The 72,089-nt window shown below is 43.3% G+C and overlaps 1 long non-coding RNA gene and 1 other non-coding gene across 2 annotated transcripts; both read right to left on the bottom strand.

Annotated features, from left to right (window-relative positions):
• Nucleotides 1–21,401: 21,401 nt before the first annotated feature.
• On the bottom strand, nucleotides 21,402–29,796 carry LOC132405324 (uncharacterized). The gene is made up of 6 exons (XR_009515818.1): nucleotides 29,716–29,796; nucleotides 27,968–28,099; nucleotides 27,084–27,136; nucleotides 26,479–26,533; nucleotides 24,458–24,570; nucleotides 21,402–24,325 (listed from the first exon to the last, which is right to left on the bottom strand). It is a non-coding gene; the product is annotated as an uncharacterized LOC132405324 (long non-coding RNA).
• On the bottom strand, nucleotides 28,325–28,530 carry LOC132405748 (small nucleolar RNA SNORA74). Its single transcript, XR_009515953.1, has one exon. It is a non-coding gene; the product is annotated as a small nucleolar RNA SNORA74 (small nucleolar RNA).
• Nucleotides 29,797–72,089: the final 42,293 nt, after the last annotated feature.

The raw sequence follows: 72,089 nt of genomic DNA, 5'->3' as shown, positions 1-72,089 counted from the left end.
ATACTAGCCATTGCTCATCTTTCCCTTTCGGATATTTGCCCAGTCGTCTTCTGAATGCAATGATTGACTCTGCCCCCTATTGCCACTCCCGGCCGTGTACACCAGAGTCAACCAATCATCTTGCTTTTGTTCTCTTTATTGCCAGTCACCTTCATTCATAGTCTTCTTGTGTTTGACCCACTGCGTATCTATTGTTTATACTCTGCAGAGGTTTAAATATTAGCATCAGATCTTGCATCCTCTATGTTGCAAGAAGAATTTTCCGAGGTCGCCCTCTCAACCCACATAACTAAGACTTCTCATCCTTACTGAAATAGTGGTTTATAGAAGTTCATCGCGATCTCCTTGATTTTGTAGTCATTGCCTCAGTATCCCATATACGTTTTAAAGCAGTCAATCTGCATGCTGCTTTTGAAGAAGTGTACATTGTACTCCAATATCTCTGTATTTTCATGCTGTTTAGAATTATGTCCTTTAATATATTTTCTCATTTTTCTACCAGAATATAATATTCTGTACATCTTTGAACGTCATCAGTCCTTCGACTAGCCTGTTCATATTTCCATAAAATGTGTTACTATTATTCTTGCATTCACCATGTTTTGTGTCATCTTCAAATTTGGAATTGGTGTTTACACACAACTGCCCAAAATTTTAACAATTAATATATATATTTTGGGAAAGCAGTTGTCAAGTACCAAACCCCAGGCTATTGTGTTATACAATTCCCTCCAGTCAAAAAATACATTTTTACTATTTCTTCACAAACAAGCGAAAATGTGCAGTTGCTGGAAGTCCGAGCTGCATACACTAAATGCAGGAGGAAGTCAGCAGGCCAGGCAGCAGCTAGGAAAAGAGTACACTCGACGTCTCAGGGTGAAACCCATTTACCATTACTTTTATCTTTTCAGTTACTCAGCCATTTTGTTTTATCCATACACCCACAGATCATTTTATTTCCTGGGCTTCAGGCTTTATTATGTAGCACTTCATCAAATGCCCTTTGGAAAGCCGAATACACCACATCAACTGCAGTTCCCTTTGTCAACCCCTGCTTGTTATTTCATTAAATCAGTTAGCCATGAAAGTGTAGTTGCTAGCTGGGTACTATAGAAAATGAACATGGGCATGGGATATTTTAGGTCTAAAGGAAGGAAACATCGTCTCATCTCAAAGAAAGCAGCTCTGACGGTGTGGTACTTCCTCATATCTGAGTTGTTCATCAATCTAAGTTTTAGTGTTTGGGCTTCTGGAGTGGGGCATGAACCCACAACGTTATGACTTGACTCAAGGGTGCTTGACACAGCTAATAGATCACACAGGTTGTTCCAGCAGAGTGGGAATTGTAGTGTTGACAAAATTTCTCTCAAGTTTAGTACAGAAGTAATTGAGCTTCCCCCAGACCAAACTGCAACTTTAAGTGTGCATTTATGAATAACATACAACCAAATGCACAAGAAAAAAACTGTTTGTTGTAATTACTTTATGGATTGATATAGGTACCCTGGTGTTCTCCTAGTCTTCACATAGTGACAGAATAAACATTTTACCAGACCACCAGACTTATAATACAAACTATGAATCAGATTATTAAAGTAATACTGAAAAGTAGACTCTGTGGATATCTAAAGTACACAGTGAGGTGTTATGTAGCTCTCTTAATGACATGCAAACTGCATCTAGTATTATGAAGTGTGGATTATTCACCATTATCACAACAGCATTGAGAAAAGGAGTTCTCTTTGAAACTAGCATCACAGCAAAGCAAGCTGTCCCCTTGTTAACTCGTCACCAAATCTCTACTGAGCAATGAATGGCACCTTTAACATGCCAAGGTGCTTCAAGCTTCAACAAAGCTTGTCTTTGAGTCACATCAAGGGACGTTACCAAGGGGAAAAGTGCTAAAGAGTAAATCTTGATTTAAGGAGAACAGGTGTTAAGGAAAAGGAAGGAATTTTTGAACTCAGTGGCTGGCTAACTGTAGGCAAATGGTGGGGTGATGAAAATCATCCAATCATAGGTAAAGTATGTGGACTTTTCAACAACCCACAGTCTAGCCACAGTCCTAAACTGATTTAAAAATGTAGGGCTGTAATTACCTATAATGTTCCACAAACTGCTACTGGAGTTTGCCTGAGGTATGTCGGGGCTTACCAGATGTAATTCCTGAAGCTGGTGAGAATGGAGCCAATTCAGATGTCAATACAGAAGTTGTGGCCATTGCCCTTGAGATAAAACCATTTTGATATTTATGATTGCCAATGTACCAGGAGAAAATGAGAGAGGACAAAACAGAATGTAAATATTTCAATGTTTGCCAACAACATTAAACATGGTGGGTTGTGAATTGGGAGTGGCTCTATGTTAGCTTAGACAGATTGAACCAAATGAGCAGAAGTTTGCAAAAGCAGTATTCAACGGATGAATGTGAAGTTATCCAATTCAGCAGGAAAAGCAGAAAGAAGATGTTTTGCTTACATAGTGTAAGGTGGGAAATAGTGATTAACAAAGAGAGATGGGAGTTCTTTTACTCTGTTTTTGAAAGCAAGGGCGCATGTACAGAGAATAATTTAGGAAGCGTTGACCTTCAGAGGAAAAATATTTGAGTTCAGGAGCAAGGATGTCTTGCTACAATTATACAGAACTTTAGTGAAACTACAGTTTGAATATTGTGAGCAACATTAGTCTGCCTACCTAAGGAAGGATATGGTTGCTATACAGGGAATGTAATGGAGGTTTGACTAGACTGCTTCAGGGGTGGTGGAGTTTCTGTATGAGGAGAGATGAGGTTAATCAGATCTGCATTATTAGAGTTTGGAAGAATGAGGGAGAAACTACGAAGGCTTTAAATAGGGATACATGCAAAATGCTGGAGGAAGTCAGAGGCCAGGCAGCATCTGTGGAAAAAAAGGTAGGTTTCTTGAACTAAGAGGAGTCAAAGGAGACAGTGGGAATATAGTGTTGAAGAAGATGATCACCATGGTCATAATGATTGGGAAGAACAGGCTCAAAGGGTGGAAAGCTTGGCTCCTACATCTATTTTCTAGATTCCCGTGCAATGATGGCACCTACCTACAAGGTCATTGTAGCAGACCCGTTTTCCTGAGATACAGCCTAGATTCTATGCTAAGCATCCCCAAGCTTGGCTGCTCCTGTAGTCAATCAGCATCATCACAATGCTAATGCACCCTGGCCTTTCCCACTGCATCTGAACTTGCCCACTCACTCACAGAGAATTCACAAACTTCAGATGACTCAGGGATGGAATCGGCTACAGGTAAGCATGTCATGGGTCTTACACCAGGAAGCGATTTCCTCCAGCTTTCCTATTGATTTGAAATGTGCATGGATACTTGAGAAGAAACGTTGTTCACTTGGTCAGGGAAAGTATTAGAAAGGAATTGGCAAAATCAATAAGTGGAAATCAGGGATTGAAGAGAGGGAAATGGACGTTGATAGGAAGATGATAGCTATCAGAAAAAGCAAAAGAAATATAGAAATATAGAAATATAAGAGAAGAAATATAGTTTCACCCTAATACACTGAGTAATGAATTGATCTGCATGAAGAGTACAGAAAACTTGCTTTTGAAAGTACCTTGGTACATGTGACAATAATAAACCAATTCCAACATTGGGTACATGAAATGTGGTTCTGGGAGAGGGCTGGTGTTATCTGAGAGAGAAAGGGTGACGGTATTAGAGAGTTGCAATTTGTTCTTAGAGAATGAATAATTTTGTTGGAATTATCAGAACTGAAGGTGATTATTGGGATCAGTGAGCCGCCTTGAGAGTTACAGATTCTGGTGTTTATCATGAGTTTGTACTGTATGAATGTAATGAGGTGCATCCTGGTATTCCACTTCAGGACTTTCAGATCTTATGCATGTCTGACCCTGGGCATTGGTGATTCCGTACCAGGACAAGAGGCAAGCAGTTGGAATATTCTCCACTGTCCGTGCTTAGAAGTTTCTCAATGGTTTTGGTGATGGGCCACACTATGCAAGTGTACAGGAAAGTAGAGGTGCTGGTGTGCCGTCTTTGTGACGACAATTATGATGCCAAGGCATTTAAAGCTACCAACTCCCGCCACCTCCATTTCCCTAATGAAAATTGGCTCATGGACCTCAAGCTTCTTCCTCCAGTCCATTCTTGGTCTCGAGGGTTCGCCCAGAAAATATCACATCCTACAGTCCAGGTCTTTCAGGTCTATCGTAATCACAAGACACATGAGTTTCTACCAATGCTAGAAATCTTGAGCAACAGCTACAAAATGCTGGAGGAACTCAGCAGGTCAGGCAGCATTTAAAAGAGCCTTTGGCCCAAAATATTAACCATTTATTCCTCTCCACAGATGCTGGTTGACCTACTGATTTCTTCCATCATTTTGTGTGTGTTGCTCCATCCTTAAGCAGTCACTTATCTTCTGTTCCAGGTAGCTCCACTCCAGGATTCCCAGGAGACCGACCAGACGCAGCCACTTACCTCAGAAACACAGAGCTGCAGGTGAGGCTGAAGCAGCGTGGGTACGTTACCCCCACCCAACCTCTTCCCAGCACTCAGCATACTACAAGCAAATTTCCAGTCATTGAGAACAGACCTGATAAACTAAGAGAGACACTGGCCTTTCAAAGAGAACTGAGGGAACTATGAAACATGGCTTACTACTGACAGAGGGTCTCGGCCCGAGACGTCGACAGCGCTTCTCCCTATAGATGCTGCCTGGCCTGCTGCGTTCCACCAGCATTTTGTGTGTGTTGTTGTTTGAATTTCCAGCATCTGCAGATTTCCTCGTGTTTACTACTGCTTTACCTGCCTGCACCATACAACTTGAGGGCTTCTCAATGCACCCTGAATGGACCGCATGGTGTTCTCAGGCAAGTTAGATGTGGAGAAGTCTGATTCCTAGTGGTGATCGGACATGTACGGTCCTGGTGAGTTCCTGCTCACCCAGCCTGGAATATCTAACAGTGAAATGTTGTCCATACTGTCTGACACAGTAGTTCAGTTTAGTTACTCTAATGGCAGTCTACATCCCAGGTAGCCATGAAGCCTAAACTCAATGAAATGTATACTCTGTGATCAATAGTCTTGAAATCGGATACTCTAGGTCATCACCAGTGACTGTAACAAGGTCAACTCCAGGAGTTTAAAAATACGTAATTCCAGCATGTCTCCTGCCCCACCAGAGGTTCAAACATCCCACAGCCATCAGAGATGCCTACGGAGCTGACCCCCGACCACACCTCGGTGAATCAGACCACTGGGCTGTACTCCTTCTCCCTGCACACAAATAGAAGCAGGAGTGTGTGCAACCAGTTCAGAAAGTCAAGTTCAGGTTTAATTTTAATTCAATCGTACATGATTACCCATGAATAAAGCCAAATGAAACAGCGTTACTCCAGACCCAAGGTGTAAAACTCAGTCCCAACAGACATGCACAGCATGAGGGACATACAGCATATCTAAGGTAGCAAGCACGTATGAGATAGCAGTAAAATACAGTCACACAACCCAAAATAGTCCAAGTCCCCGGGGGGGGGGGGGGGGGGGGCAGCACTGACTCCAGTTTGGATGACACACTACACTGCCTCCAGTACTCTGGTGAGCGCTCGACTCTGATGCTTCCTCCTGGGTGGCTGCAAACTGGCGAGACTCCTAGATCTTGGATGCAGCATCTCCTTTAGTAACTCAACCCTTCACTTCCTCACTAACAGACCAACTTGCCAACACCTCTACCATGACTATTCTCGACAAAGGTGGACCACAAACTGCAACCTCAGCCCCCTACTTACTCCTTATACATTCCCGACTGCAAGTCCAGTTTCTGCTCCAACTCCATCTACAAGACTGCAGGTGATACCACCACAGTGGGCCAAATCTGAAATAGCAATCAGTCAGGGTACAGGAGGGAGATAAAGAGCCTAGTGAGATGGTGCCACAATAACAACTTTATCCTTAATGGCAGCAAAACAAGAGAGCTCGTCATTGACTTCAGGAAGGGGGCAACGACATGTATTCCTGATTACATCAACAGATGCTGAGGCTGAGATCTTCAGGTTCTTGTCACCAGTAGCCTGTCCTGGTCCAACCACATGCCCAAGACAGCCTACCAGCACCTCTGCATCCTCGGGAGGCTAATAAAATTTGGCATGTGCCCTCACCAATTTTATTGATGCATCATAGAAAGCATCCTATCTGTATCAGGGCTTGGTATGGCAATGACTCTGTGTGACCACAAAGAACTGCAGAGAGCTCAGGGCATCATGGAACCCAGCTGCCGCTCCATAGACACTGCACACACTTCTCATTGCCTTGGTAAAGAAACTGTATCATCAACGCTCCCACCCACTGGGACACTCTTACTTCTCATCCCTCCCATGAGGCAATAAGGTGGAAAGCATAAAAGCATTGAAGGCAGCTTTTATCCCACTGGTATAATATACATATTAAAATTATTACGAACTCCATGGAGCATGTGGAGATCTTCCAGCCACCAGGCATTCTTTCTTTCTTTCTTTCTTTCTTTTTTTTTCTATGGGGCAGTTAGGGGGGAGGGGTTAAGGGGAGGGGGTATGGGTTATATACATTGTTTTTTCATACTTTGTAATCATTTAAAAATGCAATAAAAAATTATTAAAAAAAAAGATAATTGAATGATTCCCTAGAAGGATAAGATGGATTCTTGATCTCATGAGCTGCTTTTTTATGATCTTGTTCCTTGTTCACCTATACTGCACATTCTGTGTAACTGTAATAATCTATTCTGCACTTTGTTATTGTTTTACTGCACCTTTCTAATGCCTTGATCTGTATGAACAATACACAAGACCAGTTTTTCACAGTACCACATACAAGTCACAGCAACGATAAATCAATTTGCTCTCATGCAATCTCCTCTGTGAGTAACTCACTGCTTCATGCCCTCTTTTCAAGGTGTTTCATCAAACATCTGAACGATTCCCATAAAATATTTGAATAGGACACAGATAGTGAAACCCTGCCAGCAAAATGCATGGGGATTGCCTCCATGCTAGGCACAGGAGAAGCATCTTCACACCACATCCCTGCCACTCCAAATATGTGTTATTTGTAAATGATCATTTATGGTGGTGAAAAACAGAACTTAAATGATGTAATGGCTGGGCACGTCACTCAAACTATTGATGCAGCCCATAGGATTTCACAACTGCATCTACTTCTTCACCAATGTAAAGTTTGATGGTGGTTGGCAAACCAACATGAGGTACATTACCATCAAGAGAAAATCTGTAGACGCTGGAAATCCAAGCAGCACACACAAAATGCTGGAGAAACTCAGCAGGCCAGGCAGCATCTGTGGAAAAGAGTACAGCTGACATTTCAGGTCAAGGCCCTTCAGCAGGACTGGAGAGAACTGCTACCTACTAAAATGGAATGTGGACCAAAGAGATGGGAAGTATACCCACTAAATTTACCCCCTCCCAAAAAAACCCTCAAATAATACAAAGAAGTCTAATGCTTTTCAGAAAGTAAAATCTGCATTTATATGCATTATGATGGCAGTAATATCATAACAAACTTTCCATGTTAAACTGTGTCTGCACTAAAGATCTCAATGTAGTAATTAGAAGTTTCCTTTGCACCTCATAGGAACTGCTCTCAAACAAAATATGCTGCAGGGTTTCTTGACAAGTGCACTCCCTGAAAATTCCCATATCATGCATATTAAATCTGTACAAGGAGTTATTCAACCTAGTGTGTTCAGTATGTAAATGTGTGAGGATAACTTCTTCTCTCCTTTTATACCTATCTACCAGTTGAGTTCCTACCATTCTCTGAATTTTATAAAAATGTCTATCTTCCTTTTCCTTACCACAACTTTGTTGATGGAGTGATCACATAGACTATTGCTGTCACCTCCCCTTATGCAAAGACACCACTACATTTATATCCTTAATTGTAAGTGATTGCTTGACTAGAATGTCTGCCGCTTCATTTCCTTCAACCCCAACATGTGCAGCCACTACACATGTTGTCCAACCTCAAGAAGAGTGAAAGACTACAATTTGAAATAACTGTCTTAATGACCTGCTTGGGTTCCAAAAGGGGAAATCATGTTTTACTAACATGCTGGAGTTCTATGAAGAGGCAACTAAAACTTATGATATCATTTACTTGGACTTTCAGAAGGCTTTTGACAAGGTACCCCATGAGTGGTTAATAATCAAATTCCAGGAGATGATTCACGGTAAGGTGTGCAAATGGGTGCAGAAAACAGAAAACAATGAGTTATGGTGAGAGGATCATTTTTAAACCTAGAAGATGTTAACAGTGGGGTTCCGCAGAGATCAGTTTTGGGTCTACTTCTGGTTTTAATTTACATTAATGATTTGGAGAAGCACATAATAAATAAACTAGTGAAGTTTGTCGATGACACAAAATTAGGAGGATGGGCTGATAACATTCAGGCAGCAGAATCAATACAGTTAGAGCTAAACAAAATCCAGATGTGGAAATATAAATAGCTGATTAAATTTAATGTAAGTAAATGTAAAATATTACGTAGGAAGTAGAAATATTAGGTCTAAATATACAATGGAGGGTCAATAGACAATAGACAATAGGTGTAGAAGTAAACCATTTGGCCCTTCGAGCCTGCACCGCCATTTTGAGATCATGGCTGATCAACTACAATCAATACCCGGTTTCTGCCTTGTCCCCATATCCCTTGATTCCCCTATCCATAAGATACCTATCTAGCTCCTTCTTGAAAGCATCCAGAGAATTGGCCTCCACTACCTTCTGAGGCAGTGCATTCCAGACCCCCACAACTCTCTGGGAGAAGAAGTTTTTCCTTAACTCTGTCCTAAATGACCTACCCCTTATTCTCAAACCATGCCCTCTGGTACTGGACTCTCCCAGCATCTGGAACATATTTCCTGCCTCTATCTTGTCCAATCCCTTAATAATCTTATATGTTTCAATCAGATCCCCTCTCAATCTCCTTAATTCCAGTGTGTACAAGCCCAGTCTCTCTAACCTCTCTGCGTAAGACAGTCCAAACATCCCAGGAATTAACCTTGTGAATCTACGCTGCACTTCCTCTACAGCCAGGATGTCCTTCCTTAACCCTGGAGACCAAAACTGTACACAATACTCCAGGTGTGGTCTCACCAGGGCTCTGTACAAATGCAAGAGGATTTCCTTGCTGTTGTACTCAACTCCCTTTGTAATAAAGGCCAACATTCCATTAGCCTTCTTCACTGCCTGCTGCACTTGCTCATTCACCTTCAGTGACTGATGAACAAGGACTCCTAGATCTCTTTGTATTTCTCCCTTACCTAACTCTACACCATTCAGATAATAATCTGCCTTCCTGTTCTTACTCCCAAAGTGGATAACCTCACACTTATTCACATTAAACGTCATCTGCCAAGTATCTGCCCACTTACCCAGCCTATCCAAGTCACCCTGAATTCCCCTAACATCCTCATCACATGTCACACTGCCACCCAGCTTAGTATCATCAGCAAATTTGCTGATGTTATTCTCAATGCCTTCATCCAAATTGTTAGAAGTCTTGAGTTAGCAAGTGCACTGTATGAGAAGGATTTGTGTGTTCTGGCAGACTCACCGGTATCAACATCTAGGCAATGCCCAGAAGTAACAGAATGTATAACACGCTCAGAGGAGTTCAAGACCAGAGACACTCTCCTTAAGGTGTATAATGTGCTTGTGAGGCCACACCTTGAATACTGTGAATAATTTTGATCTCCATATTGTGTGAAGGATGTGAAGGCACTGGAGAGAGTTCAGAGAAGGGTGACGAGACTCATGCCAGGTCTGCAGGGTAGGAGCTATGAAGAAAGGTAGAAAGAAAGTAGACATGGAAGGAGAGGAGGCATGGATAGAAGTATTTAAAATCATGAAGAGTATAAGTAAGGTGGATGCCAGCTGCTGCTTCAGAGTTAATCCATCGTCAAGGACACAGGGTCATAGGCAGAGACTGGTTAAGGGGAGATTTCAGGAAGCATTTCTTTACACAGCTAGTTGTGGATACATGGAACAAACCACCCAGTTGTGTAGATGAGAGTAGTATCTTAGAGACTTGCAAGTCCAAACTTGATAATTATTTAAACACACTATACGAAGCAAGCTTGTTGATATTGTCAAGAACTTTCTAACGTTCAAATAGATGTTAAAACTGAGAATGAATCAGAGCACACAAGCATACAATCCGTAAGACCATAAGACATAGGAGCAGAATTAGGCCATTCAGCCCATCAAGTCTGTTCTGCCATTTCATCATGGCTGATCCTGGATCCCACCCAACCCCATACACTTGCCTTCTCGCCATATTCTTTGATGCCTTGACCAATCAGGAAACAATCAACTTTTGCCTTAAATATTATCTGTGTACTTCTTCAAGGGCTGAAGTGATAGCAATCATCAAAAATGAATACTGATACTTTATCTGATATTCTTTTTCTAATAATCACCTGAAACTTAGGAACATAGATAGAAATGTCTGAATGACCTGTCACTGGATCTTTTGAACCATCTGTGTAGATATGTAAGAAGCCATAATAGTCGCCATATATTGCTGAACTAGCTGGGCCACTGATATACAATCATCCATCTTGATCTTTTCTTGAGGCTTAAATCAACCACGGGCAAAGGGAAAAGCCATGGAGGGGTGATAGTAAGGGGTATAGTAGGACCATATTTCAGATTAAACAACCCAAGATTTTGTGCCCATTCATTCCACCATCCACACAAAACTGAAGACCTGAGTGCCGTGTTCCCAACACTACTAATGTTGCCAATATTGGATGGCCAACTCCATGTCCTCTTACATTAACCCAATAAAACATTGCTAACTGTAACCTGTGTAGATGGCAAGGTACCTCACCCATTTCTAGCAGTAATGCCCAAACTGGGATGATACAATAGCATCACCACATAATCTCAGTACTTGAACTTTACCTAGGGGTCCTAAGACCACTGGTGAGACTGACCCATAAGCAACACGTCCATAATCAAAGTCAAATCTGATTAAAGCAACATACGTTTGCTTAAGTGACCTTCCAGTCATACCCCAATCACACCCAACTGAGCACCTCAGCATATCAGGGCTTTTTTATACTTCTCTAGAATTTTATTCACATGCACCTTGTGGCCATCCGCATACCTGGAGACTTTGACTCTTATTTAAGGGTTTACCATATAACCTGAGATCGATTGTGGGCGCGTTGTTCCTTTTAGGAAAGCAAATAACTCAGAATCAGAATCAGAATCAGGTTGAACTTGTTGTTGGGCTTGAGCCTTTGCAAAAGAAAATTTAAACCTCCGCTGTCATTTCCATTCCTCTATTAATAGCTGCCTGCAATTCTTAACAATATATAAAGTTCCTTAAGAAGGTTGTCTTGGTTGGGGGAGGTATTGGGGATAGCTTCCACTACCTATTAAATGCTCCCAGTAGCGAGCATCTCAAATAGCCTCTGACAACCAAGTCCAGTTCCTGGCCTTCATGTGTGGCTTAGCTACTAAACCCGACAGAACGGTTTTTATTAGCAGGAGAATAGGCAAAGGTGGGTTACGGGCGCCTTAAAACTGGTCGCTTTAGGCAGATGGTAATGCATCAAGTTTGCTAACTCCCCCCATTTTCCCTATCATATACCAAGCTTCCCCTACTTGGATCTCTTTCCCAATACTATCACAGGACATTTTTGTGATGGTACAGTAATGTAGTGGTTAGCACAACAAATTATAGTTCAGGCAACCCGTCTTCAATTCCTGCTGCTGCTTGTAAGGAGTTTGTATGTTCTCCCTGTGACCATGAGGCTTTCCTCCCACAGTCCAAAGATGTACTGGTTGGTAGGTTAATTGGTCATTCTAAATTGTCCAGTGATTAGGCTAGGGTTAAATTGGGGTTTGCTGGGTGGCGAGGCTCAATGGGCTGGAATGGCTTATTCCACGTTGAATGTCAATAAATAAATACATTTTCTTTGCCATTCTCACTATGTTTCTATCTATGATTTGAGCTCTTTTATATTGTATGAAAGATGAAGAGTTGGAGTAACACCGCTTAACTTTTCTAAAAGGCTTTACTCCACACCTTCACAACTCTCCTACATTCATCTGTCCACCAGGGAACATACTATCTCCCTACGGTCTGGGAATTGTTTCCTCAGCTATTGAGCTGAGTACAGAGTACAAGGTATTATTTCTCAACTCGAAGTTCTCTGAAACAAAATGATCAGGAAATCTACTTGCACATAAGTCACTCAATACTTCACAAATTGCCTTTTTATAATTCCATTTGGAGATTTGAGAACCTTTCCTCTGATACCCATCTAGTGTCATTGTAACCGTAATGGGAAAATGATCACTCCCCACTGTTGTATCATTACACATTTCCCGGTTACACACACTTGCTATATGCACAGATACCAGCACAAGGTCTTGAGCAGAAACAGTGTTGTTAAATAGATTTATCCTTGTACTCCTACCATCATTCAAGCATACCAAACATTTTTCTTCAAGAAAGCCTTGCACCTGTGGTCTAGGTCCTGATATCTAGGTCCTCTGGTCCTAGACTCCCCCACACTGTTCCGTTCACAGTTGTGTCACCATAACCCCACGTAGTACTATCAGTATTAAAATCCCCACACCATTTAAGCTTTTTGTTCCTAATTCCTCCCATGCTTTCCAATATATCAGATGTTAACCTTTCACAAGGGTTATAAACATATATTATATGTATACAAATACAAATACTTTATTGTCACCAAACAATTGAGACTAGAGCGTACAATCACCACAGTGATATTTATTTCTCTAGTATCAATTGTTTGGTGACAATAAAGTATTTGTATGTATACAATAGTAAATATGTATAAATAGTAAGTATGTAAATAATATGTATTTTACTATTCTTTCCCCAAATCTGACTTGTATTGAACTCCAATTTTCATAACTCTATGTGCTATCCCACTTCCCCATTACTCAGTTTGCAATCATGTCTTATGTCAGCATAATCTTGTATCTTAAAACTTAGACGAGGATTAAACCAGGTTTCCTGTACGTATGCAACATCAGGCTTATTTTGTAAATCTTCAATAAATTTTTTAAACTCTTGACCATTTGCTAACAGGCTTCCAGCATTCCATTGTAAGATTAGAGAAACCATTAACAACCCTCCTTTGAAGTCTGAACATTATTTACTCCTCCTTGTAAGGCATCATTGATAACTTAGTTTAACTCTGGATGTTTTTCTGCAGCTTTAAATAAAATTTTATTTTTTCTATCCTACTTTTAGTCTGTTCTGTACAATTTATCACATCTGCCATGAAAGTGAAAAACTAGTTTATCAACAATCAATGAATTCTTTGTCATACGATCACGCACGTTATACACTGACTTTATTCTGTCTGTATTTTGGGTATTAATGGGTCTCAATGAAACTGTCTTCTGTACGTTCTGCGGAGCCACTGCATATGATGTGGCCATTTTCACCCAAACACGCTGGACTTCTACAGCTTCCTTACATACATGATATCCTGCATAAGCAGAGAGATGTTCCCCTGCACTGTCACTACATTTTAGCCTAACACTTTCTCCACGATTGTCATAATCATGTTTTTCACTATATCTACCACACTTTTTACTCTTACACACAGCTGTTACATGGCTAAACTTCTGGAACTGAAAACATCTCAGAGGAGGTGGCACATAGACCCAAACCATATAACCTAAATTAACCCTATCTGACAACCTTTTTCTATCACATTTAATAAGTGAGAATTAAAAAAAAATTGTCACTGATAAGCTTCCTCCAACATGAAAAGCTTTCAAATGTTTAGCGTCCATAACTTTTCCCCTGACTAAATTACTTTTAATTTGGTCCATGGATACATCTAGAGCCAACAGAGAGATCACTCCTCAAAGCCAATGTTGTCTAATATAGTTCTTTAGTGTTACTTTCCTCCTCCAACAACTTTTAAGCCCAAAACTTTTTCACAATGCTCACTATCTTTTCAAAACACTAAGAGTGCCCCATTTCTGTGGTTTTGCACCCGCACTATCTCCTAATCCTTTTTTCAGATCTATCGATAATCTAATCGGGTTGACATCAGAACCATACTGAAGAAGGAAGGAAGACATAACAGTTTTGTTGTGTTTTGAACATACTCATATGAGGGTGATTGATAAGTTCGTGGCCTAAGGTAGAAGGAGTCAATGTTAGAAAACCTAGCACATTTATTTTTCAAGCGACACACACAAAATGCTGGTGGAACGCAGCAGTCCAGGCTGCATCTATAGGAAGAAGTACAGTCAGCGTTTCTGGCTGAGACCCTTCGTCAGGACTCATATATTTTTCCTACGTTTACACACTTAGTCCTTCGGTTGTGGAGCATACGGATCCCTTCTTTGTAGAAGTCGGCGTCTTGGATCTCCAAAAGTGGTCCACAGCATGGGGTGATTAATAAGTTCGTGGCCTAAGGTAGAAGGAGATGAGTTATTAACTTCAAACTTTCTGCATTTTTACTCGAAGAGTTGAACTGCACGTGCATGTAGCGAGAGCTGTATAACTCATCTCCTACCTTAGGCCACAAACTTATCAATCACCCTGCTGTGGACCACCTGGTGGTCCAAGACTTTCTTGTTACATGCTTGTGCAGTTCAACTCTTTGAGTGATAATGCAGAAAGTTTTAAGTTAATATCTCATCGCTTTCTACCTTAGGCCACAAACTTATCAATCACCCTGCTGTGGACCACTTCTACAAAGAAAGGATCCGTATGCTCCACAACCGCTGGACTAAGTGTGTAAATGTAGGAGGGGACTATGTTGAAAAATAAATGTGCTGGGTTTTCTAAAATGGACTCCTTCTACCTTAAGCCACAAACTTATCAATCACCCCTCGTAATTCAATACAACCTTAAACTCTTCCTTTCCACTTTTATGTAAGTCCTGTCTACTGTCTTCATCACTGGACGACAAGCCACTGCAATCCTCAATTTCTCACTTATTTTTCCATTTCCAAGAAATCTGCCTTTCGCCTTCCTCCAGACAACTCTTATTACCAGTTCCACCTCCCGTTCGCTACAGCTGCCTTCTCCATCACTTCCTAGCATCTTTTCCCCACCCCTCCCTGCCTGATTCTCTCATTGGCAGTCTCAGTCCTTAGATCCAACCCCAGTCCTCCAACACAATTGCAAGCACACTCAGCGGCCACTTTATTAGGTACACCTGTACACCGGCTCATTAATGCAAACATCTAATTAGCCAATCAGTGGCAGTAACCCAATGCATTAAGGAATGCAGACATAGTCAAGAGGTTCAGTTGTTGTTCATATCAAATGTCAGTACTAGGAAGAAATGTGATCTAAAGGACCTTGACTGTGGAATGATTGTTGGTGCCAGACGGGGTGGTTGGAATATCTCAGAAACTGTGATTTTCATGCACAACTGTCTCTAGAGTTTGCAGAGAAAAGTGCCAAAAACAAAACCATCCAATGAGTGGCAGGTCTGGGGCCAGAAATGACTTGTTAATGAGAGAGAACAAAGGAGAAGTTGGCAGACTGGTTCAAGCTGATGGAAAGGCGACGGTAATTCAAGTAAGTATGCATTACTGCAGTAGTATGCTGAAGAGCATCTCTGAATGCAGAACACATTGAACGTCAAAATGGATTAGCTTCAACAATGTAAGACCACGGCCATAGACACAGCGGTCACTTTATTCGATACAAGAAGCACTTAATAAAGGGGCAACTGAATATATTTTTCTAAACAATTGCATGCTGGCAATGAAATAGGATTTTGGAATTGGTTTATTACTAACACAACTGCTGAGATACAGTGAAAAACCTTGTCCTGCATGTTGTTCATACAAATCAAATCATCTCACAGTGCATTGAGGCAGACCAAGGTAAGACAATAACTATGCAGAATAAAGTTAAACAGCAACAGAGAAAGTGCAGTACAGGTAAACAATAGGTGCAAGATCAAACAAGGTATGTTGTGAGGCCAAGAGTCTACCTTTTCATACTGATTCTGCTGAAGCCATCACCATTCTGTTAAAATGCTGTCCGGACTGTTCGTTCATTTTTGTAGATCTCCAGCCATTGATTTTCTTTTCTTCTTGTTGTATTTGAAACTGAATCAATAGAGCAGCTGTTGTCATATCGATGTAGGTTCTGGCATGGCTGGGCTTGTAATCCTGCAGTGTACAATGGTGTGGACCGGCACACAGCATTCATTCTGCAAGGTTTGTCACAAATGGAAATTGTACTTCAACTAATCCTGATACTGAAATTTGAATGGACCTGTCTCGAGTTAATTGATTGCATTGAATCCTCATTCTGTATATTCAGAATTTCTGTGACACAAGTGCTGTGTATTTAATATTTCAATCATCTTGTATATGTATGTATACTTAGGGTGGATAAGCATTCGTGTTGGTTTAAATAACTAATTATGAATTATGTGTAAAATATGTGAATTGCATATGTCATCATGCTACCACATGATGCTTGCATGCCTCGCTGAAACTAAGACAAAGTTACGCACACATTTCAGACTCCTGAGTCTTCCATAAAATTAGTTTAATATTTTGAAGTTACAAAACATAACAACGTGGACGTCATTCTTTTAAAATCAAGCACATAACTTTTCCGTTATCTTTCCACCCACCTTAATTATGGTGTGATTATTACACAAAAGGTTATTTGCCTCATTAAGCCCGAGCAGACTTCAAGTCCCATTAAACTGTGTTGGGTTTCCTACGTCAACTGTGAGAGGTTAGTTTACAGGTGTGGCAAGTAGTTAGGAAGCACACACAAAGTGCTGGAGGAACTCAGCAGTGCCAGGCAGCATCTAGGAAAAGAGTTGACGTTTCGAGCCGAAAACTGATTTATTGCATGTTGAATCAGATGTGATGTTGGTTCAGTAAATCAGGCAGTAATTGGATTATTGCACAGTAATAGTCTCTTCAAGGCAAGGTGTAATAAATTAGCAGCAGTTCTGATATTTACTAAACTAATTGTTGGGTTGTCATGTGGACATGAGAAGTTGACCTTGGCTTGTATCCACTAGTTGATCGAAAATGGAGCCTGAGGGGTCTTGTACAGTGGATGTAAAGAATATTAGCTAATTTGGTTCAATCTATAGTGAGGTTCTCAAAACGTTAGGAATTTAAGACGATCCAGGTGAAATTGTTTTGAGGGTTAGGAGTCTTTTGAACTCAAAGTGGTGAAAGCAATCTTTTCATATTTTTAGGGCAGTGGAAAATGATCCTTGATTAATAAGGGAGTGAAAGGTGATGGCAGGTAGATTGGAATGTGCAGTTTAGGTTCAAAATAGATCAACCAAAAAAGTCTGTGGAATTATAAAATGTTTAATGGACACACTTACAAACCTAAAGGGCAAAGTGCAGCATAGTTCTCTTAAATCAAACTGCATTTCCACCAGAGCATTAAGAAAATGGAGTATTAGGTCAACATCACAACAACCTAGACACTTGAGAAATTGTCACTGAAACTAACATCAGAACAAAGCAAGGGAGTGGTGTAAACTAATATGGCAGGGGAATGGGAACCAGTATGATAGAGCTGAAGATGAGCCAGCAGGTTTACAAGTAGATGAAGGGTGTAACATGAATGTAAGGAAGGATGAGTCAATGATTGGGTACAAATGCAGACAGAGCAAAGAATTAAATTGTACCACAGAGGCAAAATTCAAAAGGGTGAATAATGCAGGACTGACGGTGCTGTATTTAAAAGCGTGTAGCATTCGGAATAAGGTGGTCGAACTTGAGGCACAATTAGTGATTGGTCAGTATGACATCGTGGGCATCACTGAGTTGTGGCTGAAAGAAGGCCATTGTTGGCAGCTTAACATCTAAGGATATACTTTGTATTGAAAGGACAGGCAGGAAGGCCTAGGCAGTGGTGTGGCTCTGGCATTACATCTTTAGAAAGAGGTGACATAGGGTCAGACAATGTTGAATCTTTGTGGGTGGAGTTAATAAAATGCAAGGGTAAAACAATTATAGGACTCATATATAGGCCTCCAAATAGTAGCCAAGGTGTGGGGTTGAGATTGCAAAGGGAGCTAGAAAAGGCATGTAATAAGGGTAATGACACAATTGTAATGGGGAACTTCAATATGCAAGGGGTTTGGGAAAATCAGGTTGGTGTCGGATTGCAAGGGACCAAATTTGTTGAATGCCTATGAGATGGCTTTTTAGAGCAGCTTGTGCTTGAGCTAACTTGGGGAAAGGGAAATAAAGAAAATTAGAGAGGCATGAGAGAGGAGCTTGCCCAGGTGGATTGGAGGAGGATACTGGTGGGGATGACGGCAGAGCAGAAATGGCTGAAGTTTCTGGGAATAGTTCACAAGACACAGTATAGATATGTCCCACTGAGGAAGAAGTTCTCAAATGGCAGGTGTAGGTAACTGTGGCTGTAAAAGGAAGTTAAGGACTGCATTAAAAGCCAAGTAAAAGGTACATAAGGTAGCAAAATTGAGTGGGAAGTTAGATGATTAGGAAGCTTTTAGAAAAGCTATAAGAAGGGAAAAGATGAAAAATGAGGGGAGACTAGCCAATAATATAAAGCAGGATACCAAAAGTTTTTCATTTATATAAAGAGTAAAAGGGAGGTAAGAGTTGATATTAGACCATTGGAAAATGATGCTGATGCTGGTAGGGGACAAAAAAATGGCAGATGAAATCATGGATACTTTGCATCTGTCTTCACTATGGAAGACACCTGCAGTGGAGATCTGTGAGTGTCAGGGAGCAGGAGTGGGTGCCATTGCTGTTACAAAGAAAAAAGTGCTAGGCAAACTCCAAGGTCTTAGGGTGGGTAAGTCACCTGTGAAAGATAGACTACATCCCAGAGTCCTGAGAGAGGTTGCTGAAGAGATAATGGATGCATTGGTCATGATCTTTCAAAAATCACTAGATTCTGGCATGGTCTTGGAGGACTGGGATTGCAAGTATCACTCCACTCTGTAAGAAGGGAGGAAAACAAAAGAAAGTTAATTATAAAGCCAGTTTGTCTAACCTCAGTGGTTGGGAGGTACTTGGAGACCAAAGACAAAATAAGTCAAAGTCATCATGGTTTGTGTAAAGGGAAATCTTGCCTGACAAATCTGTTAGAGTTCTTCGAGGAAGTAACAAGCAGGATGAACAAAGGAGAGGCAGTGGATGTCGTTTACTTGGATTTTCAGAAGGCATTTGAAGTGCCACATGAGGCTTCTTAACAAGATAAAATCCTATGGTGTTACAGAAGATATACTGGCATGGATAGCGGAATGGCTGACAGGCAGGAGGCAGTGAGTGGAAATAAAGGGGCCTTTTCTGGTTGGCTGCTGGTGACTAGTGGTGTTTCTCAGGGGTCAGTCTTGGGACCACTACTTTTCACATTGTTTGTCAATGATTTAGATTATGAAATTGATGGTTTTGTGGCAAAGTTTGTAGATGATATGGAGATAGACCAAGGGGTAGGTAATGCTGAGGAAGTATTGGGATTGCAGTAAGACTTAGACAAATTAGAAGAATGGGCAAAAAATGGCAGATGGAATACAATTCTGGAAAATGCACGATAATGCATTTTGGTAAAAGGAACAATAATGTAGACTATTATCTAAAATGGGGTGAAAATTCAAACACACAGGTGCAAAGGGTTTTCAAACTCCTCTTGAAAGACTTCCAGAAGGTTAGTTCACAGGCGGAGTCTGTGGTAAAGAAGGCAAATGCAATGTTACCATTTATTTCAAGGAGAATAGAATGTAAAAGCAAGGGGATGATGCTGAGGCCTTATAAGACACTAAGTCAGGCCACACTTGGGAGTATTGTTAACAGTTTTGGGCCCCATATCTCAAAAAGAATGTATTGTCATTGGAAAGAGTCCAGAGGAGGTTCATGAGGATGATTCAGGGAATGAAGGGGTTAACATGAGGAATGTTTGGCAGCTTTGGGCCTGTACTCACTGGAAGTTAGAAGAATGTATGGGGATCTCATTGAAAGCTACCAAATGTTTAAAGGACTAGATAAGGTGGATGTGGAGAGGATGTTTCTTCTTGTGGAGGTATCCAGAACTAGAGGGCACAGCATCAAAATTGAGGGGCAATCTTTTAGAACAGAAGGAGGAACTTTTTTTTAACCAGACTAGTAAATCTGTGAAATGCTCTGCCACAGACTGCAGAGGAGGCCAAGTCCGTACATACATTTAAGGCGGAAGTTGATCATTTCCTGATCAGTCAGGGCATCAAAGGATATGGTGAGAAGGTAGGTATATGGGGCTGAGTGGGATCCAGGATCAGCCAGGATGGAATGGTGGAGCAGATTTGACGGTGGGCTGAATGGCCTAATTCTGCTCTTAGGTCTTATGGTTTTAACTGAGAGGAAACCCTAGGAGTTAGCAGAAAACCATACTGTTCAGCCACTGGGACAATGTGCAATATCTAGAGAGACAGCACAAGTGTTAGAATTGAATCCCTAATGCAGCAGTACTCTCTGCACTATATAGTAGGCTTACAGCTCCACCTAATGCCTCGGCCTGTGGCCTACTCTGATATGAATAGCTTTCACCTTTTCAAGGGGTTTTTAACTGGTCCTACTTAGGTTGTTTCCATGACATTTTAATAATAACTTATTTTATTAGATTCTTGCACCAATAGTGCTGCTTTGTATAGATCAAAGATGATTGAAACATCCTTTGCAACTTTTGAGTGCTAATTTTAAAAGGCTGTCAACGTATTGGCAAACAATCTGTAGACCAGCCATAAAATCAATCTGAAATTTGCATTCTAAATGAGGCAGAACATTTCCTCTAGAGCAGGGGTTCCCAATCTGGGTTTGCAGACCCCTTGGTTAATGGTAAGGCTCCATGGCATTAAATGAGGTTGGGAACCCCTGCTGGAGAGGGACATTCATTAGGAATGGCTGAGCAGACAAGGGTGCTGAGAATTCTTTCAAATTAACTTTACTACAAATTCAGTTGAATTAAATTTCTGAACAATTTCCTATAGTAGTTAGCACAGCACTTTTACAGGTTGGGCATTGGAGTTCAATTCCGACGCTGTAGGGTGTTTGTACGTCCTGTGAACGTGCAGGTTTCCCCCCACATCTCCAAGACACACCAGTTAATAGGTTAATTGGTTGTTGTAAATTGTCCTGTGATTTAGTTAGGGTTTTAATAGGTGGGTTGCTGGGCAGTGTGATTTATTGGGCCTGAAGGTGAATGCTACCTGGAGTTCAGCATTGAGCTCAGTCAGCATTGGCACTTTTTAAGTAGTTGTAAAGACCATCAGCTTCACATGTTGCAGTTGGGAGAGATTATGAGAAGCACCAAGTCATTGACAGTTTCTTTGTTAATGATTATCTAGAAATGACAAAATACCCCTAAAATGAAGTGACATAATTTAATACAATCCTGAGCAGTATTTAAAATTGAATTGACTATTTCTTACATCCTTCACATACACGAATCTTTGTTAAATCTCCGTCTAAATGTGCAATTTATAGGAATTTGGAATAGTACATAGAACAGAAGTCAACATGGCATAGAAATCTGACTGTATCAGCATGAATTCATCAGTCTGATGGCCTGGTGAAAGAAGTTGTCCTGAAGCTTGTTGGAAATGGGTGGCATTTAGAGGAGAAACTTATTAAAAATGTAAAAACACAAAGTGCTGGCAGAACTCAGCAGGCCAGACAGTATCTATGGGAGGAGGTAGTGATGACGTTTCAGTCCCAAACCCTTCATCAGGAGTGAAGTAACATGGGATGGTTGAGGGGGAGGGATGAAGTAGAGAGCTGGGAAGTGAAAGGCTGAAGGGAAATGGGCTGGGGGAAGGTGGAGAATTATGGGAAATAAAAGAGGAAGAAGGGTGGGGATGGGGGGGAAGATTATAGTGAGGAGGGGAAAAAGAGAACCAGACTAAAATTATAGATAGGGATGTGGTAAGGGGGGGGGGGGGGCAGGGCTATCAACATAGGTCTGTCTGAACGTTCATCCCGGCAGGTAGGAGGCTACCTAGGTGGGAGATAAGGTATTGCTCCATCAACCTGCATGTGGCCTCATCTTGACGGTAGAGGAGGCCATGGACAGACATTTTGGAGTGGGAGTGGTCTGTGGAATTGAAGTGTGTGGCCACAGGGAGATCCCGCCACTGCTGGAGGACTGAGCACCAGTGTTTGGTGAAACGGTCTCCCCAATAGAGCACTGGATACGGTATATCACAGTAAAAATGTATACTGGTCAAGTTTAATGACAGGAGAGAATTGAAAGCATGATAATTACAATGTTTCAGACAAAGAAATTCCAGAAACTGATGAAGGGTCTCAGCCAGAACCATCCATTGTACTCTTTACCATAGATGCTGCCTGGTCTGTTGAGTTCCTCCAGCATTTTGAGTGTTCAGATTCCTGCCTCTGCAGATTTTCTTGTTCATGAAAGCATATGTGGATTGGGCAGGCACAATCTTTAGGAGCAACTGATTATTAAGCTATTGATTTCACAAATTTGGAAAATTCTAATTATAGTGGCTATCAGTAACATTTTAATAGCTGAACTAACCAAAACTTAAAGTCAGCAAATCATCATCAGAAGATAGCTGTTCCTTTAAACTGAAACCAACAGGGATTCAAATAGATTGAAAAGGCAAAATCCAAGGAGACAGTACTGCTACTGTAGAAGTACAACTTCTGAGAGCTTTCCTCTATTCAAGACATTTACAGCAGCTTCCATCTGGCAAATGGTATCGTGGCATTAATGCCAGGATCAAGAGGTTCTGGGACAGCTTTTTTCACCAGACCATCAGATTTATCAATATACATTGATCTGATTGCACATAACTGTATATAAAATTACAAACTTAATGTTTGGGCAATATCTTCCCACATTTCCCTTCCTTGATGTTTGTACATAGTGAGATACAACATGAAGATTTTCACTCCCTGTTGTTGAAATGCATGTAAAATAAAAATTCTATTCCCTTGCATAACTGACATTAATCCCAAGAACACTAAAATAACATCATCCACAACCCTCTAATGTCTGAAGGGCCTTCTTCTTACCCATGGTTTATTGGTGATGTAATAAATATGCAATATCTCAGTCCACCCTCTCCAATCTAATCTTGTACTGTGGAATGTTCCTTCCTTCCAGTTATCTTCTTCACCCTCTCCATACACCCCCCCCAATCACAACTCCACTTGATCCTTTGCACTCACGAAGCTGTATTCAAGTTGCACTCTCTGCATGCACTAATACTTACTTAACATTTAGTATTTAATACCTATTATAGTTGATTAGATTTACTTGTTCCCAACAAGTTCAATTTGAATTCAAGCCAGAAGACTTAACTTGAAGTTATTTTGTACTAGGCATACATCTCCAGATATTCCAGAAATGACTTTAAATTGCAGAAATTTCCTGAAAGTGAATTCCCATTTACTTCCCAAATCCTGAGTTAGCAAGTTTTTTGTTTACCAAGGGTCCCCATTACTACTTTCACATCATGGCCACAGGGCTGAAGTACTTGACCCCTCTGCTGAGCTGGGCTTGGATCAAGAACCCTACCCAAGGCTTTATGACTCAGCACATTATTTCAACTATTTTATGAGTAACAATGATCACAGTGACACTGGTTATTGGCCTCCATTCTTCATCTGAGCAATTTTTTTTTATCATTTTTTGGAAATCCCACTCCTCAGGCGGCCTTGCTGATCAAAAGGGACCCAAGCTCTCCCTGGAAATCTTGGGATTTCCTTCAACCTTATTTGCTAATTACATCTCATACCCTCAAGCCTGTTTTTAATTACTTGTCCTTGACAACCAACACATGCTTCCTTTTTCTTAGCCAGAGCCTCAAAATATTCCCCATCAACTAAGGTTCCACGTTTACCCTTCACCCTAATAAATCACCCAATTGGCCTCTGCTAATTTAATTTAGTGCAAATACAAGGGAAGGTGGTAAACACCAGTACATTCAGAAGTGAGATGGCAGCAGGGAAGTTATTCCTAAAACACTGAGTGCGACTTTAGGGTACTGTACCTCGATGGCAAGAAAGCATGTGATGGGGCATCCTGTTGCAGCCCACTCCCCGGGATTTTAACTCAAATTTGTAATATGAAGTAATACCAGTAAATACAACTGTTCTGCATTTCTAGAGCCATCCATTATAAAAGAAAAAACTAAAGGCATATTGCACATCATCCATTGTTTATTTGTACAACAGGCCACTGATGTTGCAGATCTTTACTCTGGAATATTCTTAGAAAGCTTCACACTGGTTCAATTTTAAGTACACAGGATGTCTTCCAACACCTATGGCAAAAAAAAAAATACATGGTACAATTAGCGGTGGTTCAAAAGGGTAGAATTTCAAAATGACTGGTGATCTGCCACAAAGAACTGGGACCAAACTCAAGGCAGTTTCAGCTTTTAGCAAAAACTCACCTGCACCAAAAGTTAATGCAGTTCAACTTAAATGGCAACAGTTGGATCACAACATCCAGATTGCATCAGTAATTCTGATCCTGACTGTCACCCTATGTTACCAGTGATATTCCCTAGAAAGACAAAATGTCACCATTGTATGTGATCAGTTTCATAGGACAATATTAAAACCAATGATCAATTCTGACCGCTTATTCACTCAATTTGTGCAGTTTTCTGAATAGCCCTTTGTACACACTGGCATGCATATAGCTATCTCAGTCAGCACAATTGAGAACTAACATTTTGGAGTTTAGGTTGCACTAATGGTGGGGAACTAGAGAAGCAAACACTTATTCCAATTATTTTGCATCAGAATGTCTTTATTTATACGCTTGCAGATAAGTGCACCCAAACTTAATCTAGATATTTAACACTTCTAACAAAGTGTATATAAGGAAAAAGCTGACAGAAAGTAGTAAGAATTCCAGAAGATCCATACAAGGCACTTGATAATCAATACTATAAACACATTTGTAGCCCTAGTACAGCTCCTGGTCTTCAACATGTTAAACAGAAAAGTGACCAACAAAGACTGCCAAACAAGGGCACTGTTACCTGGATGCAAGTAAATACATTAGATTCCAGTTAATGGGGACACATTGGGACCAGTACATTCTGGCCCAATTAAGTAGCTGCCCAAATTAGCAGTTTCATGGAAATAGTAAAAGGTAAAATGACAAATGACAATGATTTAACTGAGTAATAATTAATGTATTTTTGTACATGTATTATGTACAGAAATTAGAACACTATGATATGTCTATTGTACTAGTTCTTAATAGTTGTTGGAATAATTAATCTGCCATGCATGATCAGCAGACACCTAGTGCCTTCATACAAAGCTTTAGAAAAATCACATCCTCCAAATGTTCCATTTTCATTTAACATTCAAGATGATTGTTTATATCTTCAGACAACTTGCAAGTAATGAAATTGTTTTATTTTCACTCTTGAATGCTTGAAATCATGTTGAGCAAAACTATTCAGAATTGCTTATTTCTAATGCTCATTGAGAAACAAACATGCAACTGACACTAGGTAGAAACTATTCAGAATCAGGTTTAAGATCATTGGTATGTTGTGGAATTTGTTAATTAAGCAGCTTAGTGTTCCAAATAAAAGGGAATCAGTTATTTTCACAATTTAGTTTATATTCTTTAAGAGAAGTCCCAATAGCCCATTAACTGGAATCCATGGTGGTATTGACCTGACTAGTCCAAGATAAAGCTAAACCATCTAATATATGCTGCATTGATTTGTCAGAAAGCAAAGATACACGTGTTACAGGTCTTTAAGTCGGGCCACTGTGGAGGATTGAAGCCACTTCAGCCCGTGCCAAGTCCTGTTGATGATCTCCCAAGAATGATTATCATAGCCAGGGCAAGCCTATGCCACGATTGTACTTACTTGGTAATGCAACCTAACAATCTCATAAGCTACTAACAGTTAATAACAAGCATCCTGTTGGCTACAAAAGATCAGCTGTTGAAGCAGTTTTTGTTCACTTGAAGTTGCACATATGTATAGGTTACTAACAAAACGACATCTGGAAAACTGGATTCAGTATTGCTTATAAGGATGCTATGCATTGGAAGCAGTTCAGTGAGTCATCCCCAAAATATTTGGAAGGGACAAATATCCAAGATTGGACAGTCGAGACAAATAAACCCCAGTTCAAAAAACTGTGTTGCCACAGGGTGTCTGTAGAGGATGCTCAAGAGAATAAAAAATAGTGGGTCACCATTTAAAAAAATGCCACCCATTTAAGACAGGAGCTGAAATTCAGACTATTGCATATTTCTTCCCTCAAAGGCAATGCCTCTATTTTTAAAAAGGAAAGTTACAGTAACCAGTTGGGAAGAGTTGAGGTTACATTCAGATTAGCCACAACCTTACTAAACAAGTGAACATTACAGATTGTCCACCTTTCATCAGATATGAAATACAATCACTTTTAGTTGCGTAATTATAGAAGTTACCTTCGCTTGCACCTTGAGCTGAAAGCATCAATCTTTTCAAATAGGTTGCTACATCCTGAAGATCAGAAAAATCAAATTAATAATCCACAGAGCACACCACTAAAAAAAACTATACGGTAATAAATAAAATATCTGCACTGAACACCCTGTCCAAATTACAATAATGACAGTGATAACTTAAAAGAGTATGACAAAATCCAGTGATTGATTTACAGTACTGTCTTAGGCATCCTAGGACTTTTGCAGAGCACTGTAGACGGAACAGTCAAAACATGTACAAACCAGACACCCCAAGTACTTTGCTCACCCTCTGTAGGATCTAGTTTACTCTTTTAGACACTACACTGTGCAAAAGCTTTTAAAATAGCATCAGTTGAGTGTGTTCAAAAAGCAATAATTTTTGTTCACTGATAGATGGCGAGAAAAGAAATAAGCAAAAGACAATTCGTAACTGTTTTTGCAGATATGGTTTTATGTGTCCCATTATCCAGAATCCACTGTAGTTGCTATAAAAGTGGCAGACAAAGCTGATCTTTTGACTTCCATAACAATTGGCCACAAAAACAGATCCAAGTCATGAAGGCAGGAGATGAAATAGAGCTTACCCAAGCTTAAAAGAGCTTCACGTAAGTTGCATTTCTACTAAACAGAAGCCCACCTGAAAACAAAAGAGCAATAATGTTAATGTCTGCTGCCACAGCCTGGACTACTGTTACTCAGTCACCGCCCACTATTTATGCCGGTAACACAAACCACAACAGCCAGTATCATCTGGGGCCTTACAAGTGTTAGGATCAGCAACACTGGCACTATTAGTGCAAGGAAGCCACATGCAATTGGAACAGATTTGTACATTTCAAAATTTCCCCCAAGTATAACAAGTTTCTGAGGCAAAAATATTTCAAAGCATTATTATTCAGTCTGTCATGTTTACTAGTGTAACACAACTACAACACACACTATCCCACATTGTGCTGGAATGATAATCAGATAAAGATTTAGTTGTGCTCAAAGGCACAGATCTGATAACAATCCATGACCAAAGGAAGCCACTGTATTTGGACAGTGAGATTAAACTGACAGCAACTTCAGTGGCCCAGCCAGCACTCATACCCCCTCTGAATCTCTATAGTTCTTGCAATGGCCTCTCAGAACTGCAGAACTCAACAGGAATCAGTGGTGCATTAACACTGGCCGATTGCTGTTTTGCCAGATAGTAAAACCCGATGCAGTACTTCTTGAAGACAGGCTAAAACAAAATGTGTATCAAAGCTACTGGTAAACCAACAGACAGCCCAACTATTGTTAAACACCGATTTGATATACCCCCTGCTTCACTGAGGTGAACTTTCCCAGTTCCCTTAGAGTAGATCATGTTTACAGCATCTATAGTACTAGACCAGTGGGCAAAACCAAGCCCTGAAGTTTTCAAGATCAGGTCAAAAGTGTAGAACTTTACTGTAAGAAACATAATGCACGTGTAACTCACCTGACTCCATTCAAATGACCCCTGATCTGTGACTGATTTAACATGGTGCAGATGAATTTCTCCATACAACTGAAGCTGGTTCTTCAGTGCAAGCATCACCTCGGAACTATCCAGGGTCTCAATGTAGCCACTCTACAGATCAGAATGACAGAAAGGATCACTCCATAATATTCAGGACAAAAACTGAATAGTGCAAATTAACTGCAACAAATGAAGCCTCAAGATTCACTGACTAGTAGCTACAGTCAGTGCATTTATAGTTGTGGTCACCTATGCCAACTAAAAACCAGACACTTAAATGCCTTGCAACAAAAAAATTGTATCACAAAATGTAGCCATAGTAAAAGCACAGCTGGTCATGTATGCAACCTGACTAGGACCACTCATACGGACAAATACAGTGGCCCACTCAAGGATGCACAGTGCTGCTCAGGCCTATCATTAACCATCACCAGAACAGCAACAGTTAACTGCCAGGGTAAGAGAACAGCACTATTCATTTGCCAGTGGAGTAACGCCAGCACAGTCACAACACAGCACTGAGCAGCTGACTTATCACTGGGGAAATTAGAAGCACCATCTACCAAATCAGGTCCCCCTCCCCCACTGGGAGTGGAGCAAACAGTCCACAAGTGGAGCTTGTGGAATCCTTCAAGTTACTGGCCCTTTTCTAATTATGCCCTCGATGGTGGGTAGGCTGATGCCAATGCTGCACTGGAGAGTTTTGACAACCCATTTAAAAGCTCTCCTGTCTGCTGCATGCAGTTTCTATGCCATGAGGTAGCAGGACCCGAGTATGTAGTTGCACTTAGCCCAGCTCTCTTCAGCCTCCTCAAAGCAGAGGTGCTGGAGAGCTTTCCTATAGAATATGCTCTGGGACCATGAGGCTCCTCGACATGTGCACTCCCAGGAACTTGCAAATGCCATTGCTGTGCTTTTTGTGAAATGCATTTTTCAAACATCAACAAAAAAACATTTAACTATATCCAGCCTAAACAACAATTCTGTCTCACCACTGACCCCTCATTAATCCACATCAATATTGTGCACTTAAGTTTTGTTCAACCCCATTACCCAGGCGTTCATCCATTTCAAGACATAAATTTCACTTTTAAAACTCCAGAGGGACTCCCAACATTTAGCACGCCACGGACTAATACCCTAAAGCAACATGTCTGTTGGAAACCCCTGCCCTAAACTGTTATTCTTTAACCCCATAATAAAAATCCACAGTACTGTTTCAAGGAAAATGTAGCAGCTCACAGCTCTAACATACGCAACCAGACTACAACCACCTTAAATTCTCAACATAATTCAAATTCAGAAGTTCAGTGTCGAAGCACTGTAACAGCTGGATTCACGTTTGAGCATTCTGTCCTGACATTTGACAATTAATAGTCCAATATGCATAAGCAAAAAAAAACTTTCCAGCACTCCGAGGTAAGATACGAACTAGATCACGCTTCTCAATCTAAGTGGCCCAAATCTCATGACCGGCGCCAGGGTGATTAGGCGCAACATGCACATCAATCAGTCTGTTCACCCCTCTCCACGTGAATAGAGGCGGTCAGTGCATTATACAGAGGCGAGGCACACGTCCTGGGCTCCACCGACAGGCCCGACGCCCCTCGCCATCACATATAACAGGAAATCAGGTTGCATCCACTCCCCGTCACCTACTCTAGCGCCCTGCTGGGGCCGCACCTGGCCGGGCCGGGCAGCCCAGCAGACCCCCACACCACACTCACCTCCACACGCACACACAACCGCAGAGAGGGAAATGGCCGCGCCCCTGCGTCTCGTTATATAACCCGCTCCGACATCGCGAGATTTCCCTCGTGACGTCACTGCGTCGCTCGCTCCGGCCACGCTCTGAGGAGAGTGCTGGTGCGGTCTCTGAATTCGAGGTGGTCGCCTTACTCAGGGTTCATCCAACATGAATTAAAGTTACATCCCCTCAAATATGATAACTTCTATTTCCCACTGATTGACTGTTAGACTGCTAACGTGACTCCATTTCCATAAAGCATCATTGGTGTCAAAGAGAAAACGGTGGATGAGGCAGAGACTCATTTCAGGGTGCTGGTTCTGGCTTCTCTTTCCAGTCCTGAGGAAACATTTAGACCGGAAATATTGACTGCTTATTCCCCTCCTTAGATGCTGCCTGACTAGCTGAATTCCTTCAGTTAAATGTCATTTCCAGCACACAAGCGTAAAGTAAAACAGTTTTTACTCCTGATCTGAGGCAGCTCAAAAAAATTAGAGAACATAATAATAAATGAGCACAAAAATATAAATACACAAGGTAGCTTATATGCTGCACCTGCCCATTCATCTCCTCCCTTACCACCGTTCAGGGCCTCAAACAGTCCTTGCACGTGAAGCAACACTTCATCTGTGAATCCGTTGGAGTTGTACATTGTATCTGCTGCTCCCAATGCAGCTTCCTCTGCATTGGTGAGGCCCGACGCAAATTGGAGAGCCGCTTTGCCTAGTACCTCCACTTTATCTACCAGAAGCAGAATTTCCAGCTGGCTAACCATTTTAATTTCTGGCCCCAGTCTTGTTCTGTCATATTAGTCCATGGTCTACTCTTTTCCCATGACGAGAGTGGAGGAGCAACGTCTCATTTTCCATCTAGGTATCCTCCCACCTGATGCATTGAGTACTGTATTGATATCAATTTCTGACAATTATTTTTTCCCTCTCCCTTCCCTCTGGCCTCTTACCACTTCTCCTCATCTGCCTAACACCTTCCCCTAGTGCCCCTCCTTCCTCCCTTTCTCTCTTGATCCACTCTTCTCTCCTATCAGATTCCTTCTTCTCCAGCCCTTTACCTTTCATAAGAACATTGGAAATAGGAGCAGAAGTAGTCCGTCTGGCCCATTGAGCCTGCTCTGTCATTCAATAAGATCATGGCTGATCTGATTTCTCACCCACCTGCCTTTGACGATCACCTTCTAGCTAGTCCTCCTTCCCCTCCTCCCATCTTTTTATTCTGGTGTCTTCCCCCTTCCTTTCCCGTCCTGAAGAATGGTTTTGTCCAGAAACATTGAGTTGTTTATTCATTTCCATAGATGCTGCCTGACCTGAGCTCCGCTAGCATTTTGTGTGTACATACAGTAAATAGATTATATATCCATAAAGTGACACAAGACATAGGAATGTCTGTAGGTATGTGTTGCTTTAAATATCCAGCATCTACAGATTCTTTTGTACTCTTCCCCTGCAAAAAGCGTTTCCACAAGAAGCTGGCATCTATCATTAAGGGCTCTTAGCATACGGGACATGACCCCTTCTTATTACGTATTTACACTAATCTTGTCCTAATCCATTTTACTCTCTCCACATTTCCATCTGCTTCCCTTTGGTCTCAACTCACATTCTATCATCCACTTACAAAATCAAGGGCAACTTCAAGTGGCCAATTAACCTATAGGACATTACAAACACAAGAAGTAAAAAAAGAATTGGGGAGTTGATTGGGGAAAGAGATAAAGGGTTGGAGAAGGTGGAATCTGAAAGCAGAGGACAGAAGACCATGGAAGAAAGGGAAGGGAAGGAGTACTGGGGGAAGTGATGGGCAGGTAAGGAGATAAGGTGAGAGAGGGAAACCGGAATGGGGGTAATTACTGGAAGTTCGAGAAATCGATTTTCATCCTTCAGTTTGGAGGCTACCCAGACAAAATATAAGGTGTTGTTCCTCCAACCTGAGTGTGGCCTCATTGCGACAGTAGAGGAGGCCATGGATAGACACGTTGGAATGTGAATGGGAAATAGATTTGAAACAGGATGCCCCCAGGAAATCCCGCTTTTTGAGGCGGACGGAGTGAAAATGCTCAATGAAGCAGTCTCCCAATCTACATCGGGTCTCACTGATGCAGTAGGGGACCCCAACACACTCACAGGTGAAGTGTCGCCTCACCTGGAAGGATTTTTTGGAGCCCTGAGTTGTAGTGAGGGAGGAGATGTAGGGGCAGGTGTGGCATTTGTCCCGTATGCAAGGATAAGTGCCAGGAGAGAGATCAGTGGGGAGGGATGAATGGACAAGGGAGTCATGTAGGGAGCGATCCCTGCAGAAAGTGGAAGGAGGTGGGGGCTGGAGGGAAAGGTGTTCTTGGTGGTGGGATCCCATTTGAGATGCTGGAATTATGTGCTGGATGTGGAGGCTTGTGGGGTGGTAGGTGAGGACAAGAGGTACCCTATCTCTGGGAGGATGGGGTGAGGGCAGATGTGCAAGGACTGGAAGAGATGCGGCATTGATGATGGAGGAAGGGAAGTCCTTTCATTTGAAGGAGGAGGACATCTCAGTTGTTCTGGAATGAAAAGCCTCAACCTGAGAGCAAATATGGCACAGACCGAGAAACTGAGAAAAGGGAAAGGCATTTTTTTTTACAAGTGGCAGGGTGGGAAGAGGTATAGTCGAGATATACAAGCGACAGAGGAAGGAAACCCATGGAGGTCACAGGATGAACATGATATAGAAACAAAGAAACATAGAAAACCTACGGCACAATACAGGCCCTTCGGCCCTCAAAGTTGTGCCGAACATGTCCCTACCTCAGAAATTACCAGGGTTACCCATAGCCCTCTATTTTACTAAGCTCCATGTACCTATCCAGGAGTCTCTTAAAAGACAGTATTGTATCTGCCTATACCACTGTCGCCGGCAGCCCATTCCACACACTCACCACTCTCTGAGTAAAAAACTTACCCTGACATCTCCTCTGTACCTACTTCCCAGCACCTTAAAACTTTGTCCTCTTGTGTTAGCCATCCCAGCCCTGGGAAAAAGCCTCTGACTATCCACATGATCAATGCCTCTCATTATCTTGTACACCTCTATCAGGTCACCTCTCATCCTCTGTTGCTCCAGGGAGAAAAGACCGAGTTCACTCAATCTATCCTCATAAGGCATGCTCCCCAATCCAGGCAACATCCTTGTAAATCTCCTCTGCAGCCTTTCTATGGCTTCCACATTTTCCTGTAGTGAGGCGACCAGAACTGAGCACAGTACTCCAAGTGGGGTCTGACCAGGGTCCTATTTAGCTGCAACATTACCTCTCGGCTCCTAAACTCAATTCCACGATTGATGAAGGCCAATACACCATATGCTTTCTTAACCACTGAGTCAATCTGCACAGCTGTTTTGAGCATCCGATGGACTTGGACCCCAAGATCCCTCTGATCCTCCACACTGCCAAGAATCTTACCATTATTACAATATTCTGCCATCATATTTGACCTACCACACTTCACACTTATCTGGGTTGAACTCCATCTGCCACTTCTCAGCCCAGTTTTGCAACCTATCAACGTCCCGCTCTGACAGCCCGCCACACTATGCACAACACCTCCAGCCTTCGTGTCATCAGCAAACTTACCAACCCATCCCTCCACTTCCTCATCCAGGCCATTTATAAAAATCACGAAGAGTAAGGGTCCCAGAACAGATCCCTGAGGCACTCCACTGGTGATCAACCTCCATGCAGAATATGACCCGTCTTCAACCACTCTTTGCCTTCTGTGGGCAAGCCAGTTCTAGGTCTGGCAATATCAAAGCAATATCTCCACATAAACAGCAGCAGTGATCAAGATTGAACCCGGGTCTGTGGTTCAGTGAGGCAGCACCTCTACAAGCTGCCACTGAGCTCCATTTCCTGTTTGCTAGGTAAATTCAAGGCATTAAGACTTTCACCTTTGAAGGCTATAAATAATAAATAGGCAAGTGGGGCTAGTACAGATAGGTTAATTGGCATGATGGGCTGAAGGGCCAGCTTCTGAGGTGGACAACCATATAACTCTATGACTATATGATGTTGACCTCCTCGTCACTTTAAAAATTGTGTCTATGATAGATTCCTGCTCCGGGAGAAGTTCTCCCCCCTCTGCCAATCATGGTTCGATTTACAGTTCATGAGCTGCAAAGACTGGTTGGCTCGCTGTTCAGCTCTCCTGTTGTGCTACATGGGGAGTACACATGTGGGGTGGTGGGTGGGGGTATTGCATTATTGCGTGCATGCTGTCTTGCCAGAGTGGCAATATGGACTAGGTGTCCAGGAGCATGTTGCAAGACTCAGAGAGAGATCACAGGGTTGCTGGAGGTGGATGAGATGAGGGCAGATTATGTCAGAGAGAATATCGGTGGGATGCGTAGGGTTGGATACCTAAAAACTGATGCTGCTGAAAACATCCAGAAGTTCAGGCAGCTCCTGTGGAATGAGAAAGTTACAAGTCTGGGTTCCTTCGTCCCAGGTCTGAAATGTTAATTTTGTTTCTCTTCCCACAGATGCTGCCTGGTCTACTGAGCATTTTCAGTACCTACAATTTTAATTTCAGATTTTTGATTATGGGATCATGGATCCGGGCGAGGTTTGGTTAGATGATCCAGTGAGATGTCAAACTCTTTGGCACTGATGGCAAATGTTGAGTGAACGAGTTCTCTGAGGGAGCTAAATTTAAAGTTCAAGAGAACTATGCGAGAAATGGACTTCTTACTCTTCACCCGTGGTATTAGTAAATTCAGGCCCGAACACTCCGGTTAGAATCTTTGTCTGTGTCAGAGACCTGCAGCAGAATTTAACTGAAATGATGTGAATCATTAGCAGTCACTGTGTGTGCCCATTTACATCTATGAACTAGTGAGTTGCATAGAGAATGCCCATGGCCTTCTCCTCTGGAGTACGAGAGAGAGTAGAGGGTGAGGGAAAGAAGGTAGTTCTTTTCAAGGTGGTTGTGGTTCTGTTGGAGTCTGCGATCTATGGTTCAGACTATGGTTCTTTGCAAGCAGTGGAGTTTTGGCCTAGTGCTTCGCCAGATCCAGGAACGGCCTGGAAAGCATGTGCTATTGGAGCTGGGATGTCAGAGTTCGGGGATTGGCCCTGTAGGGAACCCCATTCAATGCCAATTTCACCTGCTGAAGCATTGTGAAAGATGAACACCAAGTCAGCAGACAGTGTGTTTGCTAATTGCTGGCTACTGTCGGAGAAAGACCCCTGTACTTGAGCTATCCCTCTCTGTCTCTCTCTTTGGATGGAGAGAGAGAACCTGTTGGTCCTCGAGACTTGGGGGGCTCGGAGAAGTAACACAGTAGATTGTAATATCAGAACACTGAATTGCGGGTCTTTGCAGGGGCGATCTCTCTCTCTCTCTCTCGATGGAGAGAGTGAGCCTGTCTGAGATGCCGAAGTGCAGCGTTGTGAACTGTAGTTTGAGGGACTCTGGATCAATGGGCTCTTCGATGTTTCTGCTGCTGTTGCATGGTGGGTTTGTGGGGTGAGTCAGTGCTTCTGCCGTTGGGGGGGGGGGGGCAATGTTCTTGCTGCTGCTTGTGCAAAGTGAGAGAGGAGGGGCTTTGGGGCGTTGATGTTGTTCTATGGAGTTTCTTTGTTTCATGGATGTCTGTGAATTGGAAGAATTTCAGGTTTTATACTGTATATGTACTGTATTAATAGCAAATGTATTGTGAAACTTTGACAGAAGGAGAATGAGGGGGAGAGATAGAGGAAGGACAGTGTGGACAGAAGGGGAGAGAGGGGTGGAGGACAGAGAGTACGTGCATACACCTGGCATTTGAATTTAATAATATTTAATAATAATTTAATTTAATAATAATATTAAGGAGACCTCTTTATTAGGTGCCTCCTCTAAATAATAATGTGGCCACTGAGTGTATGTTCATGGTCTTCTGCTGCTGTAGCCCATCCACTTTGATACAAAGTGTAACCTTGGATATTAAGCACCCAGCTATCATCCTCTTTCACCCATGATTCAGTGATGCCGACAACATCATACCTCTGCAGCTATACTGCAATTTCATCAATCTTATTCCATATATTCTGCGCATTCAAATATAATACCTTCGGTCCTATGCAACACACACAAAATGCTGAAGGAACTCAACAGCATCAATGGAAAAAAGTACAGCCAACGTTTTGGGCCGACACCCTTTAGCACTCCTACATCTGCAGAATTCCTCTTGTTTATAATTGGACTCTTACTCTGCAAAGTCGCTTCCAGGGATGCCTACCCTGAAGAAGTTTAAATTTTCCCTTGAGTCCAAAGGGTCTCGGCCTGAAACATTGACTATATTTTCTTCCATAGGTACTGCCTGGCCTGTTGAGTTCATTCCAGCATTTTGTGTGTGGTGCTTGGATTACCAGTATCTGCAGATTTTCACATTTGTGATCTTCAGTCCTATATTCACCTTTTTTGATTTTCTACACCTTTTACATTGCAGCTCATCCCGGTGACTGGAATTTTGCCCTTTCAACAGGCTGTCCTCAGTACAACATTTCTTCTCTTTGTGAACCTGCTACTTCATCTTCAGCACTATTACCCGTCCTTCCTATGATACTTCTTGCATTGAAAGATACGTAGCTTAGGGCACTAGTCACACCATGGTCAACCTTTTGATTCCTAATTTGGTCTGAGGTCATACCTGCCTCCACGACCTCTCCACTAACTGTTCTGGCACTCTGCTTCCCCCTGCAACTCTAATTTAACCCCCACTGTGCAGCATTAACCAGCCTGACCACTAGGATATTAGTCCTCTTCCAGTTCAGGTGCAAACAGTTCCTTCTGTACAGGTCTCACCCTCCCTGGGAGAGTTCCCATAGGGATTCTGCTGTTCGGGATGTGCTTCCATTGTAGGTATGTAATACTGCTAAGTTACCTAACTGACAGACAGACAGACAGACATACTTCATTGATCCTGAGGGAAACTGGGTTTTGTTACAGTCACACCAACCAAGAATAGTGTAGAAATACAGCAATATCACCCTGTGAAGGGTCAACCCACGGAAGGCTGCTGGACCAGACAACATCCCTGGTAGAGTGCTCAGAGGATGTGCAGACCAGCTGGCAGATGTTCTCACTGACATCTTCTACATCTCCCTGAGCAGCACCACCGATCCAACGTGCTTCAAGGCTGCCACCATCATCCCCGTGCTGAAGAAGTCTTCAGTGTCCTGCCTAAATGACTACTGTCCCGTTGCACTCACATCCACCATCATGAAGTGTTTCGAGAGGCTCGTCATGAGGCATATCAAGACCCTGCTGCCCCCCTCACTGGACCCCCTGCAGTTTGCATACCGTCCCAACCACTCAATAGACAACGACATTGCCATCACCATCCACCTGGCCCTAACCCACCTGGACAAAAAAGACATGTATGTTTGAATGCTGTTCATAGACTTCAGTTCAGCATTCAACACAATCATCCCTCAGAAACTGATTGGAAAGCTGAGCCTACTGGGCCTGAACACCTCCCTCTGCAACTGGATCCTAGACTTCCTGACTGGGAGACCTCAGTCAGTCCAGATTGGGAGCAGCATCTCCAACACCATCACATTGAGCACGGGGGCCTCCCAGAGCTGTGTGTTCAGTCCACTGCTGTTCACTCTGCTGACCCACAACTGTGCTGCAACACACAGCTCGAACCACATCATCAAGTTCGCCGATGACACGACCGTGGTGGGTCTCATCAGCAAGAACAACGAGTCAGCTTACAGAGAGGAGGTGCAGCGGCTAACAGATTGGTGCAGAGCCAACAACCTGTCTCTGAATGTGAACAAAACAAAGGAGATGGTTGTTGACTTCAGGAGGGTACGGAGCAACCACACCCTGCTGAACATCGACGGCTCCTTGGTAGAGATCGTAAAAAGCACCAAATTTCTTGGTGTTTACCTGACGGAGAATCTCACCTGGTCCCTCAACACCAGCTCCATAAGCAAAGAAAGCCCAGCAGCGTCTCTATTTTTAGCGAAGGCTGAGGAAAGTCCATCTCCCACCACCACCCCCATCCTCATCACATTCTACAGGGGTTGTATTGAGAGCATCCTGAGCAACTACATCACTGTCTGGTTCGGAAATTGCACCATCTCGGATCGCAAGACCCTGCAGCTGATAGTGAGGTCAGATGAGAAGATCAGCAGGGTCTCTCTTCCCACCATCACGGATATTTACACTACACGCTGCATCCACAAAGGAAACAGCATTATGAAAGACCCCATGCATCCCTCATACAATCTCTTCTCCCTCCTGCCATCTGGGAAAAGGCACCGAAGCATTCGGGCTCTCACGACCAGACTATGTAACAGTTTCTTCCCCCAAGCTGTCAGCCTCCTCAATACCCAGAGCCTGGACTGACACCTTGCCCTATTGTCCTGTTTATTATTTATTGTAATGTCTGCAATGTTTTTGTGCACTTTATGCAGTCCAGTGTAGGTCTGTAGTATAGTTTTCTCTGTGTTTTTTTTATTATTATATAGTTCAGTCTAGTTTTTGTACTGTCATGTAAACCATGGTCCTGAAAAACGTCTCATTTTTACTATGCACTGTACCAGCAGTTATAGTCGAAATGACAATAAAACTTGACTTGACTTGACTTGAATAAAAAACCATAAATAATTAAATAATAATAAGTAAATAATGCCAAGTGGAAATTAGTCCAGGACCAGCCTATTGGCTCAGGGTGTCTGACACTCCGAGGGAGGAGTTGTAAAGTTTGATGGCCACAGGCAGGAACAACTTCCTATGACACTCAGTGTTGCATCTCGGTGGAATGAGTCCCTGGCTGAATGTACTCCTGTGCCTAACCAGTACATTATGGAGTGGATGGGAGTCATTGTCCAAGATGGCATGCAACTTGGACAGCATCCTCTTTTCAGACACCACCGTCAGAGAGTCCAGTTCCACCCCCACAACATCACTGGCCTTACGAAAGAGTTTGTTGATTCTGTTGGTGTCTGCTACCCTCAGCCTGCTGCCCCAGCACACAACAGCAAACATGATAGCACTGGCCACCACAGACTCGTAGAACATCCTCAGCATCGTCCGGCAGATGTTAAAGGACCTCAGTCTCCTCAGGAAATAGAGACGGCTCTGACCCTTCTTGTAGACAGCCTCAGTGTTCTTTGACCAGTCCAGTTTATTGTCCATTCATATCCCCAGGTATTTGTAATCCTCCACTATGTCCACACTGACCCCTTGGATGGAAACAGGGGTCACCGGTGTCTTAGCCCTCCTCAGGTCCACCACCAGCTCCTTAGTCTTTTTCACATTAAACTGCAGATGATTCTGTTCACACCATGTGACAAAGTTTCCCACCGTAGCCCTGTACTCAGCCTCTTCTCCCTTGCTGATGCATCCAACTATGACAGAGTTGTCAGAAAACTTCTGAAGATGGCAAGACTCCGTGCAGTAGTTGAAGTCTGAGGTGTAGATGGTGAAGAGAAAGGGAGACAGGACAGTCCCCTGTGGAGCCCCAGTGCTGCTGACCACTCTGTCTGACACACGGTGTTGCAAGCACAAATACTGTGATCTGCCAGTCAGGTAATCAATAATCCATGACACCAGGGAAGCATCACTGTCAGCTTCTCACCCAGCAGAGCAGGGCGGATGGTGTTGAACGCACTGGAGAAGTCAAACAACATGACCCTCACAGTGCTCACCAGCTTGTCCAGGTGGGCGTAGACACGGTTCAGCAGGTAGACGATGGCATCCTCAACTCCTAGTCGGGGCTGGTAGGCAAACTGGAGGGGGTTTAAGTGTGGCCTAACCATAGGCCGGAGCTGCTCTAGAACAAGTCTCTCCAGGGTCTTCATGATGTGGGAGGTCAATGCCACTGGTCTGTAGTCATTGGAGCCACTAGGGTGAGGTACAGGGTCGAGGCAGGACGTCTTCCACAGCACAGAAACCCTCTGGAGACTCCGGCTCACGTTGAAAACATGGTGAAGTACTCCACATAGCTGGGGGGGGGGGGGCACAGGCTTTGAGCACCCTGGGGCTGACACCATCCGGGCCTGCAGCCTTGCTTGAATGGAGACGTTTCAGCTGTCTTCTCACCTGTTCAGCTGTGAAGCCCACCGTGGTGGTTTCAGGTGGGGGAGGGGTGTAGTCATGAGAGCAGGGTGGGGGGCTGTGAGGAGGGGAGAGTGGAGTATGTGTTGGTTGGGGGCCGACAACAGATGAATAGTGGGGGATGGGCAGGGGCCACAGTGTCAAATCTGTTGAAGAACGGGTTAAGTTCGTTGGCCCTGTCCACTCTGCCTTCAGCTTCTCTGTTGCTAGTTTTCTGGAACCCAGTGATGGTCCTCATCCCAGTCCAGACCTCTCTCATGTTGTTCTGCTGGAGTTTCCACTCAAGTTTCCTCCTATACCTGTCTTTAGCCTCCCTGATTTTGGCTTTCAGGTCCCTTTGTATTGTTCTCAGCTCCTCCCTATTTCCATCTCCAAACGCCCTCTTTTTAGCGTTCAGGATGTCCTTAATGTCCTTTGTTACCCATGGCTTGTTATTTGAATAACAAAGGACAGTTCTTGCCGGAACATTGTAGTCCACACAGAAGTTGATGTAACTATAGGTGATGGCAGCCATTGAAATTTCCCCATGACTGCATGGGTTTCCTCCAGATGCTCTGGTTTCCACCCATACTCCAAAGATGTATGGTTAGGGTTGGTAAGTTGTGAGCATGCTATGACGGCACTGAAAATGTGGCTTCACTTGTGGTTGCCACCAGTTCAATCTCCCAACTTTCGTGTTGGTCATTGACAGTTTCACTGCTGTATGCCTTGATGTTTCAATGTACATGTGACAAATAAAGTTAATCTTTGTTACCTTTGTTTTTAAAAATTATATAGCACATTCTGTCAGGAGAGTGAGACTCTTGCAGACTCTGTCTCTCTCTCCTGAAGGTCTGCTGTGTAGATAAAGAGTTTTATATTTTGAAGTTACAGCTTCCGCGTGACTCAAGCAACACACACAAAATGCTGGAGGAGCTCAGCAGGCCAGGCAGCATCGATGGACAAATGTACAGTCAATGTTTCGGCCGAGACCCTTCGGCAGTGTGGTGAACTATGTGCCTGTCTGGACACCCCCCCGGCTGACTGCTCCTGTGGCTCCTCCCACAGGCCCCTGTATAAAGGCGATCTGAGGCCTGACGCTCGGCCTCAGTCTCCAGGACATAGTATGATAGACACTCACTCCTGGTTCCTTCTTCCAGTCAATAAAAGCCGATATCTCGCCTTACGTCTCAGTGTGAGTTATTGATGGTGCATCAGGCAGGACTGGAGAAAGAAAGATGAGGAGTAGATTTAAAAGGTGGGGGGAGGGCATGGAGAGGGGAGAGAGAAACACAAGGTGATAGATGAAACCGTGTGACTTGGTACAGTGAGTCATAACATGTCATCTTCACCACTTTGTCTTTCTCTGTACATGCCAATTAACCTACCAACAGCTTGCCCTTTGGGATATGGGAGGAAACAGGAGCACAAAGTCACAGAGAAAATGTGCAAAATCTACACAGACAGCATCCAGGGTCAGCATTTAACTTGGGTCAAAGTTGTGAAGTAGCAAATTCACCAACGTTATCACCATCCAGTCGCAAATAATTCATATTCTGTAACATAAAGTTCCATGTTTTTAAAAATAAGCTATGTAATGTACCTTGATGACTTTCCAAAGACACAATTGGCTTTTTGCAGTTTGTGAAAAAAGTTTTCAAGTGATTCTCGATTTCAACTTCCATTCTGCTTCGCACTACCTTCTACCACCAGTAGGCGGAGCAGTTGAAGCTCAGTGATTCATCAATGTCACAGTTATCTATAATACTGCAACTGTTCCATGTCAATCCCGATTTCCATTTAAACTATTCCTATTTGCCCATGTTTAGCCCACATCCCTCTTCCAATCCTTGGACTTGTCCAAGTACCTTTTAAATGATACTAATGTAACTGGCTCAACCATTTCCTTTGGCAGCTCATGCCAAATACTGACCACCTTTAGGGTGAATAGGTTGTCCTCAGGTTCCTATTAAATCTTTCACCTCTCACCTTAAACCTGTGCCCTCTAGTTCTTGATTTCTCCAACCGCTGGAGAAAAACTGTGCTCATTCACCCCCTCATGATTTTATACACCCCTCATTTCCCTATGCTCTATGCTTTATACCTAACCTCTCTCCATAACTGTGGCCCTCAGTCCTGGCAATGTCTTTGTAAATCCCCTCTGCATTCTTTCCAGCTTAGTGGCTGTTTCCCTGTAGCTGGGTGATCAAAACTGCATACAATTTGTCAATGTGGCCTTGGGATCCGTCTCCTAATAGGCCAAGAAACAAACCCAAAAGAACACATTGAAAAAAAGACTGTCAAACATGCAGTGCTCAGAGAAAAAGAATCATGCAAACAAATAGTGTTCTGAACTGAAGTCCAGAAAGAGAGCTCGTCCGCAGACCCTTAGTTCAGCTTAGAGTGGAGCAGCAAGCTGAACCAACCCATCTCTTGCCTTGGGCCCTGACCCCCTGACCGTTTCAATCTGAATTATCATCCAAACATGGGGTTCAGCCACTTTGATACGCTCCGCAGCCTGTAGCTGACCTTTCCAATTCACCCCGTGATCGAACCATGAATCTTCCTCACTCTCGGTGACAGGCCCACTGCTTTGCCTGGGTTCTGCCACATCGCGTTGCCTCCAGGTCAAAAGGGAAGTTAGAGGCTATTGGTTACAGTGACTGTTTATCAGAAAAAGAGCGATTGACAAAGTACTTAGTTGTTTTCCTTGTTTCATTAGCCACCAGCCTGAATACACTGAGATTCAGCAGCAGCATCTTAAACTGGAACCTTTCAAGCTGGTAGCTGCAGTGACACCAGCCTGAAAATACTTGAATTATTTGGAAGGGAGGTTGAGGCAGATGCTGAGGTAATGAACTTCACCTCGAAGAATCTGGTTTTCGCCTGGAATGTTCACTGGTTACATGATGAAACATTTACCGTATGATCCTAAGGAATATTGACAAGAGTGGATTTGGAGGGGGTATTTGTTTCCTCATTGTGGAAGAATTTGAAACTAAACATTACTGTATAAAACTGGGGGGGGGGAGGGTCACCCTTATAAGACAGATGAGGCAATTTTATTTTTTCTCTCAGAGGGTGTTAATCTTTGGGATTCTCTTGCTCAGAAAAGATGTAAGTGGTATTTTTGAATAATTAAGACAAGCAATTGCTAAGCAAGGGGGTGAATATTATTGCATGAGGGTGGGATTGTGGAGCTGTGGTTAGAGTGAGATCTGTCAGGATATGTATTGACACCATAAGTTTGAGAGGCTGTGTAGCTTTCTTCTGCATATGTTGGCTTGTCCAGAGGTGCTAAATTGGAGAAATGATGTATAACACTCTTAAGTGATAGTGATTGGAGGCACTGTGACAATCCTGCCACTTTATTAAATGTTAGGCCTAAGTCAAAGTTGAGTTTATTGTTATATGCTCAAGTACAATAAAATTTGCAGCAGCATCTCAGGCACAGAGCATCGTAAAAGCAACTTTCACAAGAAAATCATAAACATGAATTATACGCAATTTATACAAGAAAGAACACAAGTAGAACAAAAGAAATGTCCATTGTAGTGCAAAGCGGTCCATGAGCTTCAGTGGTTCTTGTTCACTCGGTTAAAGGGCGATTCAAGTTGGGCAATAAATGTTGGCAGTCCTGTGACCTCCGGATCTTACAGAAGAACAACAGAGTTCCTACTCCTGGTGGCTGATGAGTCGCCCTTCACAGATTCACTTCAGTTGTACCCTGTTTGCCTGATGCACTCTGAGCCATCTTGACCCTCTGCACGTCTCCCTGCCACTCAGTAGCTCCCTTCCTGATGTAGTTCACTCTCACTTCGCTTTGCCTTTTCAGCCCAGTTATGCTTCTCCTTACCTGGTGCACCAACCCCTCACTCTGCACTTCTTCACATTACAAAGCTCCACTCTCGTTCCTTGCCCTTGGCTCACCTGAAACCACCTGTTAGGCCATCACAATTAATTACAATCAAATGGAGAAGAAAGGACTATAATTATGGCTTATGTTTAGCATAATTAATCTCGCACTTTTATTGGATTTTACAGTGGTCAATACTATGAATAATAGGATTTCCCTACAAGGATAATGAGTCAGAAACCAAGCTGGTGCATTTCTTTTTCTCAAAGCCTATTAACCTCACTGAAAGGTTCCATAAATACTGTATACTTTATTGATAATACACTTAGTATCTAAAATTGTCCTGTCAATTAAAACACACAAAATTATTTTGATCATAAATGTCAAAATTCCTTTGCCCCACAGATTTGCTGAGTTCCTCCAGCAGATTGTTTTCCAGATTCTGGAATATAAATTTACTCTTGTGTCTCTATCAGAAAAAGGAATCCTGGATTTTGTCCTCACACTGAGTTCATGCTTTTCTAAGATTGTGTGACTGACTGGAATTTGCAAGAGTAATTGGCGAAGGCTCAGGAAAGCGTGACCATATGATTCAATGTATTTTGGTTGGCAGCTTTTCATTTTGTAAACTACTTTGGGAAGATAGAGCTGGACAAAAGGAGGTGGATGGTGGTGGAGAGCCCGAAGCAGTTGGCGGTGCAGAGACAGAGTGAGCAGAGAATCAGTAATTGCCAGAACTGGAGGATAAAGGGAATTGGCTGCAGTGATATCACATCGCAAACAGTTTTTAGAGCCAGCTTTTGGAGAAAGCTGGCAGATATATAATCAGCTTACTTGTTGTACCTTAAAGCAATAATTAGTAACCATGCTTCCCTGAATTTCTGTGTCATTGACAATAGAATGTACAGAAGCTCTTGATTCCACAAGCTTTCAAACCTTAGGTAAGGGAAAGGTGCCAGAGGAATGGAAGATTGTAAAAGTTAACTTTCTGTTCAAGAAAGGGGGGGGGGGAGAATTAATCAAGGCAGTCAGATTAACAGTAGTGGTGAAGAAATCTTTGATGGGGATTTTTTTTTTTTGCAGTACCTTCAGGTACCACAGAGTCTCTGAAGTGGCCAAGATGGGGTAAAAAGCCTTAATACTGATTGAAACCACCAACAGGACAAGATACCATCAAAATTAGAATCAGAATCACTGACATAGATGACATGAAATTTGTTGTTCTGCCACGTGACTACATGAGACATTAAATTATCTAAGCTTTTTCTTCATCAGTTTGATTGAGGCATGACTGTGCAAGCACGTGGACGTCAGTGAGTTAGACCGGCGGGAAGAGTTTAAAAAGAAGACAGCTTTATAGAGCTGGCATCAGAGGAGTGGGAGACAGCGTAGGAGGGCTTTGGCTCAACAGGGCTTAGGCGATAATGGGCCGAGGCGAGGTAAGTTACTTGTGAAGAATAGTAAGTATGTCTGTGAGGCCGGTGTTCTGTACTGAGTGTCAGACGTGGGAAGTCCGGGAAACTCCCAGCCTCCTGGACAGCCACATCCGTGGCAGGTGCGTCGAGCTGCAGCTCCCTGGGGACCGCGTTAGGGAACTGGAGAAGCAGCTCAATGACCTTTGGCTGGTCAGGGAAAGTGAAGAGATGATAGAAAGGAGCTATAGGCAGGTAGTCACACCAGGGCCTCGGGAAACAGATAAGTGGGTAACAGTCAGGAGAGGGAAGGGCAAGAGTCAGATGCTAGAGAGTACCCCTGTGGCAGTCTCTACAGGGAGTTCGGAGAACAATAAATCCTCCTGCTTGAGTACTGTTGGGGAAGACGGCCTACCTGGGGGAAGCAACAGTGGCTGCACCTCTGGCACAGAGTCTGGCCCTGTGGCTCAGAAGGGTAGGGAATGGAAGAGGGTGGGAGCAGTGATAGGGGACTTTATAGTTAGGGGTTCAGACAGGCGATTCTGTGGATACAGGAAAGAAGCACGAATGGTAGTTTGCCTCCCAGGTGCCAAGGTCTGGGATGTTTCTGACCGCGTCCACGATAACCTGAAGTGGGAAGGTGAACAGCCAGAGGTCGTGGTACAACAACATGTGTAGGAAAAGGGAGGAGGTCCTACAGGGAGTTCAGAAGGAAGTTGAAAAACAGGACCTCAAAGGTAGTAATCTCGGGATTACTGCCTGTGCCACATGACAGTGAGTACAGGAATAGAGTGAGGTGGAGGATAAATGTGTGGCTGAGGGATTGGAGCAGGGGGCAGGGATTCAGATTTCTGGATCATTGGGACCTCTTTTGGGGCAGGTGTGACCTGTACAAAAAGGACAGGTTGCACTTGAATCCAAGGGGGACCAATATCCTGGCAGGGAGGTTTGATAAGGTTATTGGGGAGAGTTTAAACTAGGATTGCTGGGGGGTGGGAACCAAACTGAAGAGATGGAGGAAGGGGCAATTGGCTCACAAGTAGAAAAAGCTTATAGACAGTGCGAGAGGGAGGATAGGCAGGTGATAGAGAAGGGATGTACTCAGACCGATAGTTTGAGATGTATCTATTTTAATACAATCATGAACAAAGGGGAAGAGCTTAGAGCACGGATCAGTACTTGGAGCTGTGATGTTGTGGCCGTTACAGAGACTTGGATGGCTCAGGGGCAGGAATGGTTACATTGAGTGCCAGGCTTTAGATGTTTCAGAAAGGACAGGGAAGGAGGCAAAAGAGGTGGGGGCATGGCACTGTTGATCAGAGATAGTTTCACGGCTGCAGAAAAGGAGGTAATCATGGAAGGATTGTCTACCAAGTCTCTGTGGGTGGAAGTTAGGAACAGGAAAGGGTCAATAACTCTACTGGGTGTTTTTTTTAATAGACGACCTAATAGTAACAGGGGCATGGAGGAACAGATAGGGAGACAGATTCTGGAAAGTTGTATGTAGTGTTCTTGCTCAGGTGTAAGAGAACTCTGAACTAAACACCGAGGTAAACCGTAGTCAATGAAAACAGGATCGCAGTAAGATTAACCGTTTACTGTTCACTCTTCCACATTAATGTATGGTGAAAACTGTTGATAAAACAATACAAAATGTATACAGTATTTGTTTCCTTCGTGATATCACATTTACATCATAAATACTTGCAAAAGTAAAACTACAACTACATTACATTAAAGTGCAACATACAGTCAGAATCTACCTACACCATTGACTGCTTTAAATACACTTCAACACAAACTATCTGCAACTCTTTAACAAAAACATAAACCTTATCAACCGTCATTACTTTTAACAGAATCAGCGTTAACATTTTAAATTCAACATATCGATTATCTCATGAGCTTACAGCGTTGCTTCACTGATGTTTCTAGTGAGTAGAAAGAAAACTTCTCCTGCGCTGATCCTGCACATGTGAGCCCCCTCCTTCCCGTTTCTCCAAACCGGTATTTTCCCACAGGACGCAGCGAAACCGGGTGTGACGTCATCGCATGCCACGATATATCACAGACAACGAATTTACTTTAAACAATCTTAACTTTAACTAGAAAATGCTAACAAACGAATCACTAAAGTGAAAATATTATAAACTAAACAAATGCCATAAAGGCAACACAGTGTAATAACAACAGGTTTGTCATGGTAGGAGATTTTAATTTCCCTAATATTGATTGGCATCTCACTAGATGGGGTGGAGTTTGTTAGGTGTGTTCAGGAAGGTTTCCTGACACAATATGTAGATAAGCCTACAAGAGGACAGGCTGTACTTGATCTGGTATTGGGAAGTGAACCTGGTCTTGTGTCAGATCTCTCAGTGGGAGAACATTTTGGAGATAGTGATCATAATTCTATCTCCTTTACCATAGCATTGGAGATGGATAGAAACAGACAAGTTAGGAGTAAGCATAAATTGGGAACAGATGTTTTCAGGGAAATATATGGCAGAAATGTGGCAAATGTTCATGGGATATTTGTGTGGCGTTTTGCATAGGCGTGTTCCAATGGAACAGGGAAATGATGGTAGGGTACAGGAACTGTAATGTACAAACGTGGAAAATCTAGTCAAGAAAAGCTTACAAAAGGTTCAAAAAACTAGGTAATGATAGGGATCTAGAAGATTATAGGGCTAGCAGGAAAGAGCTTAAGAATGAAATTGGGAGAGCCAGAAGGGGCCATGAGAAGCCTTGGTGAGCGGGATTGAGAAAAACCCCAAGGCATTCTACGAGTTTGTGAAGAGCAAGTAGATAAGACGTGAGAGAATAGGACCAATCAAGTGTGACAGTGAAAAAATGTGTATGGAACCAGAGGAGATGGCAGAGGTACTTAATGAACACATTGCTTCAGTATTCACTTTGGAAAAGGATCTTGACTATTGTAGGGATGACTTACAGCAGACTGAAAAGCTTGAGCATAAAGACATTAAGAAAGGGGACGTGCTGGAGCTTTTGGAAGGCATCAAGTTGAATAGGACACTCAAAGCTGCTGCACAGGTTGACTGTGTGGTTAAGAAGGCAGACAGTGCATTGGCCTTCATCAACCATGCGAAAGAGTTTAAGAGCCGAGAGGTAATGTTACAGCTATGTAGGACACTGGTCAGACCCCACTTGGAGTACTGTGCTCAGTTATTTTCACCTCATTACAGGAAGGATGTGGAAACTATAGAACATGTGCAGAGGAGATTTACAAGGATGTTGCCTGGATTGGGGAACATGCCTTTGTCACAAGGGGTTATGGAGGCTGGACCCAAATGCAGGACACCAGCACTGAAGCACTAGGGGCAGGAGAGGAATAACAAAAGGATAGAACAAGATGGGGAGACCATGGCATGAGTGATCCTGGGGTTCAGAGAGTTCATGGCAAAGGCTGGGCCCTGGCTAGGCTAAAGGATGGGTCTATGGGACAAGGAATGCTGGGAGGACAGCCCCCTGTGTAGGCCACATTACTTCTGGGCAGGGGCCAGCCTCCCAGGCAGGAACACAGGGGCCTAGGCAGGTCACAGGGCACCACCCATCAGAAGCAAGGGGTAGGAAAGGGTCAGAGTCCTCAGGGCAGGCCACATAGCTCCTGGGCAGGGCCACCTCTCAGGCAGGAACACAGGGGCCTGGGCAAGACATGGAGCACCTGGGCAGGTTGCAGGGCACAACCCATCAGAAGAGAGAGGTAGGAAAGGGTCAGAGTCCCCCACCAGGCCACAGCAGTCCAGCCTGCTCACCCAACAGAGGCACGGGATCAGAAGGGAGCTCGGTCCAGGGTGACTACAAGAACAGACTTACAGAACTAGATGATTAACAGTGGGTACTCCAAGCCAGGCAAACAGCACAAAAAAGGAAAACCAGACAGTACAAGAGAAACAGGACAACCCCCAACTAGATTAAGTCCCAGAGCCCCTTATATATACACCTGCCAGCCGATAGGTCTCAGGTGCACCTCCTTAGGCCAAGATGATCCTATTTGGGCTTAAGTGTGAAAGGAGGGACGGCTACAAGACCCGGAGTCCAGAGTCCGCGGACTGGATCAAGACTCGGAAAGCGGGCTCCAGGCCGGACCATAACAACTTTATGAGAATAGGTTGAGTGAACTCGGCCTTTTCTTCTTGGAGCAACGGAGGATGAGAAGTGACCCGATAGAGGTGTACAAGATGATGAGAGGCTTTGATCATGTGGAGAGGGCATGGTTTTAAGGTGCTTGGAAGTAGGTGCAGAGGAGATGTCAGGGATAAGTTTTTTACGCAGAGAGTGGTGAGTGTGTGGAATGGGCTGCCGGTGGCAGTGGTGGAGGTGGATATGACAGGATCTTTTAAGAGATTCCTGGATAGGTACATGGAGCTTAGAAAAATAGAGGTTTATGGGTAACCCCAGGTAGTTCTAAGGTAAGGACATGTTCGGCACAGCTCTGTGGGCCGAAGGGCCTGTATTGTGCTGTAGGTTTTCTATTATTATAAATTACAAAAATAAATAGTGCCACAAAAAGGGATACCAAGGACTGTTCAGGGACTGTCCATAAGTCTGGTGGCAGAGGGGACGAAGCTGTTTCTGAATCATTGAGTGTAGCTCTTCAGGCTCCTGTACCTGCTCCCCAACGGTGGTAATGAGAGGCAGGTATGCCCCCAACAGTGGTAATGAGAGGTGGGTATGTCCCCAACGGTGGTAATGAGAGGCAGGTATGTCCCCACCAGTGGCAAGGAGAGGCAGGTATGTCCCCAGTGGTGGTAATGAGAGGCAGGTATGTCCCCAACAGTGGTAATGAGAGGCAGGTATGTCCCCAGTGGTGGTAATGAGAGGCAGGTATGTCTCCAACGGTGGTAATGAGAGGCAGGTATGTCCCCAGTGGTGGTAATGAGAGGCAGGTATGTCCCCAGTGGTGGTAATGAGAGGCGGGTATGTCCCCAGTGGTGGTAATGAGAGGCAGGTATGTCCCCAGTGGTGGTAATGAGAGGCAGGTATGTCCCCAACGGTGGCAATGAGAGGCAGGTATGTCCCCAATGGTGGTAATGAGAGGCAGGTATGTCCCCAGTGGTGGCAAGGAGAGGCAGGTATGTCCCCAACGGTGGTAATGAGAGGCGGGTATGTCCCCAGTGGGGAAGATATTTATTGATAGATGCCATTTTCTTGGGGCACCCTTAAAGCTGTCCGCCACGCTGGAAGGGTTGTGTCCGTAATGGAGCTGGCTGTATAATGCTCTGTAGCCTCTTGTGATCACTGGAGCTTCCATACCAGTTACGATTCAACCAGCCTGAATGGTCTCTGCTGAACGTCTGTAGAAATTTGGAAGGGTCTTCGCTGACATACTGAATCTCCTCAAGCTTCTAACAAAGTAAAGCTGTTGGCATGCCTCTTCGTGATTGCATCAATCTGTTGGGCCCAGTATCGGAACTTGGTAAAAGAGGTGTGAAGGACGACTATTCTATATATTGTTGAGGGGCCTCTTCCTTAATGCTGGTGCATGAGGTTGCACAGCATCTTTGTGGTAGTAATACAGGTCATTGCAGTGGGCTTCATCTCAGTGTAGCTCAGCATTCAGATTGAAAATTGATCTTGTAATTTCTAGATGATTCACATTAGTCCTGAAATCCCATGATCCTTCTAGACATGTCATAGTCACTCATTTCCTTCTGGCATGGGATGGTGTAATTCACTGAGACAACCCTCACTGGCCACTCTTGGGATTGGTTTATAAAACCATTAGTTAATTGGTTTTGAAATTAAAATTATTAGTTTTCTCTGGACTCGTTTATAAAATCAAGAGAGGCTTTGATAGAATAGACAGTCAGTATTGTTTTCCTAGGACTGAAGTGTCTAATACTAGAGAATTGACATTTAAGGTGAGAGGGAGAGAGTTCAAAGGAGATCTCTGGGGCAAAGGTGCCTCTAATGTATTATCAGAAGTGTTGGTTGTGGCAGATACAATAGAGCCATTTAAGAGACTCTTAGATAGGTACATGAATTGGAGGGAAAGATAGATACTTTATTGATCTCAAAGGAATTTACAGTGTTACAGTAGCATTACAAATGCACAGATATACAAATATACATAGATTAGAAGAAAGAATAAAAAATAAGTTACCTCGAAGAGTCTAACTGGAGGGGGTCATCACTTCCCCAGCTATACGTTGACTCATTATAGAGCCTAATGGCCGAGGGTAAGAATCACCTTATATCGCGCTCTTTGGAGCTGCCATCTTAGTCTATTACTAAAAGTGTTCCTCTGTTCAGCCAAGGTGGCATGCAGAGGGTGAGAAACATTGTCCAGAATTACCAGGATTTTCTGTAGGGTCCTTTGTTCTACCACAGGCTCCAGTGTGTCCAGATTGACTTCCATAAAAGAGCCAGTCTTTCCAATCAGCTTATTAAGCCTGTAGACATCATCTGGCCGATGCCATTGCTCCAGCACATCACCACATAGAATATTGTACTGGCAACAACAGACTGGTAGAACATGAGAAGGAGAGGCCTGCATACTCCAAAGGACCTCATTCTCCTCAGGAAGTAAAGGCGACTCTGGCCCTTCTTGTACACAGCCTCTGTGTTGGTGCTCCACTCAATACGTAACTCTAAATTTGTTAATGACACAACCGTTGATGGCAGAACCTCAGATGGTGACGAGAAGGCGTACAGGAACGACATAGATCAGCTGGTTGAGTGGTGTCACAACAACAACCTTGGACTCAATGTCAGTAAGACCAAGGAATTGATTGTGGACTTCAGGAAGAGGAAGTTGGAAGAACACACACCAGTCCTTATCAAAGAGTTCAACAGTGGAAAGGTGATTATTTTCAGGTTTCTGCGTGTCACCATCTTAAATTTATCCTGTGCCCAGCACTTTGATGCAAATATGAAGAAAGCACACTAGTGGCTATGTTTCATTAGGAGTCTGAGGAGATTTTGCATGTCACCAAAATTTCTAGCAAATTTCTACAGACGTACTCTGGAGAACATTCTGTCTGATTGCATCGTCATCAGGTACGGAGGTGCCAATGCACACGACTAGGAAAAGCTGCAGTGGGATTTAAACTCAGTGAACTCTACTGTGGCCACTAGCCTCACCACAATTGAGAAAATCTTCAAAAGGCAATGCTCAAAAAGCGACATCCATCAATAAGGACCCTCACCACCCAGGACAACGCCCTCTTCTCGTTTCTACCATCAGTGAAGGTACAAGAGCCTGAAGGCACACACTCAACATTTTAGGAACAGCTTTTTTTTTCTCTGCCATCAGATTTCTGAAAGGACCATGAAAGGTATCTCACTATTTTGCATCACTTGTCCTATTTTATATTAACATTTTTAATATTATGTATTTCTCATTGTAACTAATGTTCTGTTGCCTCAAAAGAACAAATTCCATGACACACAGTATGTCACTGACAATAAACCTGATATGGATTCTTGTTCTGAATAGATGTTCTGTGCTATTGTCACTTATTGGAGAGATTTTGGCCCCACATTCTAATAAAGAAAATTTCATCCTCTGGGTAGGTTGGAATTTCTGACCATTTACAAGCAGGACCTTTACAAACAGAAACATTAGTTGGACTTTGGAAATATGTAATAGAAACCTGATGTAATTGTAGCAGATAAAAACAGTCAGTCTTTTTCAGTTTAAAGGCACAGTGTGTAGATGAGTGGGAGCACCAGGGAGCAGTTTGGGGAAAATGCGACAAAAATAAAAAATGAATATTAGCATGAATGACTCATAGCATCAAAGAACCTGTTTCCTTGCTGTATGACGCTGTAAGACTCTTTGACTCTCTTGACTGTGGAATGGAAATATTAAGAGTGCAGGCTATTAGTGAAATGAAAAAAATCCAGCTGTGAATGTATAATTTATATGTTTTCCTCTGTAGAGTGGTAATCTTATTCATATAAACAGCAACAAATTGAGCTTTGATATAGCCAATAATATCGACTTTAGTCATATAGCCATGGAATCATAGAGCACAGAAATAGGTCTTTCAGCCCATCTAGTCCATACTAAACCATTTATCTGCTTAGTCCCATCAACCTGCAACTGGACCATAGAACTCCATTCTTCTCCCATCTATATTTACCCTACCTATACCCCTCAGTCTTCAGCATTCTAGGCCTAGGGAATAAAGTCCTAACCTATTCAATCTTACCCTGTAATTCAGGTCCTGAAGTTTCAGCAACATTCTTGTAGATTCTGCTCTCTTTATAAGTTGCTTCCATCTTCCCTGTCGCTAGGTGACCAAATTTTTTTTTTTGTCCAGTGGCAATGACATGTGAGCATTGAATAATTTCCTTAATAAAAATGGTATAAATAAGCCTGTTCTAAAATTTGCAGACAGATCATTGCAAACTCCATGTTGTCAACACTGTTCGGATCAGAAACTGGAAAAGGAAATGTGGTTGTGTACGATCATGAAATATACTTAACATGCCAACGTGATAAAGGGTGACATCCTTTTGTGCACAGTTTAAATTCCTTTGTGGGCTGGTAGCAAAAGATGTGTGCATGGAGGGAACATCGCTTCCTTGGAGTCTACTATGCTGCCCAATTTTGGTGTCATTCACAAATTTCAGTTTGCTATATTATCATCCATATGGATAACAAACAAGATTATATTATAATAATAAAATATGATTTTTATGGTGAGACTTTTGAGAGACTTGAGGCTGGGTTGTAGTGAAGGTTGAAAAATGTCAATCAGAAGCTGCGTTAAACATTAAAAAATGATTCACAGAAATGAATAAAAAAGCATTGTATGAAAACAAGTTCAGAGAGGATTGCATATTTTGCTTTCAGCTTGTCAGCCATGGCTTAATGGTAGCACTTTTGCTCTGAATCAGAAAACTGCAAGAGATTTGACAACAAAACTGAGGAATGACGGTACCATTTCAGGTATCATCCTTTGCCACCTGGCCACCTCATATTTATTTTTTAATGAATAAATAAGTAAGTGTGAGGTGGGAAAGAGTATTGCCTCCAAAGGACCAGTATCACCCTCAGATCTGATACTGTGCAAGGGCTGTACTTTGGAGCATTGTCCTTTGTTATCTGTCCACCTTTGCATTTTCCCCAGTGGGCCAACCACTTTATTCCCTGATCAACAACTGAGTGCAAATCATCCAGTTATTGTCCTGTTACATTTGCAGGCTTTTTGCAGGTCCATTGTATAAACATAATAGTGACAAACACTTGAAAAATGATTCATAATTGGCAAGCACTGTGAGGTGTCCTGATAACAGTGAATGCTACTATATCATTAATGAGCTTATTTTGTTTAGAGAGAAGTGGTCATAGAAGGATTGTAAGAATGTCTTACTCAGTGACAAGAATGTCATACTCAGTGCTCTAGAGAAAAGAGAGACAATGTAACAGAATGTAGATTAAAAAGTGCTGAATTTAATGTGAATTTTCCCTCCCTTGTTGCACTAAACAGGTGTTGCATATAAACCTTCTGCCGAATGGGATCTTCCAAGTGGAATGGGTTAAAAGGAAAGTGAGGGTGTTTTGTGCTCACGTGGGCCTGGCTTCATTCCCATCAGGAGCTTAAGGCAGAAATTGCACCCTTTACGGCAGAGGGGAGAGAACACAGGAGCCAGGCTGGGTTTGGGGTTCATGGTACCTTGGAGTTCTAGGTATCTTGGCCCTCCCCCATGTGACGGTCTGCCTGACTGTCCCTGGTGCTGCACGTGATCTCCGGCAGTGCAAAGTGTGGGTGGATCATTGAATTGAATTGAATTGACTTTATTTTTATATCCTTCATATACATGAGGAGTAAAAATCTTTACGTTACATCTGTCTGAATGTGCAATGTGCAAGTTATAGTAATTTGTGATAAATAGTATGTACAGCAAGATATACAATAGAACAGTCAGTATTGCCCAAAAATACAACTGTGTCAGTTTGATGGCCTGGTGGAAGATGCTGTCCCGGAGCCTGTTGGTCCTGGTTTTAACACTGTAGTACTGTTTCCGGATGATAGCAGCTGGAACAGTTAGTGGTTGGGGTGACTCAGGTTCCCAATGATCCTTCGGGCTCCTTTTATGCACCTGTTGCTCTAAATGTCCTGAATGGTGGGAAGTTCACATCCACAGATGTGCTGGGCTGTCCCCACCAATCTCTACAGAGCCCTGCGATTGAAGGAAATACAGTTCCCATACCAAGTAGTGATGCAGCCAGTCAGGATGCTCTCAGTTGTGCCCCTGTTGAAAGTCGTTAGGATTTGGGGACTCATGCTGAACTTGTTCAGCTGTCTGAGGTAAAAGGTGTTGTTGTGCTTCTTTCACCACACATCCAGTATGTACAGACCAAGTGAGATCCTCAGTGATGTGTAACACGAGGAACTTGAAGCTGTTTACCCTCTCAACCCCAGATCCATTGATGTCAATAGGGGTGAGCCTCTCTCCATTCCTCCTGTAGTCCACAACCAGCTCCTTTGTTCTTGCGACATTGAGGGAGAGGTTGTTTTCTTGACACCACCGTGTCAGGGTGATGACTTCTTCTCTGTAGGCAACCTCGTTATTATTTGAGATAAGGCAAATCAATACACAGTCGGCCCTCCTTATCCGCAGGGACCCCCCGCAGATACCAAAAAACGCGGATGCTCAAGTCCCTTATCTCACCTGTGTCAATGAGGTGGACCTTAGGACCCAGCGGAACCCCAGACCTTATTTAACTTGTTTAGTTGTGGTGGTCCTTAGGAACCGGTGCCGCTGTGAATCCGCAAATAAGGTGGAAGTAATACAGTGATTGGAAAGAGGTGAAATGCCATCGGTCATTGGAAAAGGGTTAGGCTACAGTCGGTCAATGATCGGAACAATTTTAATGGAGCATGTGAAAGGCCCTGCCCCGATGAAAGCTACAATTTTTACTAAGCAACACAGTGTTTGATTATTGAAATACATATGTTTCTTAAGTATATATGCATATAAAGGTAAAATATATACTATATACTAAGACAAACGTTTGACTAACTGACACTAAATAATACCGAATGTACCTGTTCTGACTTCAAATCCGTTTTAAAGATGGACTCAGGAATGGAACTCCTTCATAACCCGGGGACTGCCTGTACTTTTAAATCATCTCTAGATTACTTATAATACCTAACACAATGTAAATGCTATGTAAGTAGTTGGCATACTGTATTATTTAGGGAATAATTACAAGAAAAAAATAGTTTGTACATGCTCAAACAACGAGTGCTGGAAGAGCACTTCTGGATTTTCCCGATAGCAGTTGGTTGAATCTGTGCATGCGGAACCCGCGGATAAGGAGAGCCGACTGTAGTATCATCTGCAAATTTAATTAGCAGATTGGAGCTGTGGGTGGCAACGTAGTCATGGATGTACAAAGAGTAAAGGAGGGGGCCTAGGACACAGCCTTGGGGGGGCTCCTGTGTTGAGGGTCAGAGGGGCAGAGGCGAGGGAGCCCTCTCTTACCACTAACCAGTGATCTGACAGGAAGTTCATGATCCAGCTGCACAAGGCAGGGTGAGGGCTGAGGTCTCTGAGCTTTTTGTTGAGCCTGGAGGGAATTATGGTGTTGAATGCTGAACTGTAGACCAAGAAGAGCATTCTCACATCAGCATCCTTTCTCCCAGATGTGTAAGGACGGTATGTAGAGCTGTGGCTATTGCATCATCTGTCGATTGGTTGTGTTGGTAGACAAACTATAGGGGGTCCAGTGTGGGTGGTAGCAAGCTGCAGATGTAGTTCTTGTCAGCCTCTCAAAACTTTTACTGACTATTGAGGTGAGTGCAACAGGATGCCAGTTGTTCAGGCACATTCCCTTGGTCTTTTTAGGTACAGGGCCAATGGTGGATGTTTTGAAGCAGGAGGGCACTCTACACTGGGAGAGGGAGAGATTAAAAATGTCTGTAAACACTCCTGCCAGTTGTGCTGCACACATCCTGAGCACCCGCCCAGGGACACCATGAAGTCCCGCAGCCTTGTGACTGTCCACTCTGGAAACCCCTGCGTACTTCAGCCTCAGAGATGACCGAGGTGCAGGTTGCATCGGTGGTTCTCCTTGGGGGCTCAGTGTTGGCAACATCGAACTGAGCAAATGAAGACTTTAGCTCATCTGTGAAAGAGACAGAGATGTTGGCAGCACCACTGTGTTATCTTTGAAGATGTGATGGTGTGCAGACCTTGTCATAAGCTGTGTGTGTTGTCGGTGGAGAGCTGTGTTTGGATCTTGTCCCTCTATTGTCGTTTTGCTGCCTTGATGCCTTTGCGTAGAATGCAGCTGCAAGTCTTGAGTTCCTGGTGGTTACTGGTGGCAAAAGCTCTGTCTCACGTGGTGAGTGCAGTGAGCATGGAACTTTTGATCCAGGGTTTCTGGTTTGGATAGGCCTTGACTGACTTTAGGGGGACAATGTCCTTGGTGCACTTCCAGATGAAGCTCATGACCCCTTCTGTGAACTCAGAGAGATTCTCATCACAAAAGATATTCCAGTTGATGTCATCAAAGCAGTCCTGCAGCATGGAGACTGATTGGTCGAACCAGCAGTGGAGGGTTTTAACTATGGCCACTTCTTGTTTCAGCTTCTGCCTGTACACGGGCAGAACAGGATGGAGGAGTGATCAGACTTCCCAAGCGGCGGGTGAAGGAGTGCTTTGTAAGTATTGTAGAAGGGAGAGTAGCGGGTGTCGAGTATGCGATCTCCCTGTGTGCTCATCTGGATGTGTTGACAAAACTTCAGGGAGACTTTAGTCAGTGACCCTCAATTAAAGTCTCTGGCGACAATGAAAGCAGCCTTTTCAGAGCTGGTGTAACGTAGCACAAAGTGTGTGATCATTACACCAGCTCTGAAAAGATATACTGCAGTACAAGCAGTGCTCTTCCAGCTTCCAGAACACTTTGCAAATGAATACAGGGATTACTGCAAAGATAGGCGGGAGAGTACCTCTTACCAATTATATCATAGTAGACTGGTGAAGAACAATATGTACAGCAGTCATAGACTTTGTGCATGGGGGGGGGGGCACCAAAACCAAATAGGCACTTGTAACAGGAGGTGTCCAGGGCAGATGTGTAAGGACACAGTGTCTTTAGGTGACTGTACTTTGGGTAAGAGCCTGTGCCGTCTGACTGGTCCTGCCAGTTGTCGGAAAAGCACGTGATGTCTCCAATCCTCGATGATGCGGTTTGTATGAAACTGCCTGATGCGGCAGTGAGCGGCAGGCAATAGACGTGCCAGAAATCGGTGGAAGCAGTCTGGAATGGTGCTGAGTCAGAGTTGTAGAGAAATATTGCAAGGATTACTGAGCTTCAGCTCAGTGAGTCCATGGTGCTTACACAGTTGGCCCATAGCCCGTGAAGCCCCAAACCATGCATGTAAATCTCTCGAGAACTTCTCAGATGATGCTATTGTACCAGCCTCAGACATTTCCTCTCGGAAAAGGACTGCTCCCATCCACCGATTCCATGACTCTCATCGATTGTAAACACTTTAATAAGCTTGCCCCACATTCTCCAACATTCCAGGGAACACAGACTCAGTCTGGCCAACCTCTCCATATAATTCAGGCCCTCTAGTTCTGGCAGTATCTTTGTAAATCTTTCCTGTACTCTCTCAGTTAAACCACATATTTTCTTTTGCAGGGTGACCAGAATTATTACACAAAACTGTTTCACCAATGATTTACTGCAGCATAATGTCCCATCTCCTACACTCTTTCCTGACTGATGTAGGCTGGCATGCTAAACACGATTTTCACCACCCAGTCTGTCTGTGAACAGTATTCATAGTCCTAGGTCCTTTGTTCCACTGCAGTGCCTGGTGCCCTACCATTCATTGTATAAATCCTACACTCATTTGACTTTCCAAAATGCATCACACTTAGCTGTATTGAAATCCATTTGCCACTCCTGAGCCCAGTTCCCTAACTGATTGTTCCCCATGTAATCTTCCTCACACTCAACAACGTCTCCTAATTTCATATCTTTACTCTTCCGAGGATCAGAAGCACAGAGTGACCCTGACCAAGAACTCAACCAAGCAAAGCTTTCAAGGCACATGTGGGCCTTCACTTGGGACCCTAGTATATCTTTCCATTGGGCAGAAGATATAAAACATGTACCACCAGGTTCAAGGATAGCTTTTAACTCAAGGATCAATTAACAATGTTGTAGTTAGGGGTCCTCTTGGAGAGAGTTATCATAGTATGATTACATTTTGCATTGTAATGGACTGTGCAATAGATTAATCTAAAGCCAGTGTATTATGCCTAAATGAGGGAGACTATAACGGGATACACCTAGAACAGTACAGCAGAGGAACAGGCCATTCAGCCCACAATGTTGTGCTGAACCAGCTAAAAAGCATTTAGAAATACCCAAACATCAACCTCTCCTACATACAAAATGTCAAAATCTCTCCATCTTCCTTATATCCATTGGCCTATCCAAATTTCTCTTAAAAACTTCCAGTGTATTTGCCTCTATCACCATACCAGGCATCCTTCAACATCCGTCCTACGGTGGGGCAACCAGAACTGTACATAATACTCCAGATGTGGCCTAAGCAGAGTTCTATAAAGTTACAACTTAACCTCTTGTCTTTTGAACTCAGTGCCTCGACTAACAAAAGCAAGCTTTCCGTAAGCCTTCTTAACCACCTTATCGACCTGTGTCACCACTTACAAGGAGCAATGAACTTGGATCCCAAGACCTCTGCTCAGCAATACTGTTAAGGATAGATAGATAATTTATTGATCCCAAAGGAAATTACAGCGTTACAATAGTATTACAGGTCCACAGGGGTCTTGCCCTTAACGGTGTACTACCTCCTTCCATTGGTTTTACCAAGGTGCAACACCTCATGTTTATCTGGATTAAACTCCAGCTGCTATTTCTCTGCCCATATCTGCCACTGATCCACATTGTGCTCTATTCTTTGCCAGTCTTCTACACTATCAACAACTCCACCAATCTAGGTATCATTTGCAAACTTACAAACCCACCCATCTACATTTTCATCCAGGTTATTTATATGCATTACAAACAGCCGAGGTCCCAGCACAGATCCCTATTGGAACACCACTAATTACCGATCTCCAGCTCCAATAAGTCTCTTCAACCACTACCCTCTGTCTTCTATGCACAAACCAGTTCTGAATCCAAACAGCCAATTCGCCATGAACCTCATTCATCTTAATCTTCTTGACTAGCCTCCCATGAGGGACTTTGTCAAACACCTTACTAAAATCCATGTAGACAACATCCACTGCCCTACCCTCAACACTCTCTGTCATCACCTTGTCAAAAAACTCAGTCAAGTTGGTAAAGCACAACGTTCCCCATGTAATGACATGCTGGCTCTCCTAATTAGGCTATGGGTTTCCAAATAGTCATATATTCTAGCCCTAAGAATTTTCTCCAGCGATTTCCTTACAACTGATGTGAGATTCACTGGTCTATAGTTTCCGGAATTTTCCCTTGTTCCCTTCTGAAATAGAGGTACAACATTAGCCACTCGCCATTCCTCTGGGACCTCGCCTGTGGCTAGAGAGGACACGAAGGTACTGATCAAGGCTCCAGAACTTACGTAACTTGTCTCCTTCAATAGTTTGGGTTAAGTCCCATGAGGCCCTGGAGACTTACCTACCTTAATACTCATTAAGAGGCCCAACACTTCTTCCTCCTTCACCGCTAAATGCCCTAATATATTTATGCACCCAGCACTGATCTCCTGGCCCTCCATATCCTTTCCTAGGTAAATATTGAAGCAAAATACTCATTAAGTAGCTCACTCACGTTCTTCACATCCAAGTAAATGTTCCTCCTTTATCCTTGAGTGGTCTCACCTTCTCTCTAGTTATCCTCTTGCTCTTGATGTATGTATAGAATGCCTTGGGATTCACCTTAATCCTACTTATCAAGGTCTTTTCATACCCCCTCTTGGCTTTCCTAATTCCTTTCCTTTGTTTTTTTTTTATGGCTTCTTTATATTTCTTATGTGCTTCACTTGATCTTAACTTCTGAATTTTACATCTTTTCCTTTTTCTTCTCAGCTAAATTCATCACCTCTCTGGACATCCAAAGTTCTCTTATCTTTCCATCTCCGGCCTTACTTTTAATAGGAACATACCTTTCCTGTACAGTGTGCAATTGATCTTTAAACACCCTCCACATATCTGATGTGGATTTGCTAGAGAAGAGATGTTCCCGATGAACTCTTCTTAGTTCCTGCCTAATGCCCTCATAATTTGATCTACTCTAATTTAAAATTCTCTCACAAGGACCATATGTATTTTTATCTGTAGCTATCTTGTAAGTTAAGGAGTTGTGGTCACTGTTCCCTAACTGCTCGCCCACTGAAAGGTCAGTCACCTGGCCAGGCTCATTACCAACACCAAGTCCAGTATAACTCCTCCTCACATTTTGATTTAAGAAACCCTCCTGGATACACTTAACAAATTCTGCCCCATCTAAACCCTTTGCACTAAGGGTCTAGTTTATATTAGGGAAGTTGAAATTCCCTATGACACCAACCCTATTAATTTTACACATTTCCTTAATCTGATTACATATCTGTTCCTCAATATCCTGGTGGCTATTGGGTGGTCTGTTATACAGTCCCATCAGTGTGATTCACCCTTCCTGTTTCTGAGTTTTACCCAAATGGACTCAATGCCTGACCCCTTCATTATGTCTCCCCTGAGCGCAGCTGTGATGTTGTCCCTGACTAGTCTTACAGCACCCCCACCTCTTTTTACTCCCCCTCTACCTTCGCTAACACTTCAAAATCCTGGTATATTAATCACTCATTCCTGCCCCTCTCTCAATCAGGTTTCAATAATGGCCACATCATTGTTCCATGTACTGATCCATGTTTGAAGGCCATCACCCTGACCCATAATACTCTGAGCATTAAAATGTACACACTTCAATCTATCCGGCCCACCATACCTGTTATTTCGAGTTTGCCTTTCAATACTTTCCCTGACTTCTACCTTCTGATCCAATCCTTCCCTTACTGACCTGGGGCTCTGGTTCCCTGCCCCCTGAAAAACTAGTTAAACTCTCCTGAGTAGCATCAGCAAACATCCTGGCCAGGATATTAGTTGCCCTCCAGTTCAGGTGCAACCTGTCTCTCTTGTACAGGTCACCCCTTCCCCAGAAAAGGTTCCAATGATCCAAGAACTTGAAACCCTGTCCCCTGCACCATCTCCTCAGCCATTCTGTCATCCATTCCTACCTGCACTAGCCCGTGGCACAGGGAGTAATCTGGATATTACAACTTCGGAGATCCTTCTCTTCATCCTTTTTCCTAACTCTATATTCCCATTTCTGCCCATGTCATTGGTGTCAATATTCACCACGACATCTGGCTGTTCACCCTCCCCCTTGAAAATATCCTGTGATGAGGGAGGAGTTGGCTCGTGTAGACAGGGAACACAGGCGATATGGTGGGAGAGCTGAGGAACAGTCCTTTAAAGACTTGTTCCACCACGTTCAGCAAAAGTATATTCCAGTTAAAAGCAAGGACAGTAGGATGGGGGTGCCAACCTTATATAACTGAGGAATGAACGAAGACATCAAGCCAAAAGCTCATGCGTGTGAAGTCACCAGAAAGACTGAGAAAATTTAATAAGTGAAAACCACTAAGCGAGGAATAAAGAAAGGAAAATATATTACAAAAGTAAATAGCAAAAGTATAAAATCAGATAATGAGGGATTCTATAATTACAATACAGTATATAAATAGAAAAGGGGGGCAGTTTAAGTAAATGTAGGTTCCTTAGAAGATGAGAAGGGGGAATTAAAATTCAATAGTGTGGAAAGTGTCAAGGCTTTGAATGAATATTTTGTGTCAATTTTCACGGTGGAGGAAATGTCTAACACACCGAAGAGTGATGATATGGATGCGATGGGAGATGAGGACCTCGATACAATCGCTATTACTAATGAGGTAGTGCTGAGCAAAGTAGTGGGCCTCAAGTTAAGTAAGTTCATTGGTCCTGATAAAATGCATCCCAGGGCTGAAAGAAATGGCTGAAGTTATAGTAGAGGTGACTGTGATAATTCATCAAAATTTTCTTCATTCCGGGCAGGTTCTGGTGTATTGGAAGACAATTAGATGCCACTGTTTCAAAGATGATGTAGGCAAAAGACAGGAAGCTTAGTTGGAAAAATGCTTAACACTATCAATAAGGAAGAAATAGAGAGGCATCTGGACAGAAATATAAAACAAGGGAGATGAGCTTAGAATACAATTAGAAATTGGCGTCACAGGTTCATGGCTGAAAGAAGACTACAGCTGGGACGAAGGATACACATTGAGTTGAAGACAGACAGGTGGGCTGAGGGGAATGGGTGGTACTGTTGGGAGAAAATAAAATCAAATCCTTAACTTGACGTGACATTGGTTCAGAAGATGCAGAATCCCTGTGGGCAGATTTAAGAAATGGTAAGGGTAAGTGGAAAGTGGCCAGTGAGTGAGTGGGCCAGTGAAAGAGTGGGCCAGTGAGTGAGTGGGCCAGGGAGGGAGTGGGCCAGTGAGTGAGTGGGCCAGTGAAGGAGTGGGCCAGTGAAGGAGTGGGCCAGTGAAGGAGTGGGCCAGTGAAGGAGTGGGCCAGTGAGTGAGTGGGCCAGGGAGGGAGTGGGCCAGTGAGTGAGTGGGCCAGTGAGTGAGTGGGCCAGGGAGGGAGTGGAGCTTTGACTTGAGAGATTCTGGCAGTTTTGGCAGTTGGACTGTGCAATCAAGTCGATCAAGATTTGAATAGCTCAGCAGAAAGCAGTTGATTAGACAATCAAGATTTGAATAGCTTAGACTCAGCAGAAAGCAGCTGATTGGTCAATCGAGGTCAGGTGACCAAACAGTTTGAAAAGCTCAAACAAATAAATAGAGGGGTAGCTCAAAGCGGAGTGGCCTGTGAGTGTGGCTTCGACTCAGAGGCTGTGACGAGAAGAGGTGGAGGACGAGCTTGTTCTCAGTTAGTCTTTACAATGCCTCCTGAGACAGTGATGTGCCTCTCCTGTGAGATGTGGCAGTCTTGGGGGAACTCCCCTCTCCCACAGAGTCACATCTGCCAGAAGTGCTTGCGGCTGGGCGATCTGGAAGACCGTGTGAGGAATCTGGAGCAGCAGCTGGATGACCTTCGACTCATAAGGGAGAATGAGGCTGTCATAGATGAGAGCTACAGGGAGGTAGTCACACCTAGGCTGCCGGAAGCAGGTCGGTGGGTGACAGTCCGAGGGGGGAAAGCGAAGGAGAGTAGATAGGTAGTGCAGAGCACCCCTGTAGCCATTCCCCTGGTTAACAAGTATACCGTCCTGGATACTGTTGGCAGGGACGACCATCTGGGGGTGACCCATGGTGGCAGGGCCTCTGGCATTGAGTCTGACTGTGATGCAGAAGGGTGGGACAGAGAAGAGGAGAGCTGTCATCATTGGAGACTCTATAGTCAGGGGAGCAGACAGGAGATTTTGTGGACGTGAGAAGGACACCCGCATGGTTTGTTGCCTCCCGGGTGCCAGGGTCCGGGATGTCTCTGACGGGGGTTTACGACATCCTGGTACGCGAGGGAAAGCAACCAGTAGTTGTGATACATGTTGGTACCAATGACATAGGCAGGAAGAGGGATGAGGTCCTGATGTGTGAGTTTCGGGAACTAGGCAGACGGCTGAAGAACAGGACCTCAAGGGTGGCGTTCTCAGGTTTGCTGTCAGTGCTACGTGATAGTGATGGTAAGAATTGGAGGAGATGGCAGTTGAACGCATGGCTGAGGAGTTGGTGCAGGGGGCGAGGTTTTAGATTTTTGGATCATTGGGATCTCTTCTGGGAAAGGTGGGACCTGTATAGATCGGATGGGTTGCACCTGAACTCAAGGGGGAGCAATATCCTTGCAGGTAGGTTTGCTAGCATGGTTCGGGAGGGTTTAAACTAATTTGCAAGGGGGATGGGACCCAGAGCGATAGAGCAGTGAAAGAAGTGCATGGAGTAAAGCCAGATCTAACATATAGAGAGGCTTTGAGGAAAGAGAAGGGCAAATTATGAGGCTATAAGGCTAGAACCTGCGGGTGTGAATTGAGATGATGTTTTTGCAGGGAAATGTACTATGGACATGTGGTCGATGTTTAGGGATCTCTTGCAGGATGTTAGGGATAAATTTGTCCCGGTGAGGAAGATAAAGAATGGTAGGATGAAGGAACCATGGGTGACAAGTGAGGTGGAAAATCTAGTCAGGTGGAAGAAGGCAGCATACATGAGGTTTAGGAAGCAAGGATCAGATGGGTCTATTGAGGAATATAGGGTAGCAAGAAAAGAGCTTTAGAAGGGGCTGAGGAGAGGAAAAAAGGGGCATGAAAAGGCCTTGGTGAGTAGGGTAAAGGAAAACCCCAAGGCATTCTTCAATTATGTGGAGAACAAAAGGATGACAGGTGTGAAGGTAAGACCGATTAGAGATAAAAATGGGAAGATGTGCCTGGAGGGTGCAAAAGTGAGCGAGGTCCTCAATGAATACTTCAGTATTCATTGAATTCTCTTCAGTATTCACCAATGAGAGGGAACTTGATGTCGGTGAGGACAATATGAGTGAGGCTGATGTTCTGGAGCACGTTGATATTAATGGAGAGGAGGTGTTGGAGTTGTTAAAATACATTAGGATGGATAAGTCCCTGGGGCCTGACGGAATATTCTCCAGGCTGCTCCAAGAGGCGAGGGAAGAGATTGCTGAACCTCTGGCTAGGATCTTTATGTCCTCGTTGTCCACGGGAATGGTACCGGAAGACTGCATGGAGGTGAATGTTGTAACCTTGTTCAAAAAAGGGATAACCTTGGTAATTGTAGACCAGTGAGCCTTATGTCTGTGGTGGGAAAGCTGTTGGAAAAGATTCTTAAAGATAAGATCTATGGGCATTTAGAGAATCATGGTCTAATCAGAGACAGCATGGCTTTGTGAAGGGTAGATCATGTCTATCAAGCCTGATAGAGTTCTTTGAGGAGGAGACCAGGCATATAGATGAGGGTAGTGCAGTGGATATGATCTATATGAATTTTAGTAAGGTATTTGACAAGGTTCCACACGGTAGGCTTATTCAGAAAGTCAGAAGGCATGAGATCCAGGGAAGTTTAGCCAGGTGGATTCAGAATTGGCTTGCCTGCAGAAAGCAGAGGGTTGTGGTGGAGGGAGTACATTCAGATTGGAGGGTTGTGACTGGTGGGGTCCCACAAGGATCAGTTCTGGGACCTCTACTTTTCGTGATTTTTATTAACAACCTGGATGTTGGGGTAGAAGGGTAGGTTGGCAAGTTTGCAGACAACACAAAGGTTGGTGGTGTTGTGGATAGTGTAAAGGATCATCGAAGATTGCAGAGAGACATTGATAGGATGCAGAATTGGGCTGAGAAGTGGCAGATGGAGTTCAACCCAGAGAAGTGTGTGGTGGTACACTTTGGAAGGACAAACTCCAAGGCAGAGTACAAAGTAAATGACAGGATACTTGGTAGTGTGGAGGAGCAGTGGGATCTGGAGGTACATGTCCACAGATCCCTGAAAGTTGCCTCACAGGTAGATAGGGTAGTTAAGAAAGCTAATGGAGTGTTAGCTTTCATAAGTCGAGGGATAGAGTTTAAGAGTTGCGAGATAATGATGCAGCTCTATTAAACACTGGTTAGGCCACACTTGGAGTACTGTGTCCAGTTCTGGTCGCCTCACTATTGGAAGGATGTGGAAGCATTGGAAAGGGTACAGAGGAGTTTTACCTGGATGCTGTCTGGTTTAGAGAGTATGCATTATGATCAGAGATTAAAGGAGCTAGAGCTTTACTCTTTGGAGAGGAGGATGAGAGGAGACATGATAGAGGTGTACAAGATATTAAGAGGAATAGACAGAGTGGACAGCCAGCGCCTCTTCCCCAGGGTACCACTGCTCAGTACAAGAGGACATGGCTTAAGGTAAGGGGTGGGAAGTTCAAGGGGGATATTAGAGGAAGGTTTTTCACTCAGAGTGGTTGGTACATGGAATGCACTGCCTGAGTCAATGGTGGAGGCAGATGCACTAGTGAAATTTAAGAGACTACTAGACAGGTATATGGAGGAATTTAAGGTGTGGGGGGGGGGGTTATATGGGAGGCAGGGTTTAAAGGTTGGCACAACATTGTGGGCCAAAGGGCCTGTACTGTGCTATACTATTCTATGTTCTATATTTGTTTTCTACAAGCTTCTGAATAGTAATTAGAATGGGGTTGAGGTTGGCAATACACTACTTCTGGGACTGAGATAGAATAAGAATGTAAGTAAGACAATTTTACAGTGGTCATGGGGGACTGCAATCTGCAGGTTGACTGGGGATAGTCAGTTTGACCCTGGATCCCAAGGAATGGAATTTATTGAGTGCCTATGAGATGGCTTTTTATAGCCCACTAGGGGAACAGCAATTCTGGATTGGGTATTATGTAATAACCCAGATTTGATTAGGAAGCTTAAGATAAAGGAACCCTTAGGAGACAGTGATCATAATATGATAGAATTCACCCTGCAATTTAAGAGGACTCAGCTAAAATCAGATGTATCGGTATTACAGATGAGTATGTAACTAGAGAGACATGAAAGTAGAGCTGGTAAAATGAATTGGAAGGGCACCCCAGAAGGGATGATGGTACAGCAGCAATGGCTGGAGTTCTTGGGAGCAATTCAGAAGATACGGGATCATTTCATCCTAAAGAAAAAATCATTTAGGGGCAATGAGGTAACCATGGCCGACAGGCAGAATAGACAAAGGAGAGTCAGCTGTTGTTTATTTGGATTTCCAGAAGACCTTTGACAAGGTGCCATACATGAGGCTGCTTAAGAAGATACGAGCTCATGGTATTACAGGAAAGATACTAAGACACTAGCATAGATAGACTGGTAGGAGACATAGAGTGGGAATAAACGGGGCCTTTTCTGGTTGCCTGATAATGACTAGTGGTGTTCCACAGGGTTCTGGGTTGGCGCTGCTTCTTTTTACATTCTGTGTCAATGATTTGGATGAAGGAATTGCGGAAAGATAGGTGGAGGGGCAGGTAGTGTTGAGGAAGTGGGGTGTCTGCAGAAGAACAGACAGATTGAGAGAAAGGGTTAAGAAGTGGCAGGATGAAATATAGTGTAGGGGAGTGCATGGTCATGAATTTTGGCAGAAGGAATAAAGGAATAAATGGGGAGAAAATGCAAAAATCAAATGTGTAAATGGACTTGGGAGTCCTCGTGCAAAGTTCCCTAAGGGTTAACTTGCGGGTTGTGTCGGAGGCGAGGAAGGCAAATGCAATGTTGGCATTCATTTCAAGAGGACTAGAATATAAAAGCAAAATGCTAAGGTAGCTATCTCTTTCAGAACCTGGGATATAGTCCATATGGCCCAGGTGACTTTTCTACCTTCAGACTTTTCACCTTTCCAAGCACTTTCTCTTTAGTAATAGCAACGGCAGTCACTCCTCCCCCTGGCATTTTCACATTTCTGGCGTTCTAGTGTCTTCTAAAATGAAGACTGTTGCAAAATACTTACTAAGTTCGTCAGCCAGTTCTTTGTCCCCCATTACTACTTCTCCAGATCCATCTTCCAGCAGTCTGATATCTACCCTCATACCTCTTTTACTCTTTATATATTTGAAAAAAACTTTTGTATACTCTTTTTGGATCCTTGATTTCCTCACTTGCAGACCTCAGTCAATTTGCTTACCGCCACAACAGATCTACAGCAGATGCCAATTCATTAGCTCTTCACTCAAACCTGGAACATCTAGACAGCAAAGATGCATACTGTATGTCAAGATGCTCTTTATTGACTACATCTCAGGATTCAATACTATCATTCCCTCAAAACTAATCAATAAGCTTCAACACCTTGGCCTTAATACCTCTTTATCTCCACCACCAAGGTCATGCTCTCTTCTTGCTGCTGCCACCAGGAAGAAGGTCTTGGAGCTGCAGGATCCATGCCAGCGGGTTAAGGAACAGTTATCCCTCAGTCAGTAGGTTCCTGAACCAGAGGAGATAACTTCACTCGACTTCACTTGCCCCATTACTGAACTGTTCCCACAACTTATGGACTCACTTTAAAGGACTCTTGATTTCATGTTCTTGATATTTATTGCTTGCTTACTTGCTTATTTATTTATTATTTCTTTTTTTCTTCCTTTTATCTTTGCATAGTTTGTTATCTTTTGCATACTGTTGTCCACCCTGTTTGTGCAGACTGCCATTGATTTTATTATGCTTCTAGGATTTATTGAGTATGTCTGAATTAATATGAATCTCTGGGTTCTATATGGTGACATATATGTACCTTGATAATAACTTTACTTTGAACTTTTTTATACCATTGGCTAGTTTATCTTCATATTTCATCTTTTGGCTCTTTATGGCTTTTTAGTTGCCTTCTGTTAGTTTTTAAAAGCTTCCAAAATTCTTTATCTTCCATTTAATTTTTGTGATACTATACGCCCTCTCTTTTGTTTTTATGCTGTCTTTGATATCTCTTGTCACCCACGGTTACGTCATCCTTTTTTTGGAATACATCAACATCTTTGGGATGTAGTTATCCTGCGCCTTCCGAATTTCTTTCAGAAACTCCAGTCATTGCTGTTCTGCTATCATCACTGCAAATGTCCCCTTCCAATCAGTTTTGGTTAGCTCCCCTTTCATGCCTTTGTAATTCCCTTTACTCCACTGTAATACTGATACATTTGACTATAGCTTCTCCTCAGATTGCAGGGTGAATTCTAACATATGATCACTGTCTCCTAAAGGTTCCTTAACATTAAGCTCCCTAATGAAATTTGTGTCACTTCATAACATCCAATCAATAATTGCTGTTCCTCTAGTGGGTTCAACCACAAACTGTTCTAAAATCTTGCACTGATTGCAGCCCACTGAAAACGGGGTTGGTTTTGCTACTTTTCATATTATACGTTAGTGATCTGGAAGATGGAATTGATGGCTTTATGGGCAAGTTTGTGGTCGATGCAAAGATAGGTGGAGGGGCATGTAGTTGCAAGGAAGCAAGGAGTCTGTAGAAGAACTTGGACAGATGGGAAGAATGGCAAAAAAGTGGTACTTGAAATATAGCATTGGGAAGTGTATGGTCATACACTTTGGTAGAAGAAAAATAAGTAGACTATTTTCTAAATAGGAGAGAATAACAGGTTGAGTCAATAGTGAGGAAGTAAATGCAGTGTTAGAATATTTAAAAAAAGATGACTCAAATATAAAAGCAAGCTGTAATGTAGATGCTTTATAAGGAGTTGGTCAGAATATGTTTGGAATATAGTGTGCAGTTTTGGACCCCTTATCTATGGTCCGTTTGTTCGTCATATGTCCTGCCTTATGACATGGGCAATGATGGTCTTTCCATGACCATGATTGTTCTTGGCAAATTTTTCTACAGAAGTGGTTTCCATTACCATCTTCTGGGCAGTGTCTTTACAAGACGGGTGACCCCAGCCATTATTAATATTCTCAGAGATTGTCTGCCTGGCATCAATTGTTGCATAACTAAAACATCTGATATGTACCAGCTACTTATCTGTCAATATCTAAGGAAGGATGTATTAACATTGGAGTGTCCAGAGTATAATCTTGGGAATGAAAGAGTTAACGTATGAGGAACATTTGATAGCTCTGAGCCTATACTGGATTTGGAATGATAAGAAGACAGTGGGGGGGGGGGGGGGAGGGAGGAAGCATTTCTCATTGAAACCAACCAACAATTGAAAGGCCTGGAAAGAGTGGATGAGGAGAGAATATGTTCAGTAGTGGGAAGCCTAGGTCCAACGGGCATAGCCTCGGAAAAGAAGGATGCTCTTTTAAAATGGAGACGAGGCCAAATCATTATGTATATTTAAAGTGGAGGTTGATGGGTTCTTGATTCATAAGGGTGTCAAAGTTTACAGTGAGAAGGCAGGAGAATGGGATTGAGTGGAAATAATATATCGACCATGGTCAAATGATGGAGCAGACTTGTTAGGCTGATTGGCAAATTTCTGCTCCATGTCCTAGGCGCTAAGGGGTTCCATCAGGCGGACAGCATAGATAAGAAGGTGGTGAAGAAGGCAAATGGTATGTTGGCATTCATAGCAAAAAGTTTTGAGTACAGGAGCAGGGAGGTTCTACTGCAGTTGTACAAGGCCTTGGTGAGACTGCACATGGGGTATTGTGTGCAGTTTTGGTCCCCTAATCTGAGGAAAGACATTCTTGCCATAGAGGGAGTACAGAGAAGGTTCACCAGATTGATTCCTGGGATGGCAGGATTTTCATATGAAGAAAGACTGGATCGACTAGGCTTATACTCACTGGAATTTAGAAGATTGAGGGGGGATCTTATTGAAACGTATAAAATTCTAAAGGGATTGGACAGGCTAGATGCAGGAAGATTGTTTCCAATGTTGGGGAAGTCCAGAACGAAGGGGTCACAGTTTAAGGATAAAGGGGAAGCCTTTTAGGACCGAGATGAGGAAAAACTTCACACAGAGTGTGGTGATTCTGTGGAATTCTCTGCCACAGGAAACAGTTGAGGCCGGTTCATTGGCTATATTTAAGAGGAATTTAGATATGGCCCTTGTGGGTAAAGGGATCGGGGGTATGGAGAGAAAGCAGGTACAGGGTTCTGAGTTGGATGATCAGCCATGATCATACTGAATGGTGGTGCAGACTCAAAGGGCCGAATGGCCTACTCCTGCACCTATTTTCCATGTTTCTATGTTTCTATGCAGGAAGGGCAAGTCTTGAATGACAAACTTATTGGAGTACATTGAGAGCATCACTGCCTGGTATGGGAACTGTACCTCCCTTAATCGCAGGACTTTGCAGAGAGTGGTGCAGATATCCCAGTGCATCTGTAGTTATGAACTTCCCATGATTCAGGACATTTACAAGGACAGGTGTGTAAAAAGGGCCCAAAGGATCATTGTGGACCCAGGTCACCCCAACCACAATCTATTTCAGCCGCTACCATCCGGGAAGCGGTACCACAGCATAAAAGCCGGGACCAATGGGCTCCAT

Source organism: Hypanus sabinus, chromosome 15 (genome assembly GCF_030144855.1).
Source record: "Hypanus sabinus isolate sHypSab1 chromosome 15, sHypSab1.hap1, whole genome shotgun sequence".
In the NCBI taxonomy this organism is placed as follows: domain Eukaryota; kingdom Metazoa; phylum Chordata; class Chondrichthyes; order Myliobatiformes; family Dasyatidae; genus Hypanus; species Hypanus sabinus.
The sequence above is the reverse complement of the archived record's forward strand: the minus strand, read 5'-3'. Positions and strand labels throughout refer to the sequence as shown.